Genomic DNA, 71,133 nt, shown 5'->3' with positions numbered 1-71,133 from the left:
TTTTTACAGGAAAAAAAAAAAAAAAAAAGAACGAAAAGAAAAAAAATAAAGCCAGAAAGACCCCAACAGCCCACCGGGCAGCAGGAGGCCGCGAGTGCCTCGCTCCGGCAGTGAGGAAGACCCGGGAGCGCTTCGACCTCAGCGCCCTGCCCGGGCGGCGATGGACGGCGCTGGGGAAGGAGCCGCGTGAGCCTTGTGTGTGCCTGTGTGCGAGTGCACAAGAGCGTGGGAGACACCCGTCTCCGGCCCAGCGTGGCTCCCCACCGACCTGGAATGCAGTGGGGAAGCGTCTCAGATTTACGCGCGCATGCATATGCACACATACACATATGGCTATACACACACATATATATGTTGCACACACATACATACATATTTTAATACACACACACACGTATGCGCATACACACACAGAGTGCTGTGTGGGCTGTGCTTTGTAGCCGCTGACAGCAGATGAGAGGGATGCTCCCGCACGGCCACGCAGGGGCTGGCCATGCACAGACTGCCTCGGTGAAATCCATGCCTGACAGGAGCGGGGGGTGTGATCGCCTTCCAGTCTCTCCTTCCGTTTGACCTTTTTTTGAGGTTTCCCCCCGCCACCCCAAGGTCTGCGGGGTCGTGTTGGGGCCCGGAGTGGAGCGAGGCCGACGGCCGCAGACCCTTCCCTGGCCAGGGGTTTGCGCCCACCTCCAAGTCCGACCTGTGTTGAACATTAACCGGCTGGAGCGGCTCCGCGGTGTAACAGGCTATGTGTAAAAATGAATCATCTCCCAGGTTGTAGTAAAATGTCCCGTAAAGTCCACCTATAAATCCTGGTATGCACTTAGTGATCTCAACTTCACGTCTTACTGTTGCTACGTAGTATTTGCCATTTCCTCCTCTCCCCCCTTTTCTCTCCCCCGAAATCCTGTTGGCTCTCTGTGGTCCTAACGCTCGACCCACATGCCCTGGGATGCAGTCTTTCCCCCAGTGAAGAGAGCGAGCACCGCAGGGGGATCACCAAGGTGCTGCTGGTCCCAGCCATCGGGGCACTGGGGCCGCCTCATTCCCTCCAAACTACGGGAAGGGAAAAAAACAAGCGGGAGAGGCACGGCCCTTAACCCTCCAGGGCGGCTGGAGGCCAGCCTAGGTGGGGCGGCTCGCAGTTGTCCCTCCTGCTCCCACCCTTCAAGGGGCCTGTGTCTCTGTGCCTGTGATAAGAGCTATTCAGTTCCATAAAACTCAGTTAGACTCCCCCCTTCAAATTTGCTATGTATTTTTCTCAGTATTAAAGAAAAACCGGAAGAATATATAGTCTAAAGGGAGCACAGTGCTGCACAGTCTCGGTGGGCAAGCACGGGCAAGGATCAATGAGCGTGCAGCCAGCAATGCAGCCCACAGTTCAAATCTGCCCCTGAGATTTATGCAATTGGAAAGGAACCCAAGGAACAAGCCCCCTGGCCTGTTGGGTGTGTATGGGGAGAAATGGCAGCACTCGGGAAAACATGAGGGTGGAGCCGAGCTCATCACTTGATGTATATATTTAGTGTGGTGGTAGTCCCACTGCCTCACGGGGGACTACTTCCATGCTTAAAGTTATTCACATGCTTGAGTGATTTGCTGGATTGTGGCCATATGTAAAGCAATAAATGTAAGTAGCTACTTCTGTGCAAGTAAGAGATCCAGAGGTCTCACAAGTAATTTTCCAGCAGATCCAGACCTCATACTTTTAAGATAAAAGTGAAGAGAACCCTTTTCTTTCATTCAATTAAAAAAACCAACCCCATCAACAATCAAGGTCGCTGGGACAATACAAGCATAAAGGAGCATAAAGCCTCCCCTTTATGAAAAGCCTTGCTGGGCATTTTCAAGGCTGCATTATCTGGAGAGGAGCAGGAATCTACAAGCCCTGTACCAATGCAGTTGTTTTCAACCCTCTGAGCCACAAAACTCTTGCATTTTCTCTGGTGGATGCAGAACTAAGGAATGAAGCAATTTCTTGAAAGTCTGGAGGACGATGTGTTGGTGTGAGCAGATCCCAGACAGTTTGATGCTTCTTTGAAGTTTGCAGAGCCTGAGCTGGCAGCGCTCAGTGCAAGGGCAGTTCCCAAGCAAGCAGAAACTCTCCCTATGAGGTTCAGAGCGGTTGAATTCCCGTGATTTCTACAGGGAAGGTCATGCGTGCTTCCCACTCCTCAGCTGGGATGGGAAGAGCAGTGGAAACAGAGGTGGCTCTTCTGCCCTTTCTCTTCTATATGCAGAGCCAAAGTCTCTGGCAATTCTCATTTTTTTTTTCATGCAAAGTAAAAGAGGGTTTGAGTAAAATAATAGTATCCAGCTTTTGGCAATGCTTCCTATAAATTCATGGCTTTAGCCTGGACTGTCTCATGGCCAGACTGTAAATTTTCACGTTCTAACTCCCCGTGACAAATCTCTAGCCCCAGTCATTGTTATTTCCTTCAGCTTTCACATCCTTCTGGCAAAAACCTCCAACTCTGGTATTCTTCCCCCAAAACAGAAATTCCTACCACAAGGGCCATCACCCTGAGAACATTTTTTAATAAACATGTTTGGAAAATGAAAAGAAGACACATAAAATATATGAATATGACTAACATCAAATGAAGACTTGGAAGGGGTTTCAAGTAGTATTACAAATAGGAAATAGCTTTCCAGAGATAAAAATACTCCATGTGTTTTGTTAACACCAACAGGCAGTCGGGCTTTATTCTCATGGTTTATTTGGATGTTAAGGGACACCTTTGTCCTACTTGATGTACTTGTAACTGCTGGCTGAGCCAGGAGGTCAGAGACTTTCGCTTGTAATCAGTGGGTGACTGGCAACATCCCTGACAAATACTGTCGGTGTGACACGATCAGGGCGACAGCCATTCTCACATGTCAACAGCTATGGCGCAGTGAGTCTGAGTAAAGGACATAGGGAGGGATGTACAGGTCATTTTTTCAGTCCTGGACCATGTACCTAGGTGCTGGTTTAAACTTCAGCCCCAAAACAGAGCAGGAAAAATGGCTACCACTGATAAGGGTGAGTTTGTTTTATTTTGATTTGGGGTTTTTTTTGCAAGAAAAAGGGGTATTAACTACCTTGAAAAGCAGTCTCATCACTCAGTGACAGTTGTAGGTTCTCAGAAATTTATAGGGTGTTTCCTTTGAATTGTCTAGGGTGCAGGATAAGTTACATTTTTCTGTCTTCTGAACACAAAGGCTTCTGAAACTGGAGCACAGCTCTAACAATTCTTTCCATGACAATGGAGTACTTAATTCTTGTGATGGCCAGGCACTGCCATTTGAGACCACTCAAATTCCCTCGGGTAGAGCTGGCAATTCTGGAGACATAAATAATAGAGCTCGGGCACCCAAGTGAGCATTGTTTACATGGAAATATTATGGGCCTACACTAGTCAGTGTAATGTTTTCCTCCTTGCACTGGAAGGAGCAGAAGCTGTGACATGCTTGTCAATCCAATGGGGCATGTATGCATATGCTTAAATCCCATGGGCTTCCAATGGCATTTGAACAGGATGAGTACAATTCATCTCATCCTGAAAGACAGAGCAGGAATGGAGCGTATGCCCACAGAACATGTTGAATCAGGACCAGTCTCCAAGGCTGGAGAGAAGGGACTGGGAACAGCTTCCCTTCTTATGGCCTTAGACAGGCTCATTTAATCTTGCATGGCTGGGCAAGGAGAATAACTGGGAAGTTCTGCAATGCTTAGATTAAAAAAATTCCCAGCCAGAAAATACTTAATCTCTGGCCACAGAAATCGATCAGCTGTTTGGGACCTGGGTATGTCTCATGTATATGCATTAAAATTGGAGAAAACCCTCTAAAGGAGGTCTGTGAAGGCTTTTCATGGGGTAAGGAAGAGACCATGCTGCCCAGGCTATGAAGACCATGTTGACCCTGTCCTTTGGCTGAGTAAGAAGAGAAGATGAAACAGTTTGAGAAGAAGAAAAGAAATCTTCTTTCTGATTCCTGTTAGGTGTCTTGTGCAGTGACTATCACAAGAAGAAACCTTTGTCTAATACAATGCCACTGAAACCAATGTGTTATCTTATTAAGAAAAGTCTGTGTGCTCTGTAGATCAGCTCAGGGGTGGTATGTTATAGGAGTAATAATTCTGAATCTAATTCTTTGGTGATATAACCCAAGCAATTTTGTTTTACTGATTTATTTTAATGTCACCGTGTCACTTTCTTAAAAGAAATCTAGTTGAAATAAGCTTGCAGAGGGAAAATGGGACAGCTAATTTGGTGATCTTAATGTAGTTTCTATAAAAGTAATGAAGATACTCATAATTTATTCTTTGTTATTCTTCATGACATCTGATTAATTTCACTGTAAAATTCAGTTTACATGTATATACAAGCAGTGTATGGAGTGCTGTGGGCAGAATGCCCATCCTGACTATCCCAGAGGATTAGGAATGTCAGGCTGTTACAAAGAGAAATGCAGAGCCTAGAACAGGCCTTAAGAAGTAATGCTCTGGTCTTGTCCTGTCACCTTTTCCATAGGAGGTAACTCTAGGATGCTTGAGAAGTTACCTGCTCAAGGATTTGTCACTCAGTGCACTGAGGTCTCCCAGACGTACAAAGATAAGCCTTGCTCTGTCCACCAGAAGGTGTGTGATTTGAGGCTAGAAACATGGACTTTAGCCAAATGAGTGAAAAGGATAAAATTGCAAAAAGCACTCATTGATATCTTGGCAAGAAATTCAGTAAGGTATCTGACACTCATCTACGCATAATGCTATAGTTCAACACTACTTAACTCTTAAAGGCATGACATTAGATATGTAATCCTGGCTTCGTGGCCTCTGTGATTACAATGCTGTCATGCAATCCAGCTTAGTAACTGGTGTTGGACACACTTACAGTACCCCAAGGGGCTCTTGATGTTTTAGACCGTAGCCAAAAGATTCCTGCGACAGTTTCTGTGGGCTGGAGACACAGTAGTAACCTGTCTTTCAGCTGCTTCCCACTGTCCCATATTGCCCTGTGAAATGGGACCTCTCTCCTCTGAAAGTGAACCCTCCTTGCCAGCTCCCTCTGTGAGCAAAAAGTAAACCCCCAAGAGAGCCTGTGGCTGAGTTGGGATCTGGCCCCCAGCACCAAGAGGATGAGACAGTTTCTGGATGCTATGTGTGTGAGTGCAGAGTGACCCTATGTCTCTAGCACAGAGGGTTAGACCACCACATCGGGTCTCCTGGACCCTTCTACATGTAGAGCCTGCGGCCATGGTGTTACTGGACCATCCTGAAAAATGGCATGTCCTAAAGCTTAGCCTAGTTAACTAGGTTGTAAATAGGCTGTGCATATGCTGAGCTCAAGCCACTATGGTGGTGTTTAAACTGAAGAATCTGAGATGCTTCCAGACCTTTAGATCCAAGTGCATATCCTGACCATCTAGATCGGTGTAATGCTTTAAGCAGTCAAAAACATGTTGAATAATCCTATGTATTCAAGCACGAGAAGGAAACCAGGCATGCAAATAAGCAAAGAGGGAACCACAGTGTGTTCTCATCAGGTCCTCGGTGTGTGCCAAAGGAGACGGGCACCTGGAAGGTCCCATGTAGTTTGTATGCCATGCAGGCTTGGTTCAAACGTTCTTTTTCAAATGCTCTTATCTGAACTAGAGCAACAATTGTCTCCCACGTGATGTAAAGATAAAAGTGCATTGGTGGTTGCAAAATGCTCAGCTAACTTGGTAAGGAAGAGCATTTCAATATGTGGACAGAAAATTAAATCCCTAATTTCTACCTAGAAATGGATACTTACTGTGCATAATGCACACTTCATTTTTTATGTTGTGTCTCTTGGTTTCATGGGATTGTGTGTTTTTATTTGTTTATTTGTTTTTAATGCATTTTATTAGCAGTTTCAACTCTAGACCTTCTATTCAGGTGATAATCATTATTTTCTTAAAAGTGTCTAGCTTGTTTGCAAACAAGCAAAGTGGCTTGTTTGCCTATAAACTGGAAATTGGGTACCTTCACTAAACACCACAAAAGGTTTCAATCAAAAAGACAGGCATCGCTACAGGAAAAACTGACTTAAAATGAAGCAGGCATCTCACTGCAATATCATTAAAGAAAGACCTTAATAGGCTGGGACAGATTTATAATAATTAGTACAACTTGCTCATTATCTGAGACAAGGCATGTACAGCCTATAGCATGTCACTCTGTGAAATTGTAGACAAGTGTAAGCTGATTACATTACACGCAAGTAGCTGGGTGAAGCAGGACATTTGGTCCAAATACATGTAAATAGAGTACCTAATAGTTTAGGTACTATGCCATGAGTGATTTATACCTCCCTACTTTGTCAAATCATATTGATCAGGTTAGACCTTTTCATTTGGTCTCCCCAGGGAAAAAAACCACAGCATTTTAGGGACTCGTCTCCAGCAAAAGTGCCACGGTGGTAGAGATGCCAGCTTTTCATTTTCCCAGTGGGTGGTCTGCTGCAAAATTCCCAAAAGGCAAAGGATCTAGAGCTAGACAGGGCCTCCCTTAATCTGAAGCATTTAAGAGATTTTTTCTGTGTAATTTAAGATGTTTGCTGAGAAATAGAGACTCTGATTTAACTATTTGCAGCTTATGATTTTTCCATTAGAAAATCTTAAGGAACCATCAGCACATTCCATATTTGACTGACCACAAAATCACAATTTTTTCCCTCAAATCTATTGCCTCACAGCAGTGTCCTTTGTTCTTCTCCTTTCTCATTAGGCCTGTGCTTATTTGGAAATTGTCAGAGAAGACACTCAACTGCTGTCATTCACACTAAGCAATACGAACATCTAAAAAGATTGCCACTAGCTCCTTTTGGGGCAATTTGCAAAGCAAGGATTTCATCTGGAGATCTGGGTACACTGACATCTCTGCTTAATGTTTAACACAATTCCCCCAAACACCCAGAAGTTTCTCTCATCCCTTTCTATGCAGAGCTCTCTCTTTAACAGCCTGAAAGTTCAAACTGAAGAGAAGCGAGCTGCATGCAGCATTCTTGCATGTATAAACCTCCGAGTCATCCCAAGTCATCCCAAACATGTTGGAGCTGCATTGCAATAGGAAAATGCAACTACATCTAATTGTCTCCCTTATTTAAGTATTATATTTTTTGTATGAAATATATAACTTTTGTTTGACAGTGCAACAGGGTGGTCCTCTTCAAGTAGCCAAAAGGACCTGGGGCCAGTTTTCCCTCCTGCTCCCCCCACCCCCATCCCCGGCCATAAGCTCTTTTTAAGGAAGTAGATGTGTGAAGGAACAGCAGACAAGATAGAGACTGGAGCCAGATGTTCCTCTGGGAGCTGCCTCCTTACTGGGATAGAAACCCAGCTGTTTGCTGACTCAGGGAGATTCCAGGCAGAAAGCTCTGTGATTTGCCATGTGTGCGCAAGAGAAGACACAGCCTACACTCCCCATGCTTACTCTCTCCAGCTTGTAGATGGAGGGGTAAAGAGTCTGCTTGGCTGGGAAAAGGATGCTGCAAGGACAGTGAACGCATGCCATACAACCCTTTTGGGAGAAAGTCTCAGCACCCCATACTGTGCCAGTGAGATAGGTAGGCACATTTCTCCTGGAACCTGTGTTAAGAAATCCTGTTCTGTGAAATGAACTGTTGCCTTAAATAGTCTGGGCATTTGCCTAATTTATAGAAAGAACGCTGAGGAAATGGCTGTGCTATAGATGTGCTGCAGGCTGACAGCTTACACCTGGCTTGTAAAATATATTAGATATTTCTGGACAAATTTACAAACAAATCCTAGTTAGGATAATAAGCTGCTTGGCCAAAGTCAACATAAGCTGTAGCACACATTTTATCACCAACCAAAAAATTCCATCCAAAAATCCTGGTTCAGCCCCAGAAAACCTCTCTACTCCAACTTGTGTTTAATGCTGTTGATTCTGTGGGAACACAAAGTTTCCCTGCATTATTGGTCCATAGATCACAGTCTCTTACCAAGAGTCTGGTGAGATGTGGCTCCACAGGCTGTACAGATTGCTTGCTCAGAGATGTCTACAGATAATATGCCACGAAAAAGGAAGAAAAGTCCATTTAGGGTGGGTTTTATTTTATAATGTTTCCAACCTTCAGAAACAGGTTAAATGGCTAAATTGCTAAATGGCTAGATGAGGCTCTGGAGAGGTGCACCATTACCCAGGACTCTGAAAGCAGGCATAGCAAGCCTTTGTACTCCATACTTGTTTTCAAGTGTATTCACAGTGTATTTCATTATGAGACACTGCCAGTGACAATTATCCACACTGGAAACACTAGGGCTGGCTGTGGCTTCTTGCTGTTGAGCAGGTATGTCTTTCAGCTCTATCTAAAATATCTCCTCAGGCACAAAGGTCTTGGTGGCGGGTGAGCCACCTGCATTATCTGTCCTCTGTTGCTTTGAGTTGTGTGTGCAGGTTAAAGGGAGAGAGCTTTGCGCACAGGAATGCCTGTGGCTTTGGTCTCTCTGGCTCAGAAGGGCTGTGTTGCCTGTAAGCCTCATCCTCCTTGGAGCTGGCCATCATCAGAGGTACCCAGCCCCTGGGATGATGTATACTGCCAACCGCAAGCTGTGACCATGGATGTCTGAGGTCCAGCACCGCAGCCAGAGGAAAACCTTGGCAGCTCTGCAAGCTCACTTTCACTCACGGCCAGGATTAGAAGCACCTCTCATCCTCCTTGATAAAATGCAGCGTGGGAGTGGATTTGACCTGCTCCTAAGCCAAGTGCAGCTCAGCAGCAACAGCTTGGCCAGCTCTGCTTCACATTGCTGCACCCCACATCTTCATGGTTTTGAGGCTTGCCTCCAAAAACCTTGACCATAAAGTGGCAGCATTGTGATGCTATGTCACTGCTTCAGCTTCTAGACAGGAAGAGTAGCAGAAGTACTGGAGAAGAAGGCTCCTCTAACTCCACTGACATTCCTTCTGGAAAAATATCTTATTAGTATTTTATACTAGTGCTTTTAATTGGTAGTTACTTGCTCGCTTTGCAATACAATAATCCCAAGGAAGACGGGTTCACATTCAGCTAAGCACTGCTAGCTAGCACAAGGTGAGAAATTCCCTGCTCAGAAAGGCTGCCATTTAGATAGATAAGGCAAACTGTAGGAAGAGAGACAGAGCTAGAGGAAAGTGAAAAGACTTGCTCAAGGTCACATGGCAGATCAGTGGCAGATCAACAAAACAGTCTGGTTGTTTGAACTGCCAGTCTTCTGTCTTGCAAAATCTTTGGAAAAAGGTCTCTAATAGCTGTAGATATCCTCGTGCCCATAGTGTCTCTTTGCAGATGATATAACATAACTCAAATTCTGACATCCCAGAAATAAGAATTCTGTATTTTATGCACTTGGAGTATTATCCCCTAAGGCGACTAATTTGAAAGTGAAACAATTTGTTGGATTGGTCATTTATTTTTAAATATTAACTTTTGGAAAACATAGATGAATTGAAGTCTATTTTTTTTTCTGTAGTGAGAGGAACATGCTGGTGACCATAATCTTGGCTAAAATATAGGATAAGAAACTCTTTGTCCTTCCCCCCCATGTGCTATTTTGAGTTGGCATGTGTTTACAGAGATAACATTTGATGTCATAGTTGCCACATTTGACAGAGAAAAGCTGAGAGAACCATTAACTATAGGACAAGTCAGCAATCTAAGGCATCTTTGTCCTTTGCTAAATGATTAGCTCAAAGCAATACTCCTTCTGAAGTTTCCAGCCCAAGAAAATCCCACAAACAAACATTCCAATAGCTATTATAAAGTAAAGAATCCTTTATACGTAACAGAATTTTACAATTGTGCAAAATCAACTCATCTTTATTGCCCACAAGAAAAAATACTTATTTGTATTCATTTCTAAATACATTACAGCAATGTTAACTACAGATTTGAAAGCATCAGTAAATGAGAGAATAGAAACCAGAGACAAATAAGAGTCAGGATGCCGGATGTCTATTTCTGCTCTACCACTTGGCTGCTTTGCTACCCTGGGTATGTCCCTTAACTTCCCCATCCCAATGAATCTATATGCAAAAGGCAGCGATACTTCATTATTAGCAGAAATATTCTACGTCTTCTGGCGTAGATCCAGACCCTTGACCCTTCCAGGGATCTGCTTGTGAAGATTTTGAGAGAAGTTTTTTCCTCCCCAATGGGTGTGAATTCTACAGGATCATATCCAGTAGACTAGATGTTGCCATCAAAAAGAATTGCATGGAAACTACACTGCTAAGATGGTGCTTTCAAGACCTATGAGGTCTTGAGGGGGAGGACAATACTGGTCCATGATGAAGCCCCAGACCACACTTTATTCTTAGACACCTCCAACCAAGCAGAGGAGCCACCGGTATTTTCACCTGCAACTCATATGGTTTCTCAAAGCCATAGCTGTGAGAAGGCGAAGATGGGAATGGGATAGGGACAGCTTTATTTGCCTGTGCAGGAAAGAGGAAGACAGCACACAAGGAAGTTCTTTGGATAATGGGATTTGAGCACTGGGGGGAAGATCCCACTCTGAAGCATATTTAAGTTCACTGCTAATGGGTTAAGAAAAAATAGATCATTTTTAATATACTGCTTGTGAAACAAGTTTCCTGTTCCTTGAAGAAATGCTTTAGCAAAAGGTGTGACACAGATGCCTGTTTTAGTAAATGCTGTTACCGGGAAACATGGCACTACATTGCATCCATAAGAATGTAAATGACTATGTAAATGACTATTTTAGGCACTTAAAATTTTTCCATGCTTTCCTTCATACTAAAAACATCCATGAAGAATGTCTATCTTAAGTTGTTGATTTGTTTATCTTTTGGTTAAAGATTCAACACAAATGGCTCATCCAGTGTTTCCAGGGATAATGAAATTAATCTATTGTTTGGCTCATTTTCCGAAGGGAGAAAAACACCTTCATCCTGCTGCAAAGCACTGCCTTGTGTGTGCTTAGGAGCAGGGATGTGAATTTGCTTAAAAGGTTACTCGGGTGTCAGAACATGCCCTTCCTTTCCTAAATATTATCAGCCAAATTTGTGAAATTCTAGTTTGGACATATTCTAGAGAGACTTCTTAGAGTTGGGCAGTTAAATTATCTGAAGGTTACGCGTGCGGTAGCCCCCACCAGCTCACATCAAACTATGACTGCTTTAAGAAACGTGTTACAAGTCAAACTGCTGCAGTATGTCCCAGCCGTACTGCACTGATGGTGAGACAGGGGCTGCTGCTTGCTTCACTTCTCAAAACCACCCAGGCATCTGTCAAACAGACCCGCAGGCTGTCCTGAACCCCAGCTATCCAGCCCAGGCTCCACTGGGCTGGGCAGGCTTTTCCTTGGCCAGCTTGGAGGATCTTAAGGAGACTTTGTGGCCAAGTGATGGCTGGAATCACCACTTTTTGTAAAGCAGAACTTGCAAAAAAAAATTAAATAATCCAAGCCAGGCTAAAATTTAGGGAGGGCTGAGTGCTTTCTCCATAGAGATGGTGGGGAACTAAACAATGTTTGAATTAGAACACTCACAGCCAGAAACCATGAGAGACAGCACAGACAAGGGCACCGTGGCATTAGGAAGGACTGTGATGGATCATATTCCCTCTGGAGTTTGTAAGTGTGAGTAGTGGGCAGTCAGCATGGCTAAGGAAGGTGACAACAGCGGTTTTGGTAAGATAAGATTTTCCACTGTCATGGTGAAGAACATGCTGGCGAAAGAGCTCAGCCTGAGTAACCCTCACTGCCTGCGTCACCTCTGCTACAGCCATGCAAAGTTGGGTGGCTGCTGTTTCCACTCAGGAAGGGCTCAGGGCTGAGGTGGGAGCAGCTGTGGCTGGCAAGGAAGCAGGGCTGTCACTATCAGCTGGTCTGGGAGTGACATGCCTCTGTCCCCAGGATTTTGCACACAGGAACCCAGTTTCAGTCCATCACATTTTTTATTCCCTCTATATGGCAAGATGGGCTGTCTCAGTCTTTGTCTTCTTAGCCCAGGAGAAGAAAATGGTGTTTTGGTACACAGCTGAGAAGCCTCAAGAGCGGTATTAGTGTGCAGCCTTCAGCTCCAAGGACGGTGCCTCTATGTTCAGAACTGACAGCACTTTAGACTCACACAGTGCATGTATGTGTCCTAGTGACGTCCCCAGACCATGTTGGGTCAAGACCTTGCTGTGCAATACTTCCCATGCCTGGCATGGAGCTGCAATAGGCCTGGGGATGGAGACCTGAGGGCACACAATGGCTCTGCCAAAAGTCAGCATTGGCAGTTAGTAGCTTATATCTATACATGAGCAGTTCTATACCTATGCATGGAGATTATTACTTGTTATTACAATGGCTAGAGAGGGAGATGTGGGGAGCTGGAGTTTGACAAGGTTTGTAATTAGTGCCACACGGATCCTCATATGACAGAACAGGAGGCTATCAGAAGTGGTGGCCCTAAGCTAACACTGAGCAACACAGTTTTCTGCAAAATCCTTCTTCAAATCCTATTTCATCCAGATATGTTACTGGTGAATAATGCCAGTGGAATTTGTACCATGTTATGGAGAGTATCTGAAGAATACAGTGCCATCTCTCAGGTATCCCAATTGTGTGAAAACTTCTTGACTTTAGCTTCTCTGTGCTCACTTCATCATGACAAAACCAAAGACAATGCTTTTCCTTTTTGTATTCCCTAGAAAAATTTTATTTACCTGCTAGACTCAGTAAAATAGAGACAGGAACAAGAAAAAAAAAGGAAAAGGAAAATAAACAAACAGAATTAGATTGTTTTTTTCCTTAAAAATGTTGAATATTTTAAAACACAAATATTTTTCACCAAAAAAAGACTTACATCTGTTATTTATAAAATTCCATTTTTATGTGATTTTTTTTTACTGTCTTCCATTCAGATGACAAAAACCCAAATCAGATACAAGAATTACATGTTGTACCAGTAAGTATTAGATTCCCTGAAAGAATATAGCAACGATTAGTTTTTTCCTAAAGATTTGGCAACAGAGGTGTGTTTGGAAGAGGGATAGAAGGATCAGAGGCAGCTCGAGAACAAAGAGAAGGGTGATTAATAAAATACAACCCTCTTTATCTTCTTTGCCTCCAGATACCAAAAATATTCAGGTGAGCAATGAAAATGGCAAGTACTTGTTACATCCCTGATGAGAGCCTCAGTCAGATGAAACAGACTTTCAGATAAATCCATTCTCTTCTTCAGATGAATATATTCAAAAAGGCACAAGCTTGTCAGCTTGGGCACTAGATTTATTTTTAAACATTTATCTAGTCAGCATGCCAAGCTCCTAGATATGCTCACAAGCAAAATTCTTAAGCCCAGTGCTTTATAACGGCAGAATGGCACTGTTGTCTTCCTTGGGAAATGCATTATTTGGGCTGTGTCTGCACACAGAAGCTGTGTGGCTTCGACCACTCGGGCATAAGAGCACAAACACAACCATTCCCCTCTCCCCCACATCGCGACTGCCATTATACCAACATAAAGACCCCATACCGATGTTGTTATTCCTCATCAGGAAAAGGAATGAATTGCAAGCACCTTCCTGTCACTGTAAGTGAATTGATACCAGGAGCTGTAGATGCAGTTAAAAGACCCCTGTTGTGCTTCCCCCGCACCAGGTCTCTCACACAACCGACACAGTTACACTTGTACAAAATCTAGCTATAGAGCAGCCTTTCATGGACCAGGAGTCTTTACCCTTATTTAATCCACTTAGACTAACAGCAGTGCACTGCTAATTCACATGGCAAAGGGCAAAGGGCTTTTTGCAAAGAAAAACTTTTTCTTGTAACAAAAATAGATGAACCCACTTTCCTACAAAGAATTGATTACTGAATGCCTTTGTGGATTTTGTACAGCAATCTGGTCGTGTGAACTAGGTGTAGTTTGGTGGATGCAAAGGCTTAACCTCCTCTTCCTCCAACCATATATGGGAAAGGAAGGAATTTGTACTTAAGTTTAGGATTGCAAAAAAATACAACAGCTCTCTATTTTTTTTTTACACATAACCTACTTGGTTTTACATGTAATACCAAATGTTTTAAAATAATAGCAATACAGAGCCCTCTGAAGTTTTCCTAAAACTTTTGTTGTGCTAAGAATCTCAATCTCCATTAAGCTGGCAATACATTTTAATGGGAAACATATAAAATCATAAATTTGTTATGTTAAGTGCTAACTTTGTCCTGTTAACATTACTGCTAATCTGAAGGAGCCTTGGTCCACAAAGAAGTTTGTTAGAAGATGGACAATTAAATATTATGGCTTTATTAAATATTAAAGGATTATATACACTTTATGCACATACTTGCTTAAATTGTGTTTTAGGCCACTTATGATTTTCATTAATCGAAATCAAGCATTTTTGAATCCAGTCTATTGCTGCTGTCTCAGTTGTGTTAAGCTGCAAAAGGAATTTTTAGGTATGACATGTTCTCCTATGTGCTACTTACAATTCAATTACATTGAATTTGACCAAATGCAATAAAGAGCCAATGCAATAGAGATAGGTGCTGCAATAATTCTAAGACAACAGAAATATACATATATACACACAGTGGCAGGTGCCACTAGAAATTATAGTAAGCTGGAGGGGAGGTAAGTGAAGGCAATTTGTACCCATGTTTGTTTAATTTTTTTAAATCTCCTTTAGTATTCAGAATTTTCTTTCAGCAGTGGCAGATCCTTCAGCAATTAAATGAATATGCAAATATTTTAAAGTTTCTAACACTAGGTATATACATGAGCTCAGTGACATTCACATAGTTAAAGTTAGGTTTGTGCTTCATTGCTATGCTGAAAGAAACAAACAGATTTTTCCCTGCTCTCTTAGCAAGGACGTTACATCGATATTAACAAAAAGACTTTCTGTATGAACTGGTTATTAGTCATGTTCTGTCAGTCTGTCAGATTTGCTTCCTCCTTGCCTGACACCGCATCCACTAAATCTCTATTCACCTGTAGACTGAGGCAAGTCGAATAAACCAGGACTTGATTTCTTTGTATAAAGTACTACCAGAAAATCTCAGTCTGCAAAAAAACACGAAAAACAACCACACAAAACCCCCCAACCTTGTGGATTAGTGGAGATTAAAACTATGGAAAGTTATTTTCTTCCACTATTTAATCACTCTTGAAGGTAGTCTTAAATCTGTACTCACACCATCCTTTTCAAATTTTCCAGTGAAAATTGAGATTTGATTTTCTTGACAGTAAAATATCAGTGGCAGCAAAAAACAAGGCTTTTCTTCCAGGCTGTGATAGAGATGAAAATTGTACAGCCCTTCTTTTCCTCTTCCCTTTCTTGGGCTCAGTTTCTTACCCTGTGATAAATGGCAGTTAGGTCCAGGCAGATCCAGCTGTATCGCAAGCACGGCTTTCTTGAGCATAACATCGTGCTCTCTGTACCAGCGCGTGGCCAGAGCCTGGGGTAGTGTGGAGCCTCCTGAAATTCAGCAAGGATATGGGCATAAGCCATCCTTTTTGTGTGTGTGTCAGATCTGGAAAATAACAACTGATTTTTGTTTCGATAAGACATAGAGTCAACATCATGTCCAAAACTGTGGGGTTTATAATTTCTGTTCATAACAATAATTTCAGTCTAATACATATTGGAGGGGTTGGGAGGTGCTAGTGATGTTATCTCACCTACTAACACATAGAACTTTTCAGCTCTCATCCTGCAAATTATATCGCACAGTTGGTGCTCCATAGAAAGAAAGCTCCTCTTTAGCAGACTAGATGGCAAATTTAGGGCTTTTAATGGTTGTATCCAAAACCCACCAGACCAAACAAACTCAGTGATTTTGTATCCAGAGACTCTTTGCTGAGCACATGAAAAAAAGACCTAGCTTCTGCAATCCCATAGATGCACAGATCATTTTGCCTTTGTGAGAAGGGATTAATTCCTGGTGACTGTGTCTTGCCTGTGGGCCAGGGGTGCTCTGTGTTACTGCCCCTCAGGGAAGTTGTTCTGGTTCCCTCCTAGTCCACAGACTCCCTTTCCTCCCTCCAGCCTGGGCAGGGGGCAAAGCAGAGGGATCATATTCCCACATTTCACCCCAACACAGAGTCAAGACGTAGCTGAGCCAGATAGCAGGACCCAGGAGCTAAGCAGTACTCAGGGTCAGACTGCATAAACAGTCAGTATTAAATCTGTATTATTTGCTTTTGCTGCAGTGCCTCAGGTCTCTGAGAACCTTACTGTGCCAGGCACTGTATGAGTCCAGAACAAACTTACCCCGATATAGAATTTGAATAAGGACAGTATTGAACCATGACAGATTTAGAACACAGCTTTTAAAGATATCATTAAAATATTTTAAACCCCTGTTTTTTTTGAACAACACCATCCCCACCGCTTTAGAGGGGAGACCTTGTCAGGCGCTAAATAAGTGTTTACAGAAAGGTGTTTATGACCCAACATTAAATAATAGTTTAAGATGAAAATGTTGACAGAGCCTGAGTGCTAGCAATGCTTCGCAGAATCTCGATGCATCTGGGAATTTATTTCCTTTTACAGCCTATGAAAAAAAGAGAATAACTCTATCCATGTTTTAAAATTTCACATCAAGGGCCAACCAAAATGATCTATAATCCCTGAAAACAGGAATCTCTACTGGAAATGGGAACAAAACCTCTAGTGTAAATGTTTTAGCAGGAAAAACAATATAAAAATCATCTCCATATGTTGCATAGATTCCTTTTTCTGTTTACAGCTCATTGTTTCAGAAGCTGGGATTTTTAACTAGCACCGTCTTTTCATTTTTCTATTCCCCTTGTTTGTCTTTTTATCTTAAAATGTGTATTTGCTTCAGAAAGTCTTCTTAATTTTGACCCACTGGTGGCCCGGCTAAGCACTGAGCTAATATTGACTAATATTTCAAAATAAATTGCTCCCTCTAGTGAGATCACGGCAGTACTGATGTCTAGCAGATGTGTGACTGAAAACTGCTTGAATGTGTTTCTCTGTACCACTCGATTAAGCAGCTGGGTTATTATAGATTTGAGTCTGTGCTTCTTACCCCACAAAACTCCAGATGATCTCAAAAGGAGATTTGCCTGAGCAGGGAGTGCATGATAAGGCTTTTTGCATTTAAGATAATAATATTTACAATGGTTTATGCCTCCTACACCATTAATTCTTCCCTTAAAGAATGTAACAATTAACTAGCAGACCTTTGGAGGAGCATTGCTTGGAGAATGCTAAAGTCTTTTCTATGAATAAGTTTCATACAAACAATACTGTTATCACTATCTCCTTCATTTCTTTCAGCTCCAAGTTGTTTAAAAAAATCCGATTAAAGGTAGACTTCATGCCAAACACAAGCCACATGCTTCAGTTCGCTCCCCTACATCCAGCAGCTTTAAAAGTAAAAAAAAAATAATATGGCATATTTTATGGCATCTTCAGAAGTCTTCTGAGAAAAAAAGACATTTTAAAGGAACAGCATTAGCATTGTTTTCATCACCTTCTAGCACGATGGCATGGTAGTATCAGAAGTGAAGCATTTCATAAGGAAATGGGTGCCCTTTCTCTTTTCAACTTCTAGAATAAGTTCCAGAGAGGCCAGAACCAGGGTGCTGGGATGCTCCTCTCTAATTTGTGTGAGCTGTTCATTAGCTGCATTATCCCAAAACTGTCTATGCAGTCACTGAGTGCTGCAGATGCCAGGTCCCTCCCTGAGCGTCTGTACCGCATGGTCCGAGTAGGCCATCACCTGTGGAGGGCTCAGCCCAGGTGGCCTCTCTTCCCTGCACACAGGGGCATCATCTCCCAGAGCAAACCCATGCTGTCAGAGAACCGGAAAACCAGCAACTGGCACCTCGTTATCAGGCCATCCTGCTCTCTGCTCCCTTCTGCTTGCTGGCAGGGCAGGGCTGGCAGAGGCCTTGAGAATGTGCTGCCAGAGTGGCTGGCTGTGGACATTCTGCCTGTCCCCACCTGCGGGAGTAGGTCTGGGGGCTCTCAGCAGAGATTACCCATGGGCAGGCTGAGAGTGGCAGCGTGATTTCATTAGCAGCTCAGCCTGATTTCATTACCAGGATGATTGGATTAGTGTCCGAGGAGTGGCTGTAACGGGAGCGGCCCGACCACCCACCCCTGCCCTCCCTGGTGCACCAGCAGAGTGGGGGCTTGACCTGTGGGAGGTTTGGGTGCTGCCCAACCTCGTGCAGAGGGGTTTGGATGCTGCAGACCATGCAGGATGGCAATTAGGGCCTTTTATTCTCCCTCCCATGGCCCTGCCTGGTACATGGAGAAGATGCAAACGCTTAGTAGGCTCCTGGCTCCCTAAGAGAGGTCTCCCTCACAGTGGTGACCTTGGGACAGCAGGGACAGGAGGTGAAGCCAGAGCCACTGTGGGTGCTGGAGGGGTCCAGCCGCAGGGGACGCTGTACTGCACAAACCAACTGGGCTGCAGCCCAGAGCCCAGCAGCAGGGCCAAGCCTCCACCTGTGCTCTCAGGGAGAGGCTTTATACTTTAAAACAGTAAACCAGCAGCTTGACTCATGTGAGATGACTATGTGGAAGAGACCTCAGACCGTGTAAGAGCAAGACCACCCCATCAGAGGAGGTAGGTATGAGCGGAGGCCGGAGACATGCCTGAATAGAGGGACTTGGTGTTCCAAAACTTTGTTCCCGTCAGGGTAAACACTGCCTCAGCACTGTGATCAAGGCTTTGTTCTCCATAGCCTGTGGAAAGTCAGTCATGTGAGGGCGCCCATCCCTCTGGCAGCTTCTCCTATCCTGGCTGCCTGAGGGAGAGGGTCTGCACCATGTGTGCCAGGTGCTGAGAGGACAGGTGCCCAATGCCTTGCTGCTGTCCTGCCTGAGGCACCATTCCTGGACTCACCCTGGCTCTCCAGCCTCCCTTTGTAATGCTGCAAAAGTGTCACGGAGCTGCTGACACTACAGACACTATCGTGACTGTGAACCTGGGTTCATCTTCTATAAGCAGAGCTTGACTGGCTGGAGCAGTTCTCCAGAGGTCTGTGCGGAGCCATGTCTGCAGGAGGGTAACCACCATAGGCAGTGGTAGATGAGTCCTTCTTCTGTACACAAGGTAATGACTTAAAGGCAGGTGCTCAGGCTTCTTAAACAAATATTTCCCAACTTCTTTTCAGTGAGGAATAAAAGAACATGTGACTCCCCAGAGCAATGGATTAAAAAAACCCCAAACATAAGCCTGTTTTGGAAATGTTGAGGGCTTTGTTGTGGGCTACTGGCAGGGCTGTGGGGGGACATTCTCTCTGGGGTAAACTGGCTGTGCCATTCCCTGCCACACCTCTGGTAGCCAGAGCTTGTTCCCAACTGCAGTGTGGGTCCTTCCATGGCCCCTCAGTGTTTTGCTGAGCACAGTGAGTTACACAGCATGATCACAGGCAGACAGTTGGTTTCCACAATCTCTCAAAGCACAAGTGTGTGTGTGTGTCCAAAAAGAAAGTCAAATTTGCAAGGAGATGAAGGAGATGTAATATCTTCTTAATGACTCAGTTGCTATAGGTGAAATAAGTTAAAAAATACTTGGCTCAGGGTGACGTAAGGGAGTTTATGGGCATTTATGATTGCTGTAAATTACGCGTGACTGTTTTTGCTAGGAAGCTTGTTTTAGTTGCAAACAACTTCTTGAAGTAAAATAGCATGCCAGAATCCAGCACACCTGCTGTATACAGACATCTATGTGAGCTTGCTGTGACTGTCTTCAGTTCTGAATATTTGGCTTTTTGGTTCTTCATGGCAGTGCCCACTGCTTTTTGAAACTTAACGTGCATTTCTCCATTTCTGATGGCAAGTGGTGTTCTCCAGTGGTCAGTATTGGGACTAGTGCCATTTAACATCTTTGTCAGCAACATGGACAGTGGCATTGAGTGCACTCAGACAGTTTGCCAATAACACCCAGCTGTGTGGTGCAGTCAGAACGCTGGAGGGAAGGGATGTTATCCAGAGGGACCTTGACAGTCTTGAGAGGTGGTCTTGAGTGAACCTCATGAAGTTCAAAAAGGACAGGTGCCAAGGTCCTGGACCTGGGTTGGGGCAATCCCAAGCATAAATACAGGATGGACAGAGAATGGATTGAGAGCAGCCCTGAGGGGTGTTGTTTGAAAAGAAGCTCAACATGACCAGCAATGTGTGCTTGCAGCCCAGAAGGCCAACCGTGTCCTGGGTTGCATCAAAAGACACATGGCCAGCAGGTCAAGAGATGTGATTCTGTCTTTCTACTCCACTTGCATGATATCCCACCAGGAATACTTAATCCAGCTTTGGGACCTCCAGTATGAGAATGGCTTGGACCTGTTGGAGTGAAATTGGAGGAGGGTCACAAAGATGACCAGAGGGCTGGAGCACCTTTCCTATGAAGACAGACTGAGAGAGTTGGGGTTGTTCAGCCTGGAGAAGAGAAGGCTTCAGGGAGACCTTATAGCAAACTTCCAGTACCTAAGGGAGGCTACATGAGAGCTGGCGATGGACTTTTTACAAGAACAAGTAGGGATAGGAAAGGGGGAATGGCTTTAAGCTGAAGAAAGGTAGGTTTATATTGGATATTAGGAAGAAATTCTTTATTGTAAGGTACTGAGACAGGTTGCTCAGAGAAGTTGTGGCTGCCCCATCCCTGGAAGTGTTCAAGGCCAGGTTGGATGGGCCTGGTCTATTGGAGGGTGTCCCTGCCCACGGCAGGGGAGTTGAACTAGATGATCTTTAGGATCTTTTCCAACCCAGGCCATTCTGTGATTAAAATGGCCACATGTAATCTTAAAAAGTGATGTAGAAATTTGTTTTGTGGGTTGATTCTTTTTTTTTTTCATACCTATAAATTTTAGAATGATTGCAATTTATTCTAGATTAAGTAGGTTTACGTGATGTTACTTAGAAGACTCTATGTGCCTAATGACTGGTGCTGTTCATAAGGTCTCTAAGGCAAGTTTGGAGCTATTTTGTTTATTTTTTGAAGATGTATTATAAATAGCTAAGGAACTGTTTCTGTAACCATGCACGCTGTGTTTAGTTATAATTAAATGCAATGGCTACCAACTGTCACTAGAGGCTGCTCTTAATACACTGTGATGAAGTAAAAATAGGGAAAAATTTACTGCACGTCTCCTGTCTCTTATAAAGTAGATTTTTTTTTCCTTTCTTTAATGAGAGGGAAAAAAAATAATCACCATGCTGCATCTGCATGGTTATCCTATTTATTTCCATTGCTAAATATTCGTTTAACCATGAAATCATCCTAGCTATTACAATCCAATACAAGGACAAACCATATTTCCCAGACCACCAATACTCATTGTTTTTTCTAGCGCACACAGAAAATAGATCAAAATTTTTGTATTGCATTTTAAGAAGTATTTGAGCAATAGCTCCTAATTATAGAAGGAAATTTTTGGTTTTGCAATAATATATTTCACATAGTAAAAAATTAAGGATACTTCATTAATATGTTTTCTGGTGCTTGCTTTTTTCTGTTCCTAATCTTCCTCATCTGATTTGTCCTTGAAAGATTGCATTCATCTCCTATGCAAGGAGTCCTAGCTAAAAGATAAAAATAACTTCAATATTTTGCAAAGAACTCAAATATTTTCTACAGAACTGTTAACCTCTAAGCCAAGTGTGTTTAAATAAACAAAACGTACAAGCTGTTTGTGTCACTAGGACATGGGTGTCAACCTGCTTTGGTAATTTAACTGTCTCTCTGTTCCCCTGTCCCATTGTTTCCATGTTCATTTGGACAGCCCAGAAGGTATCCCAAAAATGTCTTTTTCCTTAGTAAACCCACCCATCCATTAGACCAGAATAAGCAGTTTTGGCCAAATGAGTTGTTCTCCATTCATTGAAAATGCAAAGATGTTCAAACATTTCTTGCCCTGCTCTGTTGTCTTCTAGCTGTGCGTCTGTAGACATGAGTAGGGGACATAGGGAGAGGTCGGTTCAGGGTGAGCAGAGGGTGCTGTATGAGTGTGTTAGTATAGCACCACGCTTGAATGAATAGTGCCAGCTAAGACATGTTCTTTGGTGTTGTACCTGATTTCCCGCTCCTGCAACCTGATTTTAGCCACGGCTGACCTTCCCCTTGGTTGTGGTGTTTTGATGCTCACTTTGTGTTATTGGCTCTGTTGGCTGTTCCATTTTTGTAATACTTAGTGTCTGACTCAATGTTCATTAAAGCCAGCCCCGTTTGCATCAGTCCTTCTGAAATTGCTCAATTGTGTGCTTCTGTTTTGTGGCTAAGGTGATACCTGCGGGGGTAGTTTGCTCTGGTTTGCCTCCCAGTGTGCACTGGTTGACTTTCACGCCTGGAGCTTGTCTTTCCTCTGTTGCAGTCTGGCTGGGGAGCTGAGCAACTTGTCTGTGAAGCCAACAGTCATGTTATTTTGGGGCATTCACTGGAGGAGTACAGTTCTGTTTGTTTGTTTTTCTCCTGAATTAGGGAGGAGGGGAGTGAGTCTGTACAGCTTGAATGAAGCTTTGTTTTCTGCTGAGGAAATGAAAAGCTGAAGTCTTGTCTCACCCGGCACAGAAATATTCCCTTTTGCAGGAGTGAGCCCTTTGGTTTGGAGTCCTTGAGGTGGTAGAGTAAAAGAAGGGATGTATTTACAAGAGCACTGGAGAGAGGAGTGCCCCTTACATGCGGTGGTTGGAGACCTTGTGTGGGAAGTGGAAGACTTGGTGAATTATTGTTTCTGCTGGAAAGAATTTTAAACCACATGTCTGCCCTTTTAGGCTATTACTCAAACCACTGTACTGTTGAGTGGTGCTCCCCTACACTTCTAAATACTTAGGGCCTATTGATTCAGATCTCAGCTTATTAGCAACCTCTGTTGAAGATATCCATCTTTACTTAAAGTAATAATAAAATATTCTGTTATAAAGTGTTAATAAAATAGTCTGGCAATCCTGTGTTTTCAGATGCTCATGTGAAGCACCAAACTAGGAAGTTACTAATTTGCTTTTGATTGTGGCTGTTGTTTAAGTACCACGAGAGAATGTGAAAGACCAGTCCCAGTACAGTCATGTGGAAGAGTTCATGTGCACTTCTGTGGGGGAGGCAGAGCTGAGCCTTGATCTGTTTGCTTTCTTTGCAAGTGTTTCAGCCCAAGAAAAAGCGGGGATGATGACTTTTCATCAGGGTTTATGTAACTTCAGGTCCATAGTGTTTTCTCCGGCTGAATTTGCTTAAGGAACCTGGGTGGGCCATAATTTCAGTTTGCTGAAAGTGACTGTTTGCTAAAATAAATGAATCCAATCAGGTTTTGGCTAGCTACTCACCAGACACCTGGAAAATCTGCCTCTCAGACTGCCACAGCAACGCCTTTGGCTTATGAAAGCTTGAGCTACAGCTTAACACCTTTTTTTGCCATGATGTTCCGCAGCTTTTGCTCTGGCTACTAACTACGTTAGCTACCCTCCAGAGAGCATCCTGCAGTTGTTTGGTTTCAGGCTCCTTCTCAGAGAAAGACATGAAAAATAGCCCCAAGTTGCAGAGCTGCTACAGGTATGAGCTCTGTAGCTCAGTGGTATGCAGTTCCTGCTTGGAGAGGCTTCTTTGATGACCTGTGGTGCACAAATGGATTTGACAGCAGGCAAAACAGAATGAGAAATCTGGAATGGCAGAACCTCATCATCCACGCTTCGCCTTGCACTTCTTGGAAGAAATCATAGAGATGACCAGTCCCTTGTCCATTGCAAACTGTTGAAAAAAAATTCAGAAGTGCTGGAAAGGCTATTTAGAAGTCACCTGGCCATTTCATTAATGTCCAAAAGGAAATTAATGTTGATGGTTTAAGCTGGATGAAGGTTCTATGGTGGATATCACATATATAACTGTAACATCTATTTCAAATTTTGATTCTTACTGAGAATAATGACCCTGTATCCCCAGCCTTCCTTTTGAAGAGTTAGGCTTCAGTCCTGTCTCATGCCTGGATCTCTTCCTTTCCCTGATTTCCTGGTTCTTGAGACCATCCATACACATTGTTTCAGCATCGTTAAACCACTAGCAAGCAGATACCAGCTTGGTATCTGGTCATCTCTTTGTGAAGAGAATATGGAAAGGTTTTCTGCAGATGAGGGATTACTGAAAGAACTAGCGATTGCTACTTACAAATGGTGTCTCTCAGATACCGTGTCATGGTCAAATTTTTCAGAATTTGCTCTTCCCTTGTGACTCTTTAGAATAGAGGGAAGCCAGAAACTCTCAGACTTATCTGAACCATATACGTTTTAGATGCTTTTATAAATATAGTTGGGCAGGGGGGTTTCTGAAATGCATCCCAGAAAAGCTCAGATATTTGGGCAGCCTTATGAACCACTGTAGTCCCTGTGAGCTGGAGAACATTTCCTTAGTCTCATGTAGCTATATATTTCTGTACCAGTTTTCTACATACAGGCCTACATCCAGCTGCCATAGGTGTGGATGTGAAAGCAAAATACCTCCAGGTCAACTCGCTTCTGTCTAAACACTTGGGAAAGCAAACACTACCTAATTTGACTAATTTTCATAATTGGATACATATAGCACAAAACAAATTTTTCATCTGGCAGTATGGTATTGCTGCTGCTAGCAACAGGATAAGGTCCTATCCTTTAGACTCTGTTTAAAACACATAGGCTTTCCTGTGCCCATCACAGGCTAGCTTTTTCACCTTGAGTCCCAAAAGCTGCTAGAAGATGCCATCCAAAATGTCAAGAAATGGCACTAGTTATTGTGGGTTACTTAGTCATGTCTTATTTCAACAGACATACCATATGTATAAGGTAGGGGTCATTTCTTATGTCTGCATACTGTGTAGGGATCTTAGCTGCTGTTTTAGGAACTGAGTTAGCTGGCGAGTTGTAGACGCCTTGGTGCTATTAATTTTTTGCTCTGTGCAGTAATACAATGTTTTCACTTGTTTCTTTACCTGAATTATCAAGATAAAGCATTTTCATGTGCCTATCAGGCTTACAGCCTCCTGAGGCCCATGGGCTCAGGCTCTATAGGACGCACAGCTGTGGCTGATATGAGAAGGATTTACAGAGCTGGCGTAAGGCAACACTGCTACAGTTAGAAGTGGCCCCTCTAACTTCACCACATTGCACTTCAATTACTCAAAGTGTTTCTCTGCCTCACTGTGTGCAATAGCTTTTGCTGTGGTACAATAGGAACAGCAGAGCCTCAAAAAGCTGTGGGGATCTAAGGGGCCAGCTGGTTCTGCACTCCCTCACTTGGCTTTATCAGTAGAAATTCCTTCCTCGCTGATCGAATGACCGAGGGAAAATTATCTCTTTTTAAAACAGTTCACATTTCTTTGGATTCAGTTTCAAATTGGCATTCTTAAGCTTATCACAGACCATTTGTAAAAGCACTAGTTCCTGACCGAAAGATTTAGCATGTACCAGATTTGTTATCCGTCTAGGACAAACAGTCTGAAAGAGGCACATGCCATACAGTACATTCTCCATGAGCCATTTAAAGGTAGCAAGAGCACTGCATAATCTAGAGAATATTATTTAAAATTGACAGAACCTTTACCCTACCATAAAAGCAGCTGTCTTCTGGGGCTTTTGGACTTAATTCCACGTTCACCTACCCACTTAAGATCAGTGTGGAAATCCAGCTAACCCTTCTGTAACACCAAAAGTATCCAAGAACTAGTCAAAAGTCTCTCTGATCCAGTGTGGCTCATGCACAAAGACTGCCCTTGGTCCCACTTTCCTTAATAGAACGAAAATCAAATGGCAAGTGGCAATTGCTTGGTTCACCATTTAAATCCCTTTCTCTCCCTCATTTACCCAGGATCATGAGTCCTGTAGTTGTTCAGGCTTGCCCTCTGCTTCTCGTTCTCTCTTTGTCTCAGTGATATGTTTCTGTTCCCTCTCTCTGGTCGACCTTTTTTCTACTACAGCGATATACAATGCTACCAATATGTATCTTGTCTGAAACAGTGGTATGTCTGCGTGATTTGGATGAAGGCTGTTTTAGCTATAGCTTTCCAGCATCATAGAAAACCTTTATTACTTGCTCTGTTTCTTTGACGAAAGCCTACTATTGTAGCCAACAATATTGGCCAGCCAGGGCCCGCTCAGTGGTAGTAGGGACTACACGTAACAAAGGATAAAAATCTCTTAAAAAATCTTGTATCACTCCCATACTAGTCATACTTTTCTTTCTACAACAAATTATGGCAGATGTGTATGAATAATTAAAATATCAGTTCTTTTTGCCAAATTTCATTAAATCATCTCTGAAAGGGAAAACAACTGAGCTATGTGCCTGGATATTTTCATATTGGTTTTGCATTATTGCACATCGCGGCCACCTGGAGTTAAAAACTTTCAATCAAAACATACTGACAGTGCACAGAAAATTTTTTGACGATTGTACTATTGTATAGTCAAAGTGATACAGTGTGTTGATAGTATTACGGTGTGATGCTACCAAACCAGTTTGTGACCTTGAAACCAAGTTGTTATTTGACTTCTACTCCTTCAATTCACTCATTGAAACTGTAAAGTGGTGAAGCTGAGTTGTCATATGTTGCACTGAGTAGGCAGCTGCCCGAGGACAGTCTGCTCCCTGTGTGCTGACGGTAGTTGGGATGTGGTCAGCTGCTTCATTTTCACTGTCCTCTGTGTGTGAATCTGAGCAACAAGAAAAACTGGAAGAAATTGCCTGACCCTTTGCCACTTCCTCACCTTAAAGAGCAGCTGGTATCTCTAGCAAGTTGTAACCACTGTTAGTCAAAATCCTACCATATTTTGTTTGTAGAAGGCAAATGACTGACATTTTCCTTTGACAGGTCTTGTGTTTTAACCCCAGTTGGCAACTCAGCCCCACACAGCCGCTTGCTCACTACCCCTCAGTGGGATAGGGGAGAGAATTGAAAAAGCAAAAGTGAGAAAACTTGTGGGTTGAAATAAAAGCAGTTTAATAACTAAAGCAAAAACCACACATGCAAGCAAAGCAAAACAAGGAATTCCTTCACCACTTCCCGTGGGCCAGCAGGTATTCAGCCATCCCCCGGAAAGCAGGGCTCCATCACATATAATGGTTACTTGGGAACACAAACGCCGTCTCTCTGAAAGTCCCTCCCTTCCTTCTTGTCCCCTGCATCTCCATATGCTGAGCATGATGCCATATGGACTATCCCTTGGGTGCATTCAGGTCAGCTGTTCCAGCTCTGTCCCCTCCTAGCTTGTGCACCCCTAGCTTCCTCACTGGTGGAGTGGGACGAGAGGCAGAAAAGGCCTTAACTTTGTGTAAGCACTGCTAAGCAGAAAGGAAAACATCCCTGTTTTATCAACACTGTTTCTAGAACAAACCCAAAAAATAGCCCATACCAGCAACTGTGAAGAAACTTGAATCTATCCCAGCCAAAACCAGCACAACAGGACTACTGACTTGGTCATCAGATTTGTCTGGGCTTGTCTGGGCAGCTAATTGGGTGTCTAGGGAGAGGGCCAAAACAGTACCAGCCCTGAATCTCCTGTGGGAGTGGGATAAAGTGTTTCCATCTGGGACTGTATAAGCTCCTCTGGAGCCTTCTGTGCTGTACCAAGACCCAGAGGCAGGCAGAGCCTGTACCCTGGAATTTCTGTACCTTAGGGCTATCTCCTATGCCCCTTGAATAGCACTGCAGGATGAAGAGAAGTGTTTTTTGCCACTTCTGTCCTCCCATCCAACTACAGAGTTTCCTGACAGCTGTACCTAATCTCTCCCAGGGCTACCTACTGTGAGATGCTCTGTGATCCTGCTCCCAGGACATCCAGGCACTGGCACTAGCTGGTTATGTTCTGCTGCACCTTTCCACTCAGGAGACCAGGGAGAAGGCAAGGAGGCGCTCACTTTTGCTGCCCATACAATGTCAGGACACAGCACATGGAAATCTGGGAACTCCAAAGCGCCCCAGCTTCCAGCTTGGGAGGGACAGACAGCAGCCCTACGCCCTTCTCCAGCATCACAACAGCACAGGGATTTGGGACTGAGAGTTGTTTCTTTGTGTCTGTACTTCTGCAATCGATTGAATTGCAGCAGTGGGACTCATCTGCTCCCTCCGACTGCATGTACCATTTTTTCTGTTTTCTCAGAGGAGATAATAGATTTTTCCCCTCAAAAGTTCCTGAAGGTATCTGTACAGCATAGCTGGGCTATGTAACAGCTGCTTTTCTATATGTCAGGCCATTTTATCACTTCATTAGAAAAAGACTGAGACTTCAGGTAGATTTTTTAATTTTATTTTTTCATAAGAAAAGAGACAGTGAGTAAAGTATATCTTGTTTGCAGTATTGGCTACCCCATGTCCTTCTTTTTTTTTTTTTGAGAAGATTTAGAAATTAGACAAAAACAACCAAGACAACCCTTACCCTAAGCTACAGAATCCCAACTAATAACATTGAAAAAGAAGCTGGTAGTATTGATCCTTTGTGTACTGGTAGTTAAAACTTTAAAAATCAATGGAGAGGAAAGCTTAACTGGCCTTTCTGAAGTGTCAGAAAGCAAATCTAAATCCCAAATGTAAAATTTTTACAGCTATAAATATAGGGGATGATTTTCAGACAATGTTAAAATTACGGCTTAATTCCCTTTCCTTCAGGAGAAAGCTCCTATGAGGTGCACTTGGAAAGGAATCCCTGAGAGTACTAGATATACTTCTGTGTGAACCAAGAGTAGCTTTTCAGAGTGGTATGTGTAAGGAGTGAGACCTGAGTGATCATCAAGGACCTCAGTTCTGCCATCACTTCTGCCTTGAGTAACTTTAAACATTTGTCCTATTTGTTCAGGCAAATTCAGCTTTCAGAATCTAAAGCTATTCCTGCTAAGCAACTACACAAATATTGTTCTGGCAATGGTCTGCTGAGTGTTTGGAGAAAAAAAATATTAGGCCTTGGTCCTCTGAGGTACCTAGGTGAGAAATCCACATTGCTAAACATCTTTGAAGATCCGACTGCCTGGTCTTTTTGACAAAGTAAGACAGTGAAGTCTTACTGTGCTTCTAGCCACATTCGTATTTCATCCTTGTTTTCTTTTAGCCATTCAATATTGCTCTTCACCTGCTCAAGTGACTGACTCCTGGGCAACTCTCCTGCCCCAGCATTAGGATATTTTTCAAAGAAATTTTCCATCTGGAAAAGAGAAAAAGTATTGATGTGAAGTAAATAATTCTGTTATTGGGCAAGTGACTCTTTACAAGGACATGGTCAAGGGCAATTTTGGCTGGGAGAGATATTTAAGCTCATGTTAGTAGCACTGAGTTTTACAGTAACTCCTGCTGCTTTACACAGTGAGAGGATAAAAAGCTAAGTTTCTGGGCCAGAAGAATATTAAAGATATTGACTTAAAGCCAAGAAAAGTGCTGTCACCATACCTGCCAAAGCTGGAGCTCGGTGTTGAAGGTTTGGGTAATAGTTACTATTCGACCGAGGGTTCTGTCATTGATAGTGAATCTAGAAAAATAATTTAATAAATTATTAAATTCATGCAAAACTATTGAAAGAGAAAAGGCACAAGTAATTATCTGAAGCTTAAACTCATAACTGTGCTGCAATAAAACATACATTGAAATTTCAGTATTTTTTGAAATTCTTGAAAAATAGTACTCCTATAAAATATCTGTGCTGTTCTTTAATACATTTACTAATGGAGTGATCTCTTATGGCGGATTTTTTTCCTTTTTAAATAATGACTTATTGTCTCAAGCTGGAAATTAGGTATATTGCTGCCCAGCAATACAAATACAGTTCACAGCTCTAGACTTGCCGGTATGTGCTGTTTCCGTGCCCCCATCAAGCACTTAGAAAGGAAACCTAAAGAGAGTGAAGTCACTCAAATAGGGAGGAGCAAAGCTAAAAGGTTTGCTATTACTTCTACTGCTCATTTGTATGTCTGCTGCCTGCTATTACCATTAGATGAAAATTTTAAAAAAAATTCTGTACACTGTCATCTTGTTATGAAATCAGCAGCAAGAGTGGAGACAAGACTGACTAATTTCCATGCAATAACCAGATTTCTACAGCCTTGGTAGAACTTTCTATACTTCATCACAATTTACTGGTAGCAATCATTTAGGGAAAGAATGGTTTTCAAGTTAGCAACAAAGTACTTTTTCACAGCAGATGGATATAATTGTGTTGAATACGCTTTCAGTTTTCATTTTGCAAAGGCCAGTGATTATAGCTGTATAGTAAAACACAGCTATAAAAAACATGCCTGTAACAAGATTTATAGATGGATGTAGTTTCCAGTGAGTTCATTAGAGTACCTGTCGACTAAGTATTGCCAGTTCAGTCGTATCCAGTCCCAGGCCATTGTTTTCCCATAGGTGTTATATGAGATGTATCTCAGGACTGTGAACACATCTTGGCTTTTGATGAGGTTAGTGTCGTAAATATATTTCAGATACCTAAGGGAAACACCATAAGAATTGATGAGAGCCATTTCCAAACAGGAATATTAGGTTTTTTTCTACAGTATTTTAAAGGTGAAGTACATGGATCTAAAACATTACTGTGTCAAGAGATAATTGTATTGAAAGAAATCTAGGCAGGTAGGAGTCTCTTTAGAAAGTAGGTAGGGTTTATGTTTCTACTTGCAAATAGCCAAATGCCATTATTATTCCTATATTTTATTCAAGTAGGGAAAACAAGATTGGATCAGTCAGTAGTTCAGCCTGTTTGGGCAGCCAAGAGCCAAAAAAGTAGTAGTCCAGGCTATAATGATCTTACTGGACCATGAGTACACACAGAAGTGGCTTGCTCACACTGACATCCGTGCTGTTTGTTTGGATACTTTTATCCATACAAAATTAAAATTCATTCAGGCAGAGCATGCCTGCAAGTGCTGCAGTTACAATTCCAATTATAGCATAAATGTTTTTGACTGACAAAGTGGAGGGATTCCCCCAGCATGCATGTTTGCAGGAATAACCTGATCATGGCTTCACAGTAGCAGCTGCAGAAGAACAACATCGTTTTAAAGTGTCGTGTGCTGGGATTAAGGATTGTCTTCCTTTTTCCTATGCACAAGGGGCAATTTTGTTCAAACTGTTTGCTCTTTTCTCCTTACTTGTTATTTCAGTATTAAATTAAGTGACAAATTTTCCCTGGTTTAGGGGGGATTTTTTATTTTCTGCAAATACAGGCTGATCTAGCTAATTAATTCATGTCTTAATCATGTCAGTTATTATTTATTGAATGGCTTACATTATGGCTGTTGTGGTGAAAAGAATTTAGGAATACACCTGCTTCCTATCAGTATTTTAATTACTCTAACTCTTATATTTACTCTTCGTGAACCTCCTACACTTCCTGATTTCATCTCATTTAAACTTGGAACTCTTTTAGGCAGAGATTGCTCCATCTTATGATATTTAGACAGGGCTCCAACACAATGGTGAACGGCCCTGGTGAAGATGGTTGCCTGCATCTCAGCTATGTTATACAACTACATGCATAGTTATCAGATAAGCTGAAAGTAGCAGGTTGTGTCTATGCAGAGCAACAGCCTGGTGAGTTGCTTGCCCCGTCTGACAGCTGGACTGGCCTGGAGCAGTATCCAGACTCCTCATCAGTGCCACAGCAGCATGAATATGATATTTTTGTTTCTAGCTCAAGTACCTCTGCACAGCACCTCAGGGAGCATTGCAGGTTCACACAGGACAGTTAGTAACAATAACTCAAGGTTGTTTGCTTAATTTTGCCTACTGAGAAGGTAGACATCTAGGCTAAGTAAACTCCCTCTGGAGTCAATGGAGGGTGACTGAGAACACCCAAAGGCAATTCTTCCCATTGATTTTAAGCACCTTTCCTGGTCCGGGATAAGCAGTGCTCTGGAGGTCCTTCCTCCCTTCACTGATTATAGAGGAAACAGATGACTAATTTTCTCCTGATGCTTTACTATTAGGCAGCTAAAATTGCGCACAGTGAAGGTGGACGAGCTGAAGTCTGTTGACTGATTGCAGGAACTACCATACGTTCAATATCTTTCCACTAAATGAAAAAAGCTTTTTTTCTGCTATAGTACAGTCTCAGAGGGGGGTGTTAGATAACTGGTCTTGAAAATGTATTGCATTTCCTCATGCTGTAATCTGACAAAAATGGCAGGACAGAGGAGAGGAGAAGGGAATGAACAAACCAGTTGCTTCTGCAGGAAAAGAGAAATCTTTGTATGCTTAAATCACCTGTCCAAAAGGGTAATGTTCTTCACTGATGCCAGGCCATATAGCAGCTTTTCTTTTTCTTGGGCTAATGTTGTTTCTTGGTATTTGTTGAACATGTAATTCCACGATGACTCATTGCCTGAGTTCTGCATCCCATAGCGATATACTATGAGTCGGAGATTTGCAGCAATACTAAAATAAAGAAACAGTGCTTAAATATTCTTCTCCCTTTCCTGCTTGAAATCAGTGACAAAGTCACATGCTGTGTTCTTCACCACGATAAAAGCTGTGAGCACTCACGGTTCTCCTTGTAACCATTTATCGAAGAGTTGAGAAGCATTGTTCAAAGAGTCTGTGTCACCCATACTGCAGGCAAAGTCTAGAACAGAAGCACGAAGAAGCCTTGAAAAGAGAGAGAGAGAGGGAGAAAGAGACATTTTCCTACTGCTTACCATTGTTTGAATCCATCAATAATATGAGAAGGAAAAAATAAGATTGTTCCACCTCTGCAAATGGCTTCCAGAATCATTCCAGCTCAGTTCATCCACAATGGGTTTTACCAGAGAGCGAAAATAACGCTGAGGTAGAAAAAGGGGGTTGGTTACTTTTGTAGATTTCTTTAAAGAATAATATATTTGTGTTCACAGTTTATTCTCCTGGGGTACAGCAAGGACACACTGCCACAACTGTTTTCCACAGACGATGCCGAATTCAGGACATAATTGTTTTAGTGACCATTAAATCATGTTCAGTATGTTAGGTCAGTAAACAAACCTGCTCCCTGCCATACTGAGGTGTAGCCATACTTTGTGCTGAGGACAGATGTCAGAGATTTTGCAGCCCTATACATGCTTCTTTATCGAATGCAGGACAGCTTCGACTAATAAATGTCTGTACTCTGGATTATTATGTATTATGGTGATGGATTATAGAAATAATTAGCCATAAATTCTTTTATTCAGGTTCATAGTCCTGAATGCAAAATCCAGATGATTCAGATATCACTACTGAGCAATTTTTAGCTTTCTTTTTTTTTTTTTTTAAGATTACAAAAAGTAAATACTGATAATTAAGCACCACTGAAAATCACTTGAACTTCAACATTATTCTTGTTACAAATCCTGAACTGTCAGATGCAGTGGTCCCATGCAGGAATGGGGTTTTTTATTGTTTCATCACCTGAAAGAGGGGATAGATATTTGTATCATCTTGAAGCATGTTTGCAAGGTAGGTTACAGCTGATATAGCTCTATTCCAAGGCAAATACTCTGCTTCATTTCTCAGGTATTTTGTGAGGTTCAGGGGAACAGAGTAATCCACGAGTCCAGGTCTGTGGAAAGAAAAAACATAAAGTCTGTTATTTTAATGAATTTGAAAAACTTGCTTCTTCAAAGATATTAGATTTACTATTTACTCTAGAAGGCCTGAAACAGTAAAGTCTGTGAGGGGAAAAGTAGTCTGGAATGTAACTTGGAAGGTTTTCCAAAGAGATACTGAGGATCAGTGTTGATCAATACCAAACTGTAGGAACTATCACTGTTATGAGAAGACTGCTCACATTGTGCAGCAGCCCAGTGTGCCCAGAAGTGGATAGCTCTTAAGTGACTACATTAACACCACACATAAAGGAATTGATAACTGTAGACATCCTGAAAGGCTGAGGAGACTTAGACTTAGAGGCTGCTACAGAATGTCGCTTAAAATTTATCTGTGTCAGCATGGCTGCGTACAAGAGCTAGAAGTTTCTGATCAAGTTTCTGAACAAGATAGCTGAGGTGGTAGATATCTAATGCCTTGGTATGCATTGTGGGCATGCCTCTGGCTTTCTGGATACCTAACTTCTTCTGGAGTGCTCCTATTATTGTTATTTACATGATAAAAACACCCCCTTCTAAGACCTGTGCAATTAAAGCCTGCTTTTTTCTTGCCATGTAACTGAAAGGGAGCATTTCTCTTGATTGCATTGGTAATGCAAGCTGGCAATGTGTACTTAAGGTCACTCCTTTTGGAGGACAAGGTAAAGCAACAAAGAAATAAGGCTTGCAACAAATTCAGAAAACTTCTTTCAACCACCCGTGTTGACTTAATTCTAATTATTAGCAATGGAAGGTGAAAAATTTGTGTTGAAATCTCTGCAGGGAGTTAGTTTACCTTGCTAAAGAAAAGGCGTCATCCAAAATCCCTGCACGATCAGCAGTTGAAAAGTTCTGTATGAAAAGAGGAAAAGAGGCATCAAGAGTATATAGATTATTTGGAGGATAAAAACAGCCTTTACAGATCTCTTCTAAGAGATCCACCAGACAGGTTAACATTATGATACTCACTTTGTGGTCTAGGAACAGAAGAGAGCTTAGCTTGGCCCAGTTTTGACCATCATAATTCACCCGATAGAATCCAATGTGGTCTGGATTGATGTTTAAAAAAGTATCAGGAGAAGCTGATATTGTAATTCCTGCAAAACAAACCAATAAACAGGGGTCAGTTTGTGCACCTTATATGACACACAACTCATTGGAAATTCCTTGACTCCAAGAGTATTATTTGGTTTTAATGAATATCAAAATAAGATCCAAACATTAATTTTATTTATTTACTTATTTTTAAATGGCTGTGAGGAAAGATGAGTTATTATAGACTTTAATGAATGCCAGCATCTGTATTAGAACAAGGAATTGTGGTAATTACTTGGGCCAGCTAGTTTGTTAAATTTAAAATGGAGATCATTGTGACTAGGGTGAGGACAGTGAGATTTAGTGTCATTGTAAGAAGTAAAAAATTGTAAAGAAACAGTTCTTGCAAATGTATTTTTAAAAAGTTTTTCATCCTCATGTTTACTATTAGTTTCAAAGTTATCATATTTTATCCTCCATTAGTTTAATTTTTAAGTTTGCTTCAACTAACTTTTTAAGGGTTTTCTTCTCTGTATTCTTTACTAATTCATTTTTTGCAGTTATAGACAAAGGAATTATAAATTAGTTGAGACTTTCCTCAAGCACTCATGTTTAGGGATTTTCCTGTTTAAAATGAATACTTGAAAAATGTTCCTTTCTCAGAATCTTGGGCTGGTCCAGCTGATGATGGTAGTTATGAAAGTTTTTCTATTGCTCATTGAAAACAGTGGTCTTCAATCTGCAGTTTGAGCGTGGCTGTAGTTAAAAGCACATTTCTATTTGGGTGACCCAAAACAAGTGTTTCTAAAGGCATTTTTTCCTTACAGTTGCTGTTTGCCTTACTAGCCAAGAATTTTACGGATGTAGAAGTAAGCACGTAATCATGCCTTTGCAGGCTTTTTCAAGTCAATAGCCCCTTGCAGTCCACTGTAATATCGTGTGGAAATTGGAGAAAGAAAATTTCTTTGTGTAAACTCCTGACTTGTATCATGACATAAAACTTTTTTTGTTTGCTTTTGCATGTATAATAAAAGCAACCAGGCAAAAAAAATAACGACCCCCCAAAAAAAACCAGAACAAAAGACAAATTACATTTTAAATAGGTAACATTCAAAAAAATTGAAGAAAAGATGAGCTGATTGTAATATTTCTGAAATTCCAACATGTGATGTTACTGAAAAACTAAACAAAGTTTCCCCCCCATTTTTGTCCGCTACATCTATAGAATGAGAAATTCAGATTTGACTGCATAATAGAACAATGATCAAAATTACCCACACAGGTATTTTCTCAGTCCTGAAATCAGCATTAGAAAAGATGTTTAATAATTTGTAGATCTTTGACTGAATTAAAATTTCCAGTTTACCATGCCACAGATGCATTCATCAGCCTTCCACTTCACCTCTTTTCCTAGACTCAACAAAGGGCATATCTAAGTCCAATTGATTTTAGCACATTATAATTAAGAGTATGCTTAGATGTTTCTGTGAATAGGACTGTATTTAAACAGATGCTTAAGAACAATGCTGTACTGTGCCTAAATTGACATAATGTGTGTACAGGGGGAATAGTAATCTTATCACAGAAATTACCACCAACTTCAGCCCAACCAAGCTGTATGCTGGTTCCTGGATCTGAAAAGTGAAAAGTATGAGAGTAATTCTGTGTTATATTTCTTGTAAAGGACACTTAAAAGAGAACATGAAGTTTACCTGTAGAATCTGATGCATTGTACAAAGTATAATTTGTTGAACTCCCAAGTCTCCATTTCACTGGTATATTCCATTTGTAACTGAAATTATTTAAAGGGAAAGAAAATCAAATGACATTTGAAACCAAATGGTGAAAGACTCTCTCTAGTATGTCCAGTACGTAGGATGGAGCCACAGCACAGCCTGACCAAGACTGTGGCCTGGCAGTCAGGAAAGTGGGACAGCAGAGTCAGAGAAGTAGAACAGCAGAGCATGCTTTGAGCACACCTGCACAGCCACCTGCATAGGCCTGCTAAAATTACTGAGCCCTTTTGAGCAGTCAGCTGCTCTTCCATGTTAACATATTATAGTTCATCCCAGGGAGATTTTTCTTCCCCCTTAAATCCCTTGGTGACAAGTGCTATGGGAAAATCTAAGTCATCTTAACAACTCTGGGTTAAGTGAATGGTCATTAACTCCCAGAAAATACAAAAATGAAAGTTATGTATCTCCTCTTGATAGAAAGATCTATTGTTTTGTATCTGCTAAACAAAATATGTTAACAAATTTAATACACTTCTGGATTTTACTAGTTCTCTTATGAAGCTTACTGCAATGGAATTTAGAGTTGTCATTGTTTGGCCAGAAGCTCCAGTACTGTGTTTCCCCAAGAGAAAGCCCATATATGATTTTTTTAATACAAACTCGATTTTTGTAAATGCATTTAATGAGGCTGTGTGATGACCCACCCTTTACAGGAAGGATTTTATTTAGTTTTCATGTTCTTGAGATTACATATGTAAGTACTTTTGATATATTAGCTGCGTCCTTATGTGTTCCTAACATGCTGTGCTGAAGCTATGTATTTGCCCAGCAGCACTACTTTGAGAGTACTAGTTTTTGAACTTCCAAATCTTTGGAGTGCCAACATGCAGGAGAGGACTTTTTCAAGCCAAATAAGCTTGGAACAAGCCAGCAGCTCAGAATTTTATTCCTGCAGAGTTCAGAGAATAAAGCATACACAAGACCTGGAGTTTTCTCTGCTTAAATGAAACCCTGCACCTGCACATGAAACAGGCCAGTTCCATCAGGAGCTTCTCATCCCCATCTGTGATGGTGGAAGGAGGAGGTTTTGATTTTTTGGTGAATTGACCTTAGGCGAGGGAGTCAGTCTGTCACAGCATAGGTAATATCAGCATTATAATATATATTATGGGGAGTTTTCAAAATTAATTTATAAAAACTACACATTCAGAAAAAACCTTCCCCTTTCACTTTGGGGATAGCAGGGACAATACACAGCTCAGCTTCTTAACAGACTAAGGTAGGAACAGTGCTAGGATTTCTACTTTAGAAATGGCAAATCGTAACGTACTGTAAACACTGAAGTCAAGCAAAAGTAGGATTCCGGAGTCTGCTACTTCAGAGCATAGTGCAGTAAATCAAATTTTTTAATACAAAGAAGTATTTTTGCCTGAATAGTCTGTAGCACCACTCTTCAGATGGCACAATGCTGTACTTTGAGTCTATGAAATCTTCTGCTTAGGTTGGGAGAAATGTAATGTTGCAAATACACAGGTAGTTAGTTATCTCATTCCAACTCTTTTGATACCTATCCAAAACTGCCAATAGCATGGGCCTTCTCATTGCTCAAGTTTTTTTCTTTTTAATCAGAAGGAAATAGAGTGGTCACAACCGTTTCTTCTGTTTCTTCATTTTCTCCTTCACAGAATCACAGAATATTCTGAGTTGGAAGGGACCCACAAGGATCATCAAGTCCAACTCTTAAATGAATGGCCCATAGGGGAATCAAATCCAGAGCCTTGGTGTTATTAGCACCATGCTCTAACCAGCTAAACTAATCTCAGGGTCCCTGTTCTTGTCCTTTGAATTAAAAGAGCTAGTAGAAGTTAATGGAAAAAATGCGTTTGGGTATATTTAGTCCTGCTTCATACTGACAAGTTTTACTGATTTAATTGATTGGTCCAGGATCCAGTTCAAGGAAGGAACAAAACCTTCCTAACATGGATTAATTTGAATCTCTTTCACTGAAAGGTTAATGAAGTTGTACTACCTCAGAACTGGGTAGTAATCTGCTTAATGCCATGGTGCAGCCACGCCACTGTCCTGTGCAGGTCCATCAACCCACAGATAGAGTTCATTTCCCTTTAGGTCAATCGCCTGTTATTTAAAAAGTATGCTCCAATACAGTATGCCACCTGTCTTGAACAGGTAGATGAACGTCTGCAGATGTCTGTCTGGTCACATAAGAGCCCAAGATGGGTAACTTTGACTAGACAACTACATTTTAAATGCGTAAAATTAAGCAATACATCCTAAGGAAAATATCAAAAAATAGCTCCTGATTAGGATTAATGAAATTTATACATGACCAGCTACTTCACATTAAATCATGTTTTTAAGACATGCAGAGAAGACCCTGTATTGTATGTGAAGATCCTGTGATATATTATAGATCCTACACCATATAGGAAAGGCAGTAAACTACTGTCATGTAAAATACTTGGGTCATAGTATCTGATTTCTGAACAGAGACAACTTTGTATTAATTTTCTTAGTCTGACAGATAATTTGCAGTCATTCAACAGACAATTTGCAATAATCTGAGCTGTCTGTGTGCAAATAAGGTTTTCTGAGAGATCTTGTCCAATTTTATTCTGCTGCATTTGAGAAAGAAAAACCCTTAGACAAAGGGCTGATGTTGTCCTAAATTTGAAATATTTGTATCTAACTTCCTCCTCTCTTCCTTTTAAAATAAATGTTGAGAGTAAGTTTAGCAAGAATGAGCAAAACACAACTTACATATAAGTCAGATGAAAAGGGTATATGCACAGTATTTCTACCTGTTTTGAACAGACATTTACAGCAGGAACTTACCCAAGATCAGATGGAGGATGAGAAGCATTTGCCCTGGGATCCAAGAGAAAACGTTTCTGTGTGAATAGTGAATTATCCCCCATTTCCAAAACAGGGTAGCCCATCTGTCTAGTCCATGTGTCCATGACTTCCTTCACAGGTTTATTACTTGCCTATAAATGATGGAAGAAGGTTGCGGTGAAAATGCAAATTCAGTACAAAGAGGAAAAAAAATTAAGTATCTCTGGTATTGAGAAAAAGAAGAACAGAAAGGGGCAGAGGAAAGAACAGGTTCAGCACAAAAAATGCTCCATTAAATCCTTTTATGGTGTCATTGAAAGAGTGAGTTGGAAACTTAAACACAGACAAGAAATGAGAAGTGCGTGGACGGAAGACTGGTCAATAACATGGACAAGAAATACTGAGGAACCTTTGAGGTCCCTTGCATGCTCTAAGATCTCTCCATTTTTTCTGAGGGAATAACTGAACAGGACAAAAAAGACACAGTGAGATTTTTCCAAGCCAGAAGTCTCTTTGCAGTGTGTCCTGTTTTCAGTGTGAAGGAACAGCCAGTATTAACCACCAGCAGCTGCACTTATGTAAAATTTGATCCATTTGATTCATTATGTGGACTGTGAACGTCTGTCCTAGGATCTGGAGCTGGAGAAAGCTGCCACTGCTTCCCCAGGATGCCACCTGTGAGGAAAGGGAGCTACGGTCACTGTTTCCTTCTCAAGATGAGGTAGATGATATGGAGATGCAGAGCATCAGAGAGAAAGTAGGAAGAAATCCTGCTGAGCAGGAAGAAGTCTGGGACTAAGGAGAAGATGGGAGCTAGAAAAGAGACACAAAAGCATGACTTGGGCAGTGTCAGTGTCCACAGTGTGGAAAGAAAGGAAATAATATCAAGGAAGAACTTGGTAGTATGTAGGTGGGGTTTGGGGGTAATGAGATAGATGGAAAGAAATAGCCCAGTCTCAAAGAAAAGCAAAGATCAGAAAATGGTGGCACTGACAATGACCCAGATGGGACTCAAAAGCTAGAGAGGCAGATAAGCACCAAAATTACTTGGGAATTGATACTACTGAGAGCTTTCAAACAGCTGAATCTGGTTAGAGAAAAGGGAGAGTATGGGGTGCATGTGTCTGGTGGATGAGCGGTGTTTTCACAAAATGAAATGAGTTCAAGTTGTGGGGGAAATGTTTCAGTTGCAGGCTGTTCGTAAACAAGGCCTCCTCTCTTGTTTCTTATTCCACTCCTACGATCTTATGCAAAAAAAAAAAAGGAGAGAATTATATATATTTGGTGGAACTAAGATATACTGGAATACACTAGGAGGCTGCCTCTATTGAAAAAAAAAAAAAAAAAAAGGAGAGAATTATATATATTTGGTGGAACTAAGATATACTGGAATACACTAGGAGGCTGCCTCTATTGTGATCTCTTAGTGACAGGAGAGGTACAGAATACAAAAAGTTTGGGAAACTGAAATCAGTGGGTGTGATATTTATTTATTTTTTATTTATTTATTTGTTTATTTTTATTTATTAGCAAGGGTTTGGATTGATGCAAAACATACCTCTTCCAGAGCTTCCCAAAATTGTTGTGTCTTTGCATTCTGGAAATGGTAGTTCTTCAAATATGCCTAGAGAGAAGTAGAAGGCTGTGAAAGTACTACCAGGTCTTTCTTTTTTGCCTGTGAAAACAGTACACATATTCAGTTGTACAGAGAGTTCCAATCAGTTGCACAGAGTACCCATGGGTGGTAGTATAGTGAGTAGAAGGTTAAATGGGTTAATATTCAGCTGATGAAGATCCTTTGCTCTGCAATGCATCTCATAACATTAAAAGTCAGCCTTTTCCGGTGTGACTTGTTAATACAAAATAAATTTGTAATTGAAGAGCGGTTTGTATTTTGTTTGAAGGGACACCAACATACCCTGTTGCAAATTTCTGTCTAATGTAAGAGGTTGTTTAGCAGAAGGAAGCTAATTCAGGAGATTTCCCTAGCTGTGCACTTGGAGTGGAAGTACGAAAGTCACCTTAAAGATCACCTTTAAGTTGTGATCGAAACAACTATTACAAGGAACAATTGTATCCAGCGAAGTGTTTGCACCTCCTAAACTCTATTCCTGTCCTATGTCTTACCTGTCTGCTTAGTGTTTTCCTACGCTGTTACCCGACCCTGGCGAAGTTCAGTCAGTAGATGGTGCTGTTAGTTTCGCTGTTAGCCACAGCTGCCCACGTTAATGCTCGTGAAGGTAGAAGGGGAAGTGTATTTTCCTATCCCGTGTAACTGTCCCGATTGAATATATAAAAGCGGAAATAAAGCAAAATAAAGCTGTCTTGTAGCAACCTATAAATGTGCTGTCCTGAAGGGACAGAAGTAAGAACAAATGTGGTAAACCTGCAAAACTCTGTAGAGACAACCGATGCTGGTTGGGAGGAAAGGACAGATAAACTTCCTCTTTCTGGGAGGGCTCCTTTCTCCCATTTCTTCTTTCCCTAATTTTGTAGCAACACATTTTCACTCCAAAAGAAAGGACTATGAAATGTGCAACCCTTTTCTACTCCCTGTTACCTTGGCTTTCTAGGGCTGGTAATGTCCCTGCATCAGAGCACAGATGAGCTTATGCCTGTGTCCCTACATAGCAGGCTTGTGTGGGTTGGAGGATACCAGCCATATGAAGCTGCAGACGTGCTTTATAGCTGAATGAGGGGATCCTAGCTGACAACAGGGTAACAGTGGGGTGGAGTAGGTTTCTCCGCTAAAAACTGTCATGAATTTAGGTCCTTGCTGGCAGGCTACCAAATCTTAATGCAGTTCACATTCCTGCTTCTGTGGGAGCATGGAACTTCTTCCCCTCCATGTACTCAGTACTGAAATGCATTAAATACTTTTGCTACTAATACCAGGATCTCTGATACTCAGCTTTTGAATAATGGCTTTGGTAGTGAGGATGGGCTGTATGTCCAGCATGTTTTGGTGACAGCCTTACCTGACAGCCTTTCTGGAAGACCTCTGGTGTAATCCAGTCTTGAAGCATTCTGAGGATAGATGCACCCTATGGACAAAGGGAAAGGGGAGAAGGTTATTCCACACTGCTCTAACACTGGATTTCCGTTCACCTAAAAAGCAACATGTGAATGAGTATTCTATAAGGCAAAAATAGAAACCATCCATGACACTAAAGAAGTGTGTTTTCCACTTCCTTTGTGGCATGGCATGTGCCTGCCTGGTGGAGTTTAATTCTGGATGTGGGAATTGGTCTTCAGTTGTGATCAGATACTTGTTTCTAAGTTCAGCTGTGTTTGGTGGAAGGGCTACTAAGCCCTTCTGCTGGGGGTTACAGTCCTGCCACTCTGCCAGTTTCTGTGAGCAGGGCCCCCTGTTTCATTTTGAACAGGACAGGGGTGAGGGCAGCTGGGGAAGTAGCCCTGTCAGGGGAACAGCCTGACAGAGGCAGACACTTCTGCTGAACATCCAACAAGCAACAAGTAGGGAACTCCAAAAATGCTGCAAATCTGGGGCTTTACATGTTGGGGATGCCATTTCAAGATTAAGAAGGAGATTTTCTGAGGACTGGTGCAAGAGCTTTGGCCTCTTAAGCAGGGTAGAATTGTGTTCAGGGAAGTTAGTTGGATGTCACAGAAAAACCCTGAAAAAATTAGGGCTTTGAAAGAAGAGAGAAACAAAAGGAAGACAGGAGAGGGAAGTAGAAGACCCATGTAGAACAAAGAACAGAGTAGGCACAAAACGACGGAAAAAAAAAGCAGTGCAAACCCAGTCTAAAATGCAAAATATGATTTGAGGATTAGCATGTTTTCATTTTCTGAACAAAATTAAAGGGCAGCTGAGACCCTAGTGCTACAAATAGTTTAAAAATCTAGTTGTCCCATGAAAACAAGAATGTTATATGAATTCTCAGTAAATCCTGTTTCCTCTCTTTACATGTCTGAGAATAACTACTGCACCAGTCATGGCAGAGGGACTGTTTGAACAGATATGCCTCAAACTGCTTTCCAGGCTGTTGTTGCAGAGTCAAGGTGGTCAGCAGAGGACTTTTCTGATATAGAAGTTTAATGTGTTTGCCATGGAACATGTTCAAAAACAATTCAGTAAAATTTAGAACGGATATCCATTAATGGTAATTATAAGGCTGCTTATGATTAATGGTGATCATAAGGCCATGTGTATGTACTAGGGTACCTCAATTCCTCAGCTTTGTCTGTCAGTCACTTCTCATCTGAAATCACCTCTCATAAACCATCCCCTCCCATTTATATTAAAAGTCACAGTAGAAATACACACTTATGCGTGCATTTGGAAACACTGGAGATTTCTTTTGCTTCAAATTGTAATGTATAGTTAGTTCCTTGCATTTTCTACTACTGTCATTCCTTTCTTTCTTTCCATCGTGTCTTTCCCCTACTCTTGTCATTCCTCTGTAGTCCATGATGGAGTGTGTTTGAGAAAAACTCATCCTAACAAAATCACTGATTATAGGAACTTCAGTGTTTTAATAACTTTCCTTTCTTTCAACTATTTGGGGAGGCTCTGGAAAGTGACCTACTCTGACGGGGATGTAAGGGGCAGTCTTTATCAACACCCGCAGAACTTCTAGAGAGTCATAGTAATTGCCAAGTATATGACAAGATTTGTTTTTGGCAGAAATATGGAACATGATTCCTAAACTTCTTTAGCTGGGAGACTCAGAAAATATGGAGGTCCAAGAGCAAATTTCTAGCACAACTTACTTAAGTATCTGTTTGCTGAAAAGATTTGCAAAGTTTGAACTCCAAAGACAGAAATTCTCATTGTTACTTCAATAAAATCTTTCAAACTAAAGGAGATTAGACTGGAAAAAAGGTGAGATGCAATTACTTTTAAAGACCAGATTAAAAAAATTATATACATTAATTGTTTAGTCACCAGCTCTACTCTAGTAGAGATTTCCTAGGCATACAATGCTCTATGGATCATACAGCAGTTAGAGGCTCCCTTACAGAATACACTGCAATGGCTCCATAGACCCTTAGGCAATTCATTAGAGTTTTAGGATTGTATAAGCCTTGTAATTGTTCTGGTAAGACTAACAGAGAGCATTCCAAATTATTCTTTATTTGTTTAGTGATGAATATTATCAAGAGAAGATTGTTTTTATAAGAAAAATGTGAAAGAGAAGCCAAAATAAAGCTAAAAAGAAACAAGTTAATTTTGTCACGCATTTATATATAAATACCAACAGTAATTTGAGCTAAATCTACGCAAATACTTTCTCTTTCAAGCCAAATTATATCCCAAGCCAAATTATATCCCAAGCAAACTGTTCCCAAACAATGCACAAGTCCTCAAGTGTTTTCGCTTAAAAAAAATGAGTTCATGTAGCAATTCTCTAGGCACAAAGAGATGAGTAAAAGCTAGGATTTTTTTTTCTTCCATTGTTTTTTCAGACCCTGCAAAAGTGTGTCTTGCTTAGCTCAACACTGAAATACATTTTGGTTCAGAGTATTTGATTTAGCTCTGTATGTTTCATGACTTTTGCTAGTTTGATTTAAAAACAGTGTTACACAATGCAGGTTTTCACATGGTTTATGATTTGACTGTGAAGCATTTATGATGCAATAAATACTGGTTGTATTGTTGGATAGAGGATTTAACAACTGAGAACACAAAACTGATGGAGATGGATGGATCAAATCTAGTTAATAAAAGTAGTAACTACGTTTACAGACTGTAGCACAGCTAAAGCGAAAGTCAATGCAATATATACTCTATGTTTAGCTGATAATGGGAGCTTGGAGGGAAAGCAACAAGCTGGTTTAGTTTCATTTTAAAACCAACAACTCTAGTGGCAGAAGCTGCGGATACTGTGATTTTCTTGCAGCTCTGCATGCTGTGAGCAGGTCTGCACGGTGCACAGGGGCTGACCAAGGCTCTGGCTGCGCTGCTTCTCTCAACAGTTGCTTTTAACTGCATCAACACCGTTGGGAATGTCCCAGAAGAAAGGTTTGCACAGACGCAGCTCAAGTGAATCAGGAGTCATGATTACAAGCACCCCTGACTTTTATCTCCTGTGCAAAGCCTCCACTTTCTTTTACATCCAAAGTCACAATAGGAGGATTTCCTACCTTACTGTAGGATATCCCATCAAACACAGAGGTGATTTCAGCTGGAGATGACACATCAACCACAATTGCGTGGGAAGACAGCAAAGAGTCATCCTTCAGTACAGGAAGCACATCTTCAATTAAAACCTGATCAAGCTGAGAAAGAGAAGACATTAGAATAGAAACAAAGGCGGGAGTATATGTCTAACTTCTCAAATAGGTAGCTTGAACTGTAACTTTTCTAGGGAGAGGCATTTGGAAATAGAATGAGATTTCATGCCCTCTAAAGAGGGACTTGCAAACTCCTGCTTTACATCTGAGTGGGGAGGGATAAAGTTTTTCCCTAGCTAAGATAAACTGCCTTTTGCAAATCCTGTTTTCCTGTATGTATCAACACAGGGAACACACACAACACAAACACACCCAGCCCACTCTCCCTCCACTCCCACTAAGCAAAAAAAAGTAGGCTGTGTTACCAATTTCAGCAGTGTGACAATATTTGTAAAGCATTATGGGCTTCTCTTGCAAAAATAGAGCTAGGTAGGAAGGTAAGAGGAAAGAAGGAGGCAGGGTTCCCCATCCCAAAGCTTATAATTATTTTTAAAGTGATTTTCATTTTTTTTAATATTAGGTGGTCAGCAGTCAAAATATCTGTACTATCTAATAAATATTGACCAAAAAAAGCTAAATTTCAGTTTGGTTTTCCTCTTCTAATACTCATGAGGATGATAACATTGAAATGTCTCTAGATCTTAAATTAATATTGTATCCAGATACAAAAAAGGACTTTTAAATTTTAAACTCAGTAATAAAAATGTTTCTCATGTAGTTAGGATAACAGATCCTCTACTTCAAAGTATAAAAGTGACCCAGGAGTGATTTTTTTCTCAGCTTCATATTACATGGATCACAAGAGATATTTATGAGGAGGAGCAAGGGGGGCAGGGAAAGCACCAAGTAGGCACTGCCTGCTTCTGAAGTCACTAGGCTAAGGGGATAGTAGATTACAAAACAGACCCAAGCTATGCAAAATCTTCGCTGCTTCCTTCCACTGGCATATGGTGTATATTTCTTAGTAGCCAGAATCTCATTACATCTGGACACCTGGGGGAACTATGCATGCTATGTGCCATCACATCTGTTTGGGAGGGGAGGAAGGAAAGAGCAAGAAGCCTCCCTTTATTCACACACTTCTATCGTTCCTCAGAATCTAATGCATGCTTAAGGCTACTCTCTTTGCAACCCCCTTAAAGTGTCTGGAGTTGGTTCTGCTGCACAGTGTGACTGTACGCTATCTACTGACACCACCTATTTTTGCACTGCACAGAATAAAGATTGTCTGAGTTGGAGCATTTGAAATGACACTTAAAATGCTGGCAGAAGCTGAATGGGAGTCTGATATTTTCCTTGACAAGTAGCCCAAGCTGTGGAGACAGGCCCAGGTTCTCAACCCTGACCAGATCAGATAACAATCATAAGTCCCATGAAGAACTAAATCTCCTTCTTTCAGAGTTAAACCTTTAAACAATCTTGCAAAGTTGCTAAGGCTCCAGAATCCATCTAGGTGTTATTTGCCATAATCATAACTAAACGCTTGACTCACTTATTAAAAAATAATTACTCTTCCCTGCAGACTAAAACTTTACTAAGTTTACTTTGACTAGGTAAGGGAAAAGGCTTAAACCAACGTTTTCTTTATGTTGCACTGCACTGTGTTAGTTTTCTGCAAATACACTTTGTGTCTTCCTTAACCTTGTCTCATTTTTATTCCCTTCCGAAATACTCCTCCCAGTCCTGCCAACCCTCTACAAGACAGAAATAATTACCATTTGCCAATCTGGTTCTGTTTCATTTACTCCCAGGAACTCAAAATAACTGGCAAATCCTTCATTTAACCACAAGTCATCCCACCAGTCCATGGTTACGATATTTCCAAACCACTACAATTATAAACATAAAGATGTAGTGTTAGCTAAATAGTAAATGTACATTTCAGTATCTCATATCTCTACACAGAATAGTCATTTGCTTACTTTTTTCCAGTTGCCAGATGAAAATTATCATAACTCTGGGGCTTAAATAGGAATTAAGGTCTTGCCTTGTGTTAAAACAACACTTTTATTATAAAATTGCATACTACTGGGAAGATTGCTAATGATTCATGTGCCACTGAAAATATTTTTTAGGTTTTGCCTCTTGATTTGATGATTTGTGCTTGTAAGGATATGTTTTCAGACAGCCTCCACAGTATATAGTTGTCCCTATTTGCTTGCCCAAAAGAGACATCTGCACATGTAAATGAGTTCCTTTAAGATATTTCAAACAGATTTTCATAAGCTGGCTGACAGTCTGGGCCCAAACATCTAACTTCCTGAGAAAAATTTCAAGGCAGTAGTCGTATTTTAAAGCTCTAATGGGGATCTGTTTTAACACAATATTTTGCAAGCAGATTGTGAGCACACATAAAAGATCCTGAGATGGAGTTAATAACAGTATTTTCAAGATTAAATCTTGTGATTACATATTTGAAACACTTTAAAAATTAGTCATGTCGTAAAATGTACCTGATGAACGAGCTCATGGGCTATCACGGCAGCTACTCTCTGTTGGTTGGAAGAGGCTGACTCCTCAGGATCATACAGCAGGTTTGTTTCTCTGTATGTGATCAGCCCCCAGTTCTCCATAGCACCTGTCCCAAAATCTGGAATAGCTATTTTATCTGCATTGAAAGAAAGATAACATGATTACCACTGTATCCCTTAAGCCACTTAGCTCGTCCTCTGTGTGTTTACAGCCTGTGTTGCTTACCATTTCTGATTCTGGCTTACTACTATGGACTGCAGGCTACAGTCTGTGTTTCAGAAGCAGGGAACTGGCCTACAGGAGCTGACAGCAAGTGCCCTGGCTCTGCTGAGATTCATAGAGCTGGGATCAGTTGCCCTAGCTGAGGATCTGTCCTGTGAGGTGATGCTATGCCAACTTCTGTGAACGTGTGCATCACTCATTACTTACTTTTGGCTCCAGAAATCATACTAGTGTCTGGGGATGTGCTGCAGGCAGTAAACCTCCTAAAACTATTTGTAGCATAATGAGGCAGGACATTGTTTGTCACACTGTTGTATTAGAAGTATTTATCGACATTTTAACTGAAGTAAATCCCCCATGTTGTGAACAGCATCTGTTTCTACGCCTGGTAATTTGTAGGGGTCACTCATTTATGGTCAGTAATCAATAGCGATTTAAATGAGAATTGCAGACTCAACTGGACTGGTCTTTTCTTCTACAAGTAATGACCAGAGACTTTCTATGTGGGTTGGTGAAAAAGTACATATGAATTTAAAACTGAATAGAATGAACAACTCTCACCCCACCATAAGAGAAGATAGGAATTACTTACTATAAATTAAACAACTTGATTACACAGTCAAAGCTGATAGTCTGGCAAGGGCTTCAGTGATAGTCAAAATGAGGATCACAAGGAGACTGGCAATGCCAGAAGCCATAAATCAATGTGAAACACAATATTTAAATAAAACATTATGCAGAAACATATTTGATTCATCAATTTTGACCCAGATGACTTCTAATAATGAGCAAATGACATGGTAAGTCAAGATTTGTGATCCAACAAATAGACACTGAGGAAAACAATACAAAGGTATCTATCTTCTGATACTTTCGATACTGCTGACCTGGGGATACCAGTCCACCCTGTAGTGCAGACAGGCCCTTATACATATGTTGCCTGGCAAAGTCATCAGGCTTTCATGGAAGTGAAAGTTTGAATATGAAGCATAGGTGAGATATAGTCCCCATAATTATTGGGGACCAGTGTGTGAAAGAACAATATTTTGTACTGGTTTCCCTATTCAGTTGTCATTGAAATACAAAAAGATATTTACAGTAAACTCATAATGTTTTGAAAGGAAGAGGTAAAAATCTTTTGTTAAAGTAGTATAGGTTAGCCTGATAGGTACAAACACGAGTAGACAATAAAAAGTTTGCATAGCACTATTACTTGTCTTCAAAGTTTTGGGTATTTTTTTCCCCATTACATTCGCTTGACTTGTTTGCAGTTAGTATTTTTCCATCCTTTTAAGTTCATGAACCTAACTAAATTACCTCTTTGAAGGTCTTAGGAAGGGGTATTTCCAAAATGCTGATTACATTCCCAACTTTATTAGTTCAAATTGCACAAATCAGATCCATAGTCCAGATATTCCAAGCTAAAGGATGCCCAAATGCACTACTTTCTCTCTGCTTATTTTGTAACCATGGGCAAAATTTGAGAGTGTGCCTGGTCTTGTTTATTTCTGGGTCTTTATTTAGCCCAGCAGTAGAAGCTACAAATTAAATGCTGGACCACATTCATCTTTCTAAGAGGTTGATACACACCCACTTTGCACTAAGGTTAATAAATAATATGGCATACTCTCTGGCAGTTTACATCTTCACTTATCTCACAGCTAAGTTTTGTCCAGAAGTTCCCATGGAAGTGGTACATATTTTTATGAAATTTCTGGCTCTGTTTTAACTCATGATGTTCCTTTGCTGATGACACCAATGCTTGCCCTGTCTTTCCACAAGACACTTTAAAATAACCATGCCAAGACCAGTGCTTCAGTTCAGCAAACTGAGACCAGCTCTTCCATCGTGACATTTAGGAGCATCTTGAACTACATTGCTACAGTTTTAAAATATCCTGACATAATATAAGCAGTTGGCAACCAAATGCTTTCATGCTGTTTTCCACTAAAAGCACAGAGACCTGTAGGAGCAACATAACCATGACACTGAATTAACAGAATGAAAAATATAAATATTAATAATTACCTAGTTTTGGAAGAGAATAGCTCAAATTAAAGTACTCTTCAAAGAAGTCAAATACAACTTTTGTTACATTTGCTGCATATTGTGCCGTGTGTAGTTGCTGTGGCTGGGCATAAACTCTCAGCTGTAAAATAGAGACAATTAGAGCAGCTTTCAGTTAAAAGAAACCAGAACGTGTCAATTGAAAAGGCATTTAGCGTACATACCTATAACACAGGAGGTTTTCTCTAGAAGACTGGCCTGAACGCTGAATTCTGTTCCCTAACACGTTTATTCAACAGTTTTTCAAATGTTGTACACAAGAGAGACCAAGCCAACATAATCTGTGCACGCTTTCCACAGTATACCTAAATTGTAAAATTGTCAAGACTCATGTCCAGAAGCTCAGAGTGGCCTAGCTTGGAGCAGGGCCTGGATGCATACCAGCCCCTACTCCCCCAAGGGCTGGTTTTCTCCAGAAGGAAACCTGGGCAAGCACAGTAAAAAGAGATAGACTTTTTCTGAGCAGTTAATTAATCTTCACTGATCCCATCAGACCAATCTTTAGGAACACATTTGTATTGAAATGTGTCTGAAGCCCATAACACCTTATTTTCTTCGACTTCTTCCTATGTTTTCTACCTACTATCATCACAGTTTCCTCTTGGCCTTGTATGTTTGAAGATCTCAAATCCTCTGAAGACAGTGTGTTTACCAGACCTCTCACTCTTCCCAGATTCTGGCCCATGCAGGACCTTGGGCCATACAGCCCCCCAGTCACAGCTGTGGTGCCCGCTGAGTTGCTGTGCCCCAGGAAAACACAGCCAAAAATCAGCTCTTTCTTTTCCCAACAGGCAAATCCAGGAAAACTGGCATGTTTGGTAGCCCTGTGTGTGATGAGTGACCATTTCTGTTCTCCTCTTGCATATCTGAATGCAAAAAAATGGTGTGTTGTATCTTGACCTTTCTATCCCTGAGGCTTGGTGCCTGGGACTACTTTGGCTATTGCTGCCAAGCAATGGAAAACCTCAAACTCTGTAGAACTAGAGACCTTATGGCACCCATATCCATGATGAGGAGGCCTACCTACAGCTTGAAAAAACCTTTCGGGATGTTACCTCCACATTTTGAAGACAAAGTTTGAATTCAGAATTACGGAATCTCTTCAGGGTCTTTCCCTCAATCTCTTTGTCCCAAAGCTTACAGGAGCTCTAGGCTGTTCTCTTCACTGGCCCTAAATATTTCCACTGTGGAAAGTAAGAGATCTCTATATGGAGCGAAGTTTCTGGTTTTAGGAAAAATGATCCATCTCATTTTGCCAGCTTGTGACTCTTATGAATGGGCCACATTCATCTGGCTATGTCGGTGTGGCTTGTTTACTCCTCAGTGCTGTCTTACAGCCAGGCATTTAGGGCCCAAGCTGAGCAAAGGAGCTGGTCTATTTTAAGAGCTCTCTTGGAGCCTGACTACACATTGATTTCAATACCATGAAATTACATTTCCTCCAATGAGAGGGGAGGGTGGCAAAGTGGTCAGAAATAAAACTGGAATGAAAAAAACCAAAACCAAAAAAAGCTTATGGGATTCAATTGGGAATCCATTCTAGGCAGGGGATTTCCCCCAGGGTCAGTTTGCAATTACAATTTACAATTTGCAATTTCCACTTCTGTAAGCTCTTTACCCAATTTAGCAGCCTTCAGTCCCCTAGCTGATCCATATTAATGGTTTCCAAAACCTTCAGCATGCACTAGAACTGACTCTGGGTTTATTTGTATAACCTCCTCTGCGATTTTCCAAACCAGACATTTGGTACCTGACAGGTAATCAGCTCAGGAGCACTGTTTCCAGCTATAGGCACATTTCCCACCATTGATTCCATTAACGTCTTCGTTAGAGCTTTCAGAGTGAACAGTAGAGTTTTTAAATAATTTACCATTTAAATAATTTACCGTGAGCTGTATGTTCTTGCTGTTGTTTATGAAAGCAATTTAAGGATCACAATGATACTTTTTGTTGGACTTTTCTGTTGCTAGAAATTGACACAGCAAACTATGGAATTTTCTTTTCAGCTGCTGGTGAATCTAAATTCCTCATTGTTCAGCTGGGTTTCAAAGTTCTTGGACATCTTGGAAAGGTGTCTAGGAAACCTTGGAAAGGTTAGAAGAATGACTTTCTAAATATCTAATTTAAAACTCTAAAGATAGTCTGGTTTTCCTAGGTAAAAGGTAATTTTTCTTGATAGAGCTTATGATTCCCTTTATTAAAAACAATCTTACACATGTACTTTTTATTGGTAAAACTATGTCCATGTTAAGAGAAAGGAAACAGTTGTGATATTAACCTCGTTTAAACACCAAGTTTTCTAGTGCAGGCAAGTCCTCAAACATTGTTTAGTGAGCAACATTAATAAAATATGTAGTAACCGAGGCCTGAATTAGAAGATGTTTCTTCAGGCAACCTCTGTACTGACACGAATACCCCTGCTTCTACACACACACACTTTAATTACCATGTTTCAGTGAGCACTCCCTTCTATTTAGAAAAGCTACAACCAGTCGGGAACATTGTGGGCTTTACTGTTTTGCTTGGGGAAAAAAAACAAATATTGACCTCAGAGCCGTACTCTGGAGCATGGCATGGACAAGCAGAAAATATTAACTTTTGCAACTAGAAAATAGTGTAAAACACTTCTTTTCTTTACCCTACCACATTATTTTCTGCACAAAAAGCTACACAAATTCTGCTTCTTAAAATAACTAAACTCTAGAGAACATCTATTGAGGCCAAATAGTTAAAGTCCTGTCCCTGATAGTAAGTGGATCAGCTGCGTTGAAGAGCAACTGGTTAACAAAATTGTGTGACTGGGTGGCTTAAAAATGTGCTCCTGTTTTGCAAATTATTTAGCCAAACAGCAGGGAGCTAAGCATATTACATCTCTATCTCAAACCAAATTCCATTTACTTGTCGAAGTGTAATTTAACCTTAGCTATTTGTCAAGAAATAATGTAAGCATACAGCATGATAACAGTTAGGGCACAGAGGAGAGAGGCCTCAGCACAGCACTATGCCGGGAAGTCTTTGCTAAGAACTGAATCTGAACCTTGGAGATTTCTACAAGACAGATTTTCACATCAGTGAACAGCCTTAAGTAGGCAAGGATTTGCTGAGCTTTTTTGGATAGGGAAACTCAGGAAGAGCTAACTTGCTAGGTTAATGGCCCAGCTTTAATGGGGCTTTGTTATAGATTCCCTGTCCATTTGTGTCACTATCTCCAGAAAAGGAGGGAAGCACTGCTGGCTCAGGTGAACCACAAGACCACATTTTACATAAGGGGAAAGGGAGGGGAAGCAGCAATAGCATACAGCCCTGGGATCATCCTCTGTGTCAGATGAAGAAAAAATCTAATCCAATAACTAATTAACAGCAGGTTGAGCATCCCAGTCTAGGTTCAGGCTAAATGAGGAGTTTATGTTGAGGGGCAAATTATATTTAGGATTCCAGTTTGTGAATCAATGTAGTGTCTTGTTATTTCTTTATCTCTAATCAGCTGTACCTTCAGGAGATTTGAATCTAAGCAAGAACTGGATGGGACTGCCTACTGCATCTAAATAAAGGAGCTATTTTAACTTTATGGATTCAGATTCAAACCCATGCACCTCATTAGGGCACCTACCAAATAGCTAGCTCTTTAGGCAGACACTATCACTTCTATACTTATTTGTAAAGAACTTACACTGGGCAGTTGCCTGCAGCAGCTATTGTAAAATAAAGAATATTAAGGCCAACACATAATGGCACATAGCACTGCAGTCCTATGTCTCCATGGCTGTGATAATATCAAATGCATGGATTCATAACTTTTAACCCACAGAAAACTATAAGGTATTTGTATCCATGGCCTGTGACTCTCCTGCACCCCTTGACTTGTACAGTCCTTCAGACACTGAGCTTCAAGTCAGGGACAAGGTTAGAGAAATAGTGCTTTTTCCTCACCTGTGTGCCCATATGGGAGGTGCTGACTGAAATCTCACAAAGATGGGAGACAAGGAAGGACTGCAAAACACTATATGTTGTTAAGGTCAGAGGGACCACTGTGAACACCTAATCTGATAAAATAGGCTGCATATAATAGGCTATGGGAAATGGAAAAATATGTTCCTGTTTTTATAAATTGAGATTTTTTTGTTTTAAATGCAAATCAAGGTACATCTGTCATCTGAAGCATGTTCAGGTTGCAGCAGGACTTACAGGTTTTCCACTACGGGATATTCTCTCTTCATAGGAAAACTGGTGCACTGCAAAGCATACCAAGTAAGTGCTCATGGGAACTGACTTCTCAAAAGTTGTTCGATTCCAGCCATCTCCGAGTTGTACAGTTTGCTGCAGAAATGGAAAAATAATCAGTTTGATTTTTGGAATTGCAAACACATGCAGAAGAGGGTAAAATATTTGTATGAAGGCTGCAACTACACAGCAATGATAAACCACCTCTTCAGGTTCACTGCTTCTGGCATCTCATTGCTGAAAGCATGAGAACAGACATGGATTCTTCTGCAATACTGCAATACATGAAATGGGACTTTGTTTTTCTGCACTAAGTTTACTTAATTGTAATTTTCATCAGAGATTTGAAATCATTCACATGCACAGGAATTTTTCCAGTGTATGCTACTGTGTTTTGTTCTTGCAACACTTGCATAAAATAACATCACTTTGGACAGATCAGAGACTGAATTCTCTTCTCTCTTAAATATATGCATCATGGATGAGTCAGGCATTGTAGAGACGCTACTTGGGATAAAGACCAATGTAATGAATCTATCCTGAATTCATTCAAATATAAATGAACACTGCTAACTGGTGGGTTGCTTCAGTTTACATAAAATGTAGTGCTTTCTTGATTTTCCCAAATGTCCTTAACTCTCAAATGAACCATATGACCAAACCTTCGTCCTGTTGTATGTGATTTATCCCATAAATATTTATTTCTGTTACTCATTTTGTGCTATTGTCTGATAATCTTTTGTGCTTCTGACTGGATGACTAACTTAAAGAGGAAAAAAGCAAAAAGAATATAAAAGACATTAGCTTTCTAGAGATACAATATTTCATGAGATTTTTTTGTTATAAACACAATACAAATAAAGCTCAGACAGTGAATGTTACAGGTAATATGATTCCATGAGAAAAAACCCTTTTCACAGATATTCATAACCCACTTTTGACAGAGATATTCACAGTCTACTTTTACATTATTTGACTTATCTTAATATCTTTTTTCTTTCAACAAACTCAGGACTTAAGCAGAAAAAAATTTTTAAAAAATCAAATCCAGAGAAAAATGCAAATGAAATGCACAAGTTTCAGTTTTGCTGATCTGATTTTGCCATGCTGATTATATAGCTCCACATCACAAAAACCACTACAAGACACGTAACACACAACATGCCTTGCATTTACAAACTACTACATTTCCACTTGTTGAAAGGTTGTTTCCCAAAGATCTTTCACTACTAAGACCAGAGCTACTCACCTTGTGAGCATATCAGATATAAAAGTGCCCCACTATAATCCCTCCATCAAACTTGAGTATGAACTCAGCATAATCTGCATCTTCTTATCTGTACTTGTTTTTTAGAAAATTAATTAAGAAGCTGTAGCTAGCCTTTAAAAACCTTATTTTTGTATGTCCATTCTAGAGGCAAGGTCCACATGTCAAGTTGTAAAGTAAATCTCAAAACCCACTAAATCTTCATACTATCTAGTCTTATCCCCTTACCTTCCATGCTGGTACCCTCCCTTATCTGAGGTCTGTGAGGAAAGGTACAGCACTCTCCTTTCATGTATTATTCATCAAAGTGCTTGGTCTCTTTTAGGTATCACAGAAATGTCTTTAATAACAATGGGTCAGATCTTTAAATTTGCAGAGGGAATGGAGGGCATCTGTACTAGAATGGTAATAGTTTTCTCCACTGCATTGCTAGGAGAAAAAGTTTAGGGGACTCTAAATAAAACAGTACACAGTAAAGTAGACCTTTGTTTTCTGGGTGGGGGAGCAATTTGGGAAGATGAAAATGCCAAAAGCCTGGAGGCTTTTTTCTTTTTTTCTTTCTTTTTTTTTTTTTTTAACTTGGCACTTTATCTCCCACTACAGAACATATTATTAGAAATTACATAATGGACTACACATTCAGTTGAACTATTCATTAGAAAGTCTCTCATCTGAAAGCCATTCAATCTTCTTCCAGAAAGCCCAGAGGTAGATAATTGATCCTGTTGAATTTCATACAAAACTTGGAATTTGACACACTTGGTCCAGAAATGGATTATTTACGAAATTATAGACATGATGGAATGACAAGTGCCCACACCCATGAATTGACAGATGGGATTTCAGATCCTGTATTATTAAAAATAATAATCCTAGACTTCCTTGCTAGAAGGATTCTTTGCCAGACCCTTGCTTTGGACCTTATTTAATTTTAGTGATTGTTTTAGGCTTTCCACCTGGGAATAAGCTGTCTTCCAGAGTATTCCTTCTCAGAGTCCACCCAGTTTGGCTGAAGAACCTGCCATTATCTATTTATAGTTACTAGAGGACATGTACCTAGAATATCTGAATACAGGATCAGCTAGCTAAAGACAGGAAACACATTTCATTTCTGCTTTGAATTTGATTCTGTACTGCCATGTTGTGTCCTGGCAGACCACCATGAGTCCTAACAACCAACTAGTCCTGTTCTATGGAATATTTATTAACCATTAGTTTTACAGTGTCCAGGTGGTAGAGTCTGTGAACACGCAAGGACCTTGCAATCCACACTACTATTCCAGTGGCTTTATAGAACCATTTCACTTAGGCAGCAGAGCTGGGAAATACATACCTGTACAGGCATGTTTGAAAGTGCTTGATATGTATCTTGATGGATGATAGATATGTTGTAAGTTGCCTTTTTGTTTGGCTCGTCAAAGCAGGGAAACGACTTCCGTGCATCTGTTGGCTCGTGATCAGTAGCTGCGATACTCCTTAAACAAACAACACATTGGCAAGCCTTCATTACAGAGTTTTGAAATCTTGTCTGTAATTTCTAAACATTTTTTTTAGCAATTTCACAAACTAAATTCAACTACAAGTATTTGTATGTACTTGTCCATTCATAAAACCAAGTGACAGCAGAAATGCACAAGCTGACATCACATAGGCATATGTAACATATAAATCAAAGTCTGTCATCAGCATCCTCTAGGTTTCAGAGCAAAAGCTATAGCAAATTGCTTATCATCAAATATTTTTAGGAGCCAGGCAGTAAGGTAGGCATGACCCCTCATGGATGGTAAAAATTTTGCTTACCTTCCTAATGAGCTTTTCCACTGATTTATACACCTAAAATAAAATACTGATGACATCACTTGAAAGGAAATAAGTCACTCCATACATCATTTACCCACTACAGCATATCTTGGAATTGGAGTTTTGAACATATCCTGAGACGCCACCTTGAAATTGTGTAAATGCCACTAAAATCTCATCCTGCCTATGTGTTTCTTTTTTTGCATTTACCACACACAGCTTTCTGTTGGTGCTGTTATGCTTCCCTGACTCCATTAGTGAAACTGCTGGAGAAAGCATGGAAAGTTCAGATGAATATCCTAGTATATAACTGATGCTATGTAAGCTGTATTGGGGGTTTAGAAAGCCATCTCAGTTGTGCAAAAACAGCTGGAAGTGCTGAACAATAGGGGTCACGTAAAAACAAGCACATATCATGTGCTTGCTTCTCGCAGTGACATTGGGCTTTCCCATTAACGAACCATACAGTGGCAGGGTGTATTCTCAAGTGATTGATGGTGAAAGGGATCACAGATGCTTCTTCAATTAATCTGGAATGTCGAGCATTTTCTGACAGCACTTCTACAGCTGCTCCAACTATATTAAGGTAGTTTTTCTTTCCAAAAAGTAATTAAAAGTGTACACCATAAATTACAAATCTGCAGCAATCCTACAAGCTCACTTGACAATCAATTTTTCAATGTTTCTGTTGCCCTTGGCATTTCCCTGTGACGGTTAAATACTAAACTGGTCATTAGGAACTTGTAGCAGCAAGAGTCATTTACCAGTCTGACGGAGGTAATATATCTGGGTTCTCTCCATTCATGTTCTTTGGAATAGTAACTCAAAAGTTCATGGGCAGAAGGCATAATGAACATTCACCTTAACATAATTTCAGACTCAATAGAGTTTCTTTTGCTTGGTGCATTGTTTGCTGTCACTCTCTATTTTTGTAGGATTTGAAAGCTATTTCACAATTAAATTAACTCCAAGCCTCCAGGGCAATGCTTCACAGCTATTGCTTAAAAAATTGGCTATGTATTTTGACACATTTATGTCTTGTTCCTACAGACTGATAACACTGTGATATCTCTGTTGATTTATGAGATAATAATCCATCTATCCTCATATGCTTGTAGAGGCATACAGACATTACGAGTGCAAAACCTTAGTGCTACCATTCCTATAGGCTAGACAATGACAGCTCCAGACTATGGCATGCATAAAAGTGGCATCAGAAACTCAAAATGTTGTAATTTCCTTTCAAGCTTCATAATGCAGTTTTTAGCTAAGATTTTCTTCAGTCTTTGGTGGCTTCTGCTCTTCTACTTGCTGTTGATGTCCAGATCTTTAAATGTGAACTAGAGGTGACAGTTGTAAATCATACCTAATAAGAAGTGAAAATGTGACTGAGACTGCGTCCAGCTGTTCTCAAAATAAAATAGTGATGCATATAAGAATCATGATGGATTTTCCTCCCCGCCCCCCCCACCAAAGTACACAGCGTTAGTGAAAAACCTCTCTTCCCCTTAAGCCATTTAAAGCATTTTTCTCTTAGTCTTTCCTAAAATTAAGATTCATTGCTTCTTCTGAGGAAACTTTCTCCTTGAGGAAGAAAACTAGGAGTGTTACTTCTGTACACTAAAGAAAATTTTGTCTTTCACTATTTAATGAAATCCTAAATGCAAGTGTCCCTGTTAGCCATGTGCCAAACCTCTTGTTCTTTTCTTATAGAAAACAGAAAGAATTCCTATAAAAGGGGAGCCATACCTTATCACTAATAGTCGTGCAAAATCCAAGCCAGCTGTTGTGACATTTGTATTATTTGTAATGTTAAGGAGAAAATACAAGAGGGCTTTAGCACATTTCTTGTAAGAAATTAGTGACTTGAAATAACCCATTACACCAGGTAAGGACTCTTCTTATACTTCTTTCCCTAATATCTGAAAATAACACAGTTGTAATGTAGTTATGCTCACTGCATCATGCAAAATAAGGAAGAACTGTTATTCACTTTTCATCAATGGGGAAATGGAATGCACGAGGAATAGTTTCACCAAAGGACTTATGTGCTTACTGCTGGATTCAGGAACCCACAGGACGATCTAGGCAGGTCTATGTCCAAAACCTACATTCTCAAAGTTTCTGCTTTCCTGTTCCCTACCTGCATGTGCACACCAATTTAAATAGTTGTGTTCCAAAGTATCTCAAGATCTGCTTTAGGGCATGTCCAAAAGCACCTTTGCCCTGATGGGAATTGTGTGATCTGTCTTAACAGGATTCCCAAATGAGGTGTTCTCCCTAAGTCTCTCAAGGATCCCAGACTTATAGGGATGTTCAGCACATGTCTACCTGTTTTCCACAAAGTGTAGTGGGAGATTTGAATCTAAGCAACAGCAGAGCCTGGATATGTGCCCAGTTTGTAAACAAAAGGTGTTATAGAAATGTTTTGGCAAACCTTTGCCTTCACAGATAGATAGCTGGGGAGCAGCTCAGTTTTGGGAGCTGACTTTCCAGTTGTTCTTAATTCTCTCGAAAGGTCCTGTTGCTTCTAACACTGCACAGAAGGGAAGGTTGAGTAGATTAATTACATTTTGGATTGCATTTTCACCTCAGCCCTCTTCAATTTAACACTCCCTATTAATAGACTTGATCATTGTTCTTACCTAATCTGATTTCTATTCACTTGCAACATGATAAGAACGGAACTATTTGGGTCGAAATTTTTCGAGACTGATGTCTACCTCAGGCAAAGACAAAAAAGTCAATTCCAGTCAGCATTGCTTTGAATGGAAAGCCAGGGAAAAAAGGCAGTTTTACTAAATAATAAAACCCTTCTCTTGCCATCCTTTCTCACTTCATCCTATCACCTCCCCTCATGCCACAGAGCAGCAGCTTGGCTGGTGGTTGTTTTAATTTCAAAGCCATACTTATCACTATGATGTACATCACCTATTCCACCCCCACAAACAATCTGCCCAAACTCAACCACATGCAAAACATTTCAGAAGTCACCATTTGCTAATTCTTATTAAAACCATTCTCAAACCTAACAAACAAACTCACATGCTCAAGTTCCTTTCTGTATTGAGAGTTTTCAGACTGCTGGCTAGGATCATCCCTGCAACTGTAGCTTCCAGCCAAGAGGTAGGAACAGTCAAAGTGAGCTCACATTTCATATTTTCTTCAGTTTTTGAAGTTCCCCTTTTCTCCTGACATCAGATGCTTGGCCCTTGTCTACCTCTACTGTCTGGATCTGAGGGAAAGGCACTCACCTCTCCTGCTCTGCAACTCAGGAGACCTGTATTCTGGTCCAGCTGTTCTGGTATTGTGACAGGTCTGGAGCTATTACTTTAATATCTAGGTATCCTTCACCAATAAAAAGGAAGTAACACACCTCAACTCAGATGTATCATAAAAGGTTGCACTTTAAAACTGTTGTGGAGATGTCAGATACTCAAAGTATAAAATCAAAGCACCTTTCAAGTCAGAGCAATACTGAGGTCAGAGATGGAGGAAAACAAGGGGGAAAGAGCCGTCTGGTGTTTGAGCTGTTCACTACATAGATTCTTCGCAGACCAGATAACTGTGTTTAACTAGGAAAAATCAATGCTTGCTTTATCCTCTGCCTCTTGGATTTGCTGGTGTCAGTGCCAGTCACTGCTGCTACTCCTGGCATTTTCTGTCAGTGGTTGAATGGAACTGATGTGATTCTCACTCATGACACCATTGTCCCAGGAGGGCAAACAAGTGACATGACAACACATCGGTGCTTGTCTTCATGTTCCTGCTACAAGGCCTTGTAAAAGTCTAGCTAAGTTTATCTTTTGGCTGTAAAGGCTGGAATGAGTCATTTCAGAAATGTAAATATTGGAAAATGGATGAGTGTCCTCTGCATACATTAACTGTGAAGAAAAGCCTTTGAATGGTGGGCAATGGCTTTTTCAAGCTTTCACTGTAGTGCAAATCTGGCAAATGGAATGGGTTAGCTGAACTGGCAGAGGCTTTCAGTAGCTATTGATATATTAATAAGGAAGAGATGGAGCACAAAAAACCCAAGTCAAATATAACCTTAATTGTTTGGATTTCCCTATATAATTTAAACCATCTGCAGGAGGGACAGAGAAGTTCTGGTTTGAATATTCCTCAGGCTTACAACATCAAGGAGGCATCATATCAGGAAACGTATCAGAAGAGTATTTTACACCAAAACTGCTACCTTGGGGAGTGACAGGAAGAGGGTGGTAATAGTTGTATGCTATTTATTGTACTACAGAGATAAAAACAGGCCTCAATCCTTTCAGCTCTCCGACAGAGCAATTCATAAAGTTCAAAGGTAATCTGGGACCAGTAGAATTTGAAAAGGTTTTTCAGAAAAATAATAACAAACCCTCGTCTCTCCAGCCCAGATTCACTAGTCACCAGCCAAAGGGTTTTGAATACAGAATCTTCCTTAGGGGAATGAGAAAACTAAAGAACAGCCCAGAAATGTCAGCAAGTTGGTGAGAAGCAAGACTGAAAAGCTGAAACAGGAATAGAGCAGACCTGAACAAGTAGAAATAAAGAAAGTTTAATAAATAAAAGAAAAACTGCTTTACTTGATCTCTCCGTTCTCAGTATAGGTGGTCCTATAAAACCCAACCAGCGAACCATTCAGCCAGCCTTGAAACTTCAGGGTGAGCACATAGGGATCACTTTCATCAGCGACAGAGAGCTCTGCTGCTGCCTTCATCACTATGTATTCCTGTGGGTTGTACGCAAAGCAATCATTCAGAGCAATCTGCTGTCCTGAAGATTTCTGGAGTGTGGGCATTTCTGTAATCTTGGTCTCTCGCAGGTGAAGCCACAGGGAGCTGGTAGGTTTTTCCAAAATAATAGAAATATTGACTGTCCCACTGTAAATGTCTGCCTCCATTTCAGGCTTGATTTCCAGATCATAGTGGACAGGCTTGACATAAGTGGGCAGCCTAAATTCTGTCCACTCTCCAGTCTCATCTTTGGGAGGACAGGATCCCAAATCCACTGGAGGACGAGGCTGATCTGTTGTTGGTTGATCTGTTGTTGGTTGATCTGTTCCCTCTGGAGTTTTCTGAGATTTAGGTCTGCTCAGTCCCACACCAAGCCCCACGGCAAGACCTACAATAACCACAACACCACAGATGATAGCCACATGCTTTGTCTTCATGCAGTACCTCTTGGACTTCTCATCCTCAAAATCCATGCCCTCCATCTCTGCTCCTGGGTCCGCTTTCAGAGCAAAACATTAACTACAAAAAAGGTTATTAGTCACTCCAACACTTGCATTCAGTAAACTCAGCAGTCTTGGTTTGTATTTTAATTGTGTAGCTATAGCTGTTCTCTGCCTGTCTCCTGCACCTCGCTTTCCACGAGACACTCAATTAATTAAAGACAACATGCTCTTGGAGGAAATGTTAGTGATCAAAAGAAGTGCAGCTGGGCTGAGAGAAGGAGGGAACTGACACAGAAGAACATTGTTCCCGCCGTGCTACCCTTATAAGCAGTGCAACCCCACCCCCAGCCCCTCCTGTTCTGGCCTGAGTTAAATATAAAACAGTGCTATGTTAATCAGCAGTCAGGACATGATCAGATGCCAAAGCTCTGTCAGCAGCTTTCAGAAAGAGTTTGCAGATAGAGGTGTAACTGCTCCAAATCCTCAACCTTCACCACTACCTCTTCCTTTTTTTCTCTGCTATGTCTTGTTTAGGTTTTCAAGGTTTGGGCTGGGGTTTTTTTTTCCCTCTTATTAATAAAGATTTCCTTGAACTTCCACCCTATATGTTGTGAAATGACATCTCCAAACTCCCAAAAATCCAGCAAAAATCACATACATCTTTCAATTGTTTCCCCTCTTTTCTAGGCTCATTTACCTTTGCCAAGTAATTCAAGGCAGTCACGGACAGATGAATGAGCAGTGGAACGATAAATTTTGATCACTGACTTCAAATTTTAAAAGATGTCTAATTCCTCTTTCCCTCATAGGGCCAGTTTTCCAGGAGATTGATCATAACCATGCATGCAAGCTGGTAGCCTCAGATAGCATTGCTTTGTGGGTCAGCACAATTACAGTGCTGCCTGTGAACCCTTGCTGTGAGGGACACTTCTAAATATGCTATTATATGATTTGAGCACTGAAGATCTAATTTAGTGTTTATTGCTTGTCATCACAATGTGGCACTTCATTGAAACAAATTAAGTGAATAGAGCCTGATTCTGCTCGAGGGAACTTATTGTAAGTAAGGCCTTACTAAGCCTGCAAGCAAGATGTTGCTAATGCAGTATGAAACTGAGCACAGCAGTAGTCTTGGCCCTGTTGTTACTGGGCTAAAGGAAGATAGTATAGAATATAAACCTTAGTCCCTGGATCTCTCAACCCTTTTACTCCACTTATGTAGCCCACTTGAGTACATTTTTAATCAGGCACATCAGTTTGGCTTCACGCCTCCTGTTTTGGTTTATAAGGAGACAGATTATTATCACCCTTTACATTAGTTACAACTCTGACTAATTAGTTTTGACATTTTTAATTTTTTTTTTTTTTTTGAGATAGGTGAAGTTTCACCTGGATGGATTAACTTAGGCCTTAGAATTAGTTAACACATACTCCGAGTGAGATGCACTGAATCGGGGAAGGAACTTTTCTAGAAAAGACTTCACCCAGTCTGTTTAGATCTGCTCATAAGTCTCACTTTGAAATATTGTCAGCCACCACAGGGAACTTAAGTCACTCAGTTTGCATCAGCATTCTTCCAGCACACTGTTATTTATATAGCATCTTGTTTTAAAGGCAAGGATTTCCTACAGGAACTGAGAAAAGAAAAGTTTTGGAGTTTTTTTGCAGAGCATCAAGTTAACTCTTACTCAGATATTTTCAAAAGTGAGAAACTAATGTAAAAAAAAAATCAAGCAGAAAGCTAAAAATCTGTTTCACATTACGTCTGTTTTTATTGTTTCCCATTTCTCTGCTGTGATCAAAACTAGATATGACATGGGAAACCAGTGCCCTTTAATGGATTGGGTAAGAATTCAACTTCTAGCAACAGAGCCAGCACTGAAAATCATGGTCTTAACATTAAAAACCACTTCATCTTTTCTTTTGTTCTGCTTGGACAGGACAAGGAAAAAGAGCTACAATAGATTTTAAATAGGACATCTTTAGCCAGCACAGACCATAAGTGATGAGACAGTAAATATGTCTTGATTTCAGACATGCTTTTTGCATCACTTCCATTTGCACTCTTCTTAGCCATGAGCTTTTCTGTTACGTTTTTAACCTGAAGATGAAAAATGCTGTTTCAGTTGAGACTGAAGAGCAGGTTATTTACTGTAGTTTTGAAAAGACTTGCAGATTTTTTCACCGGTAACAATTACTTCCTTCAGGAAGATCTAGAAAACATATGTAGATGAGCTGGTCCTAAAAGCGAATATCTATGTATTTCTTACCCTAAGCCTTGAAAACAACACTAGCAGAAAAATCCATTACAAAGTGTCAGTCAAGGGAGTAGTGTGCACAGGCTTTAGCATTGACCTCTGTATAACCGAAGTTCAAACCTAGTTGCAGCCAAAACTAGGTATATTTCTAACAGTGGTAGCTATGAGCAGACTTACTTCTCCCAAATCAGAAATGTGCTTTGTTGCTAGCTGACACTAATGGAGTCAGTGCTAAGCAGTGCTAAGAAGCGGTCCAGCTGCCAATGACCCAATATAGATGTCCAAGGGCAAGCAGGCATCAAACTATTACTTCCTCTACACAGGAGCAATGAAGGAGGGCAGAGCTCCCAAATGCAATGCCAGTGTTCTCTCTGCTTGGCCCTCTCCAGGCAGAAAGGGGCAGGGAACAGGATCTACCTCTCCAGAGAAGACAGCACCATGGCCTTCATCAACAAGATATAGATACTTTGTTTCCCTTTCCCCTCAAGAATAAGATGATGAATCTCCAGAAGGAAGGGAAATGGAAAAAAAACCACCCCAAGCTGCTCCAGCACAAACCACAACCGTGACTGCAGGCAAGTGCTGGCCAAGCTTGGACAGGTTTAGATTGCTTTAGTTTGATTTCGAAAACTGAAAAGAGATTTAAACACTTCTAGCAGTCATCTGGCCGATGCTAACACCTGATATTATTTGTTTGGTGTTGATTTTTAACTGAAGCAAATTCCATCTGAAGTTAGGATTTAGTTTTCAGTCTGCACCGAGTTACCATACTGGCTTAACCCTTCCCCTTCGGCTAACTAAAAAGGAGGGGGGTGTGGAGTCACCCCGCTCTGTCATGACATTGCTGGTGGGGACATGTACATGCCTGCAGAAGCAATACAGGTATCCTTTCAGATAACAACCAGGAGTGTAATGAATCCTAATTTTTATTCACAAATTGTCAGTCATTCATTTCTGATATAATTTCCAACTCTGATATAATTCCAACTTTAAGTATGCAAAACAGAATAAAATTTCTGCAGCCAGGATCAACATTAGCAAAGGCCTGCTCTAGGCATGCAGGAAGATGTCACATACTCCCAGGATATCCTCAATTGAAGATGACAATGAGAAAAGAGCTGCTCTGGAAAGCATCAAAGACATGAAAATAAATGAAGTATATTAAAAAAAAAAAGAGAGAGAGAAGAAAAGAAAAAACTCTGCTGCAACTCACAACAAATGAAACTCCTATGAGCCAAGTCATCTTTGGAATAACATGAAATACTTACCAAGCTTATACCAAGGAGGTCTTTGTCTCACTGTGTCCAGGGACTTTAAGGCAACATGAGGGCAGCAGAATCTGAGGACATCTAATTCCCTTCTACTCTCTGAACTGCCCTTGCAACAAGACCTAGGGATAATAAATGGATCCCCTCTGCCTCCATCAGGAGGAATTTGTCTCTCTTTGTGCTAAAATAACACTCCTTGCTAGATTTTTCATTGCAAGAAATAAAAAAAAGAAGGCATGAAGCAATCTGTTGTAGTGACTGCTTTCTGGCAGAGCTGCACTTGCAGATTTCTCCCTTGTGGCTCCCTGAAAAAAAAACAAACTTTAGGACATTAATTTGAGAAACAGGAAACTGGTTAGGCTGTTGTTCCACCAGGTCACAAATGAACAGTGTCAGAACAAATTCCCTTGTCCAGTGTTTTCCTATGTCAGAACAAATTCTCTTGTCCAGTGTTTTCCTATGTCTGTAATGACTGATTTTGTCTCCGTCTTTTGGCTTTGATCATCCTCTAGGAATCATTAATCCCCTGGAGTTCACAAGTCTTAGTAATTACTGACTTGCAGTGGTACTTATTCCACTCACAATCTTTTCTATGACAGTTTTTATCTCCAAAAGAAGTTCTTTTGGGTTTGTCTTTTTTGGAAGTGCAAATATTTTGAACAGATTTGAGAAAGACAGTCAGGACTTCTTCAGTCATAATTGTTTACCCATTTAGATCTTTAAAATCTGGACTCAGCTGTGGGATACCATTGGCTGCAGTGCCTTGGGAGGACTGTGTTATTTCCTGCTGCAGACTGACAAGCTCTGTCTGTAACACACTAGTTGAAGTGCAGTGCAGTCCCACCACTTATTGTGGGTTCTGCTGTGTTCCCCCAGCAGGTCAATGCTAGATGTTTTATTTATCACTAGGGTCGAGGCTGAAGAGAGTTACCTCAAAGCCTGATCTCAAAGTATTGTGAGTTACCTGTAGTAGAGGCATTATTTCTTTCCTTTCTTTTTTTCCTGTTTCAAGTTCCTGGATGTAGATTCTGTACTTTGAAATGTGAATGTCATCTCTTATACTATTTATGTAAACAAAGCAAGACAAACTGTATTCATTTGTTTTACTGTATTATATCATGTCCATGATATGATATGATATTATATATCATATCAAATGAACTCTTATAATAAAATCATAGAATGGTTTGAGTTGGAAGGGACCTTAAGGATAACCTAGTCACAACCCTCTTGTTACGATAAGGGACATAACAGACCAGGTTCCTCAAAGGCCCTTACAACCTGGCCTTGAACAGTTCCAGGGATAGGGCATGTCTTACCACCCTCATAGTGAAGAACTTCTTCTTAATATCTAAACTAAACCTATCCTGTCAGTTTAAAACCATTACCACTTGCCCTTTCCCTACAGGCCCTTGTAAGAAGTTCCTTTGCAGCTTAATCATGATAATACGGTTTGATGTCATATCATATCATATCATCATATCATATCATTTCATCTTCCACTGCAGTGCTATCAAGATACTTGTGTTCTTTCATTCTAATCATTAACCTTTAATAAAAAACCTGAATAGTCTAAATCCTGGTGAACAGAGTTCCAACTTTCCAGTTCTATCATGCTTTATTATTTTTATGTTTTCATATCCTTTTTCTTGTCAACATAGGTCATTAAAATAGCTACAGTTTATGGCTCTGCACTCTTCAGCTTCCAGGGGGAAATTTCCCTTTTGTCTTTAAAAACATGCCTGAGGAGAGTTCTACTATATTGACCAAATACAATTTTACTTATACAGACACTTCTTTCAAACTCACTCAGCATAAATCTTATTTAACAGCTTCCTCAATGAAAGTGAGAAAAGCAACAAGCTCTTACAGTGTAATGTCCAGGATATATTGGAACACCAGCTGGCCCACAGGAAAACCAAATACTGCAGTTGAGAAATTCCACGTGAAATTCCTTGGTGAACTTTTGGAGGCATTTTATCCTCTTAAAATGAAAAAACTTATTTCCACTCTCTTCACTTTGTTTTGTGAGCGAGGGTGATATCTTACAAGACCTCCTCTCTCCACTTGCAACTCAGGACACAACTTTTATCTACCCAATATGAGTTGCAGTTCCCTGAGGTGCCACCTCTGCCCTTGAGCACTGCTGTGTCATTTGGTATGCAGTTATATTGATCCATTTCTATGTCTAGATACCAGAGCACAAGAAAAAAAGGCATTTTGATGGAGGAGAGGTGTAAAATTTCCTTCCTACCTTAACTAGCGCCTGCCTGAAACTTAACTTTCAGGGCAGGCTTATTTGTATTTGCTTTCTGCTTTAGAAGCAGGGGGAAGTTCAGAAGCCAAGCGAGTGAAAACAAATCATTAGTCAGTCCAGTAATGGTGACTGCTCAACATGCAGCAGATAGTACTAAATCCAAGCATGATACTACCTTCATTGAGCAGGTAATGGAGATTACCGTGGAAAACACTATTTTCAGTTGATGTTTTCACTTACAGCAAAATTTGGGTTTCTCATACTACTCAAAAAGATGCAGTGGAAATAAAAAGGTCATCAAACTAACTGGCAAGGCAAACAAAATGGTAGGATCAATCATCCTTTTAATCACTAAAAGAGATTAAGACACTGGATCTTGCACTCTCAAAATTGTGTGTACTGGGAGCAATTTCACAGGAGTCAATAATAAAGTGCTTGAGAATCTGAAAAAAGAGCAATAGCATATGGTAACAGAGTAAAAATAATGACTAGTTTAGGTTAAGACAGTTTGCCTATGTCATAATGTAATACCAAGGAAACTCACTGGACTTTCAAAGGCAGTAAATTTGGCACAGATTAAAAAACCTTTCATCTTAATTTCACATATATTTCATTCATAGTGAGAGGCCATTGATTCTGTTCATGAAGCATCTAATGCAAGCCACTGAGATGCAAAACAGTGGACCAAGAAGATTTCTGATCTGTTCTGCTGTACAAATTCTTGTGGTCCTTTGCTGTTGAAGGTGAATCAGAAATCATTCCAGGTCACAGAAAAATAATTGTTGGTGTGATTTCCAGCACTAAAAAAGTCTCTTAAATGAAACCAAGTTAATGGAAGAGGATACAACAGTTAAATATTTTTGCTCGATTAGAGACGAAATCTCAGGGCAATTTTCTGTCAATGTGTATTTAGGTTACTTCCAAGTCTGTTATCTGTTTAATTTTCTTGACCAGGGTGATGAAGCTGAAAAAACGAAAACAATTGCAGTTGCATAAACTCTTTCATTTACTATTACATATATATATAAAAAATCCTCTTTCCCCCCCTTTGCAAACAGGATTGTAGTTATATTAAAACATTTCAAAATTAATCAAGAGATTGGGGAATGAATGAAAATCAAAAATTATAGGTCTGTCTTCCTTCCCTTCCACCCTCCCAGTTGAATCTCTTTGGCTGCAAAACAGGAATAGAACAAGCTATGTCTTTGGGAATTCCACCACATTTACTTCATCTGTTTTGCCCTGCATGCAACATGTGTCTCTTTTGAGGACTACCTCTGCTTTCATCAGTCCTTACCTCCCCACACCCTCTGCCAGCAGGTGCTGCAGTGGTTGGGTAGAGCAGGAGATAGACAGAGAGGAGTGGACTGATTCCCAGGTAAGTTCCTAAATTGCTCACCGCACACACTTTCATAAACAGATGTGCATGTCAGGGGTGGCAAGGTATATGCACTGGAGTACCAGTTAGCAAGTGTGCCTGAAAGAGGTGTTGCATTAGGAAGAGGGTTCTGAAATGAGCAATATATATTTGATGTTATTTGGGATTCACGTCTTTCACTGAATGCTGAGCAGACACCGTTACTGGGTGACTAATACTTAATTTTCATTTTTGACCTCCGAACTACCCCCTGCTTTTAAAGGAGAAAGCAGTCCTTCAGAGCCAAATGTTTTCACACAGAGATAATACTATAAAATATTTTTTCCTATTTTAGCAAGCCCAAGCTGATCTGGGAGTAGGATTTTTTGGCCCATCGTCAGTCCTCATATCTAAATTAATTTTTATTATGACCAGCAGCAACCAAAATAATAGGTGTTTCCACGCCACACAAGGATGAGGACATCTTTATTCATCAGGTATATAACATGTTATTTTGAGCTTGTGTGCAGCAGTACAGGTTGCCAAGCACATAAATAAACAGCAAAATTTAGCACTGAAGAAAAAGCAGTGTAGGCAAAATCAAAGAAACACAGGAATTTCAGACCTTACAAATGATCAAAGCAATATTTCATCTTCCTTCTAAAACCAACTGAGTCACATCCTTTATATCCAACACCAAATGGAGCCAAAGAAGCTTACAGTTAGGGAAATAATCAAATAACATCTTGGGCTATCTGGATCCAGTTCAAGGTTTTAACTCCTTGTCCAAAACCTTCTCCACTGATAATCAGATGTCAAATGAGATTGAATCTTATGCACCAATTCACTTTTAATTTTGTAGGATCACTGCCTCTGCCATGCCTGGAGAAGTTTAAGTACAGCTGTTTTACAGGATAAGCTACAGGATGGGATACTGTACAGTCAGGTATTTCCTGCAGAGCTTTCTTTCCTTTCTCAATTTAATTCACTTTTTTATTTTCCTTTTCCCTAAACCTCAATGATAGACTTTAACAGGAAACTTCCTTTACTAAAAAGAACTTTATTCCAAGAACTTCTGGCAATACAAGCCACAGATATACATCTGTGATATATATCCTTGATATATATGAATATAAAAGACATTCTTTTCAGCCTCTATTCTGGTGTCTTTTAGAAACAGACAAAAAACTTGTATATGCTGGTTTCAGGCTATTTCTGGTTCCTTCTCAAGTCAATAATACCACTTCTATTCATTGCAGAGAGACCAAGAAGTGCAGGCCTACATTTATTACTGTATCTGAGGGCTGTGTTTAGACATAGGATGTTAGATGCTTCTTCCTCACAGAACTTTTTTTCTATTTGTATACATACATTCAAGAGCAGCCTGATGGTTTTAGACAGAGTAGAGGCTTGATCCTTGCCCAGAGACTGTATCTACCAGTATTGAATGCAAGAAA

The 71,133-nt window shown here is 40.6% G+C and overlaps 1 protein-coding gene across 1 annotated transcript; it reads right to left on the bottom strand.

Annotated features, from left to right (window-relative positions):
- Window positions 1–28,288: 28,288 nt before the first annotated feature.
- Window positions 28,289–62,816, bottom strand: ENPEP (glutamyl aminopeptidase). The gene is made up of 20 exons (XM_017805765.1): window positions 61,944–62,816; window positions 56,900–57,041; window positions 54,264–54,395; window positions 50,040–50,160; window positions 47,771–47,925; window positions 47,033–47,146; window positions 45,228–45,362; window positions 42,095–42,160; window positions 40,675–40,740; window positions 39,117–39,268; window positions 36,240–36,319; window positions 34,462–34,589; window positions 34,289–34,344; window positions 33,317–33,467; window positions 32,642–32,715; window positions 32,438–32,539; window positions 32,159–32,329; window positions 30,242–30,382; window positions 29,348–29,426; window positions 28,289–29,105 (listed from the first exon to the last, which is right to left on the bottom strand). Exons 1-20 carry the CDS (start codon window positions 62,573–62,575, stop codon window positions 28,965–28,967), a joined length of 2,838 nt encoding a protein of 945 aa, XP_017661254.1. The 5' UTR covers window positions 62,576–62,816; the 3' UTR covers window positions 28,289–28,964.
- Window positions 62,817–71,133: the final 8,317 nt, after the last annotated feature.

Source organism: Lepidothrix coronata, unplaced genomic scaffold (assembly GCF_001604755.1).
Source record: "Lepidothrix coronata isolate B3197 unplaced genomic scaffold, Lepidothrix_coronata-1.0 Scaffold13, whole genome shotgun sequence".
Taxonomy (NCBI): domain Eukaryota; kingdom Metazoa; phylum Chordata; class Aves; order Passeriformes; family Pipridae; genus Lepidothrix; species Lepidothrix coronata.
Note: the sequence above shows the minus strand (reverse complement) of the source record. Positions and strands in the feature narration are given on the sequence as shown.

Bases quoted from the DNA above. Each gene is read 5' to 3' on its own strand.
- ENPEP (XM_017805765.1), bottom strand. From the start codon at position 62,575: ATGGAGGGCATGGATTTTGAGGATGAGAAGTCCAAGAGGTACTGCATG. The intron at 36,320-39,116 runs GTAAGTTCCTGC...AAATAATTTCAG, and splicing joins CATCCTCCATCTGATCTTGG to TTACAAATGGAATATACCAG. The intron at 29,427-30,241 runs GTACTCTAATGA...TTATTTTTCTAG, and splicing joins TGGCAATACTTAGTCGACAG to ATTCACTATCAATGACAGAA.